The sequence below is a fragment of the Echiichthys vipera genome (assembly GCF_963691815.1).
Source record: "Echiichthys vipera genome assembly, chromosome: 7".
NCBI lineage: Eukaryota > Metazoa > Chordata > Actinopteri > Perciformes > Trachinidae > Echiichthys > Echiichthys vipera.
The window spans coordinates 10,800,276-10,862,775 of record NC_139832.1 but is presented as its reverse complement, the minus strand read 5'-3'; the positions used below and the strand labels follow the sequence as shown (position 1 = coordinate 10,862,775).

General features: G+C 41.7%; 3 protein-coding genes across 3 annotated transcripts in view; 2 read left to right on the top strand and 1 right to left on the bottom strand.

Annotated features, from left to right (window-relative positions):
* Positions 1-10,442, top strand: part of otogl (otogelin-like) — a gene marked incomplete at both ends in the record, with an annotated part of 24,602 nt that extends 14,160 nt beyond the window's left edge. The window contains 25 exons of the mRNA XM_083917216.1: positions 72-350; positions 440-557; positions 649-728; positions 864-1,786; positions 3,181-3,358; positions 3,494-3,636; positions 3,719-3,742; positions 3,866-3,958; positions 4,050-4,239; positions 4,507-4,724; positions 5,090-5,231; positions 5,332-5,517; positions 5,642-5,854; positions 6,126-6,230; positions 6,347-6,454; positions 6,607-6,708; positions 6,796-6,900; positions 7,064-7,104; positions 7,207-7,270; positions 7,439-7,617; positions 7,718-7,822; positions 7,896-8,015; positions 8,196-8,241; positions 10,037-10,116; positions 10,242-10,442. Coding sequence (XP_083773342.1) covers positions 72-350; positions 440-557; positions 649-728; positions 864-1,786; positions 3,181-3,358; positions 3,494-3,636; positions 3,719-3,742; positions 3,866-3,958; positions 4,050-4,239; positions 4,507-4,724; positions 5,090-5,231; positions 5,332-5,517; positions 5,642-5,854; positions 6,126-6,230; positions 6,347-6,454; positions 6,607-6,708; positions 6,796-6,900; positions 7,064-7,104; positions 7,207-7,270; positions 7,439-7,617; positions 7,718-7,822; positions 7,896-8,015; positions 8,196-8,241; positions 10,037-10,116; positions 10,242-10,442 — 4,043 coding nt within the window. The remainder of the gene's footprint in view (positions 1-71; positions 351-439; positions 558-648; positions 729-863; positions 1,787-3,180; positions 3,359-3,493; positions 3,637-3,718; positions 3,743-3,865; positions 3,959-4,049; positions 4,240-4,506; positions 4,725-5,089; positions 5,232-5,331; positions 5,518-5,641; positions 5,855-6,125; positions 6,231-6,346; positions 6,455-6,606; positions 6,709-6,795; positions 6,901-7,063; positions 7,105-7,206; positions 7,271-7,438; positions 7,618-7,717; positions 7,823-7,895; positions 8,016-8,195; positions 8,242-10,036; positions 10,117-10,241) is intronic.
* Positions 10,443-11,999: 1,557 nt separating this feature from the next.
* ptprq (protein tyrosine phosphatase receptor type Q) lies at positions 12,000-49,467 on the top strand (the record flags this gene model as incomplete). Its single annotated transcript, XM_083916553.1, has 63 exons — positions 12,000-12,044; positions 12,192-12,317; positions 12,417-12,561; positions 12,693-12,977; positions 13,085-13,302; positions 14,140-14,320; positions 14,574-14,945; positions 15,045-15,356; positions 15,820-16,113; positions 17,024-17,323; positions 18,051-18,181; positions 18,333-18,462; positions 18,548-18,701; positions 18,855-18,961; positions 19,584-19,681; positions 20,144-20,312; positions 20,471-20,731; positions 20,863-21,023; positions 23,193-23,304; positions 23,830-23,938; positions 24,953-25,067; positions 27,063-27,132; positions 27,247-27,446; positions 27,575-27,803; positions 27,930-28,055; positions 28,149-28,295; positions 28,534-28,691; positions 29,242-29,758; positions 29,896-30,057; positions 30,295-30,474; positions 30,568-30,675; positions 30,910-31,191; positions 31,303-31,584; positions 32,016-32,136; positions 32,229-32,383; positions 32,516-32,661; positions 33,746-33,917; positions 35,262-35,582; positions 35,656-35,931; positions 36,052-36,203; positions 36,483-36,624; positions 37,703-37,978; positions 38,075-38,446; positions 39,602-39,711; positions 39,944-40,130; positions 40,238-40,476; positions 40,618-40,687; positions 41,308-41,466; positions 41,697-41,988; positions 42,108-42,181; positions 42,302-42,401; positions 42,642-42,770; positions 43,922-43,966; positions 44,613-44,639; positions 44,810-44,891; positions 45,470-45,560; positions 45,732-45,808; positions 46,103-46,237; positions 46,405-46,530; positions 46,902-47,047; positions 47,192-47,327; positions 49,153-49,276; positions 49,373-49,467. 63 exons carry the CDS (start codon positions 12,000-12,002, stop codon positions 49,408-49,410), a joined length of 10,806 nt encoding a protein of 3,601 aa, XP_083772679.1. The 3' UTR covers positions 49,411-49,467.
* Positions 49,468-53,342: 3,875 nt separating this feature from the next.
* Positions 53,343-62,500, bottom strand: part of iqsec3b (IQ motif and Sec7 domain ArfGEF 3b) — a gene marked incomplete at both ends in the record, with an annotated part of 27,189 nt that continues 18,031 nt past the window's right edge. Inside the window, 8 exons of the mRNA XM_083915976.1 lie at positions 53,343-53,762; positions 54,875-54,921; positions 55,938-56,030; positions 56,134-56,292; positions 57,503-57,602; positions 57,723-57,854; positions 58,023-58,162; positions 59,854-60,020. Of these exons, the coding sequence (XP_083772102.1) occupies positions 53,343-53,762; positions 54,875-54,921; positions 55,938-56,030; positions 56,134-56,292; positions 57,503-57,602; positions 57,723-57,854; positions 58,023-58,162; positions 59,854-60,020 (1,258 nt within the window). The remainder of the gene's footprint in view (positions 53,763-54,874; positions 54,922-55,937; positions 56,031-56,133; positions 56,293-57,502; positions 57,603-57,722; positions 57,855-58,022; positions 58,163-59,853; positions 60,021-62,500) is intronic.

The following is a 62,500-nucleotide window of genomic DNA, read 5'->3' as shown; positions in this document are numbered from 1 at the left end:
ATTCACACAAATACACGTTACTGGTCTTTGTTTTTTGGGTAAACTTAACCTCATTCGCTTCTTTTTCAAAGGTGTCCCTGTGGTGTCCCTGGAGTCTGCAGAGAGACCAAACTATTTCCTTGTCGTGTCAGGACGCAGCCATTTTCAGTTGGAACGCTGGAGTCGAGGGCCAGAGTTTAGTCGCAGGGCAACCTTTATCCAGCACCAGGGGCTGTTTCTGCCAGGTCACACCTCGTTCGAGCTTGTCGGCCAACCTGGAATCTTTCTGACACTGACACGCACCGCTGCACGTGCTCAGAGATATGACACATCAGAGGGCTTCAAAGCCAGCAGCAGCTTCACACTGGAGGGTCAGAAACACAAGCATGTTCCCAACACACATACACGTGTTTACATACACACAAAAACTAATCAGGTGTTTTTCCTCCCCTTCTGGCAGAGAGCAGTTTTGTGATACCTTACCGTATGATGTGTGAGTGGCGCTACCAGGCCTGCGCTAGCCCTTGTGTCCAAACATGCAGTGACCCAGATGCCACCCGCTGCCATTTCCTGCCTCCGTAAGAGGCTTGGCTCATTAGAAGCACTCATTTTACAGCAAGTATAATCAATTCTTAGCACAGGTGCTGAAATAGTTTCTGTATGTTGCAGTGTGGAGGGCTGCTTCCCACGATGTCCCAAGAACATGGTCCTAGATGAAGTCACTAGAAGATGTGTCTACATAGAGGACTGTGAGTACGATGGATGAGTGTTTTGTCTTAAAACTGCCATAGAAAGGTTATGGTTTTCTGATGCATAAGTATATTATGTACTTGTTTTACTTTAAAATTGATACAATATATTACGATATTAATTGTATCTATTAGGTGTGTCACTTCCCCCAACTCCGACACCCTTTGCATATGTGACGCGGTCCAACAGAACTACCACAGCACCACCAACAACTACAACCACAACCACTACGACTACTACTGCTACTACAAGGCCTAGAACCACAACAACCACCACCACTACATCCACTACGACCACCACCAGAGCAACAACAACCTCCTCCACTACTGTCAGACCCACAACCACCACTACCACTCCCATGACTTCCAGTACAACATCAGCCACTGAGCGCGTCACCACTCCGCTCATCCCGACTACATCTCCAACTCCCCCTGCTCCTCCCACCACTATCGTTTCTACCACTCTTACTCCCTCAACCCCGCCGGAGACAACCACTCTGAGCATGACTGAGATTTCCCCCGCTCAAACTACGGTCACCACAGGGGTCACTACAACCACAACTCCAACAACACCATCCATCGTATCCACTGAAGCTACTACAGGCCTGTCGACTTCTTCTCCTCCACCCCCTACTACTCTTTCTTCCACCACCTTGCTCTCCACTCATCCCTCCACCACCGTTACCATGCCGTCGACGCTATCTCCAACATCTCCAGTAACTTCCACCCCACCTCCTCTAACTTCCCCCTCCACGCAGCCACCACCCAGCACAACCGTCACAACTGCCCCCACTTCCACCACTTCTGTCCCCGAAACCACCCCCGAACCCACAACCACTGCTCAGCCTACACCTGCGGATACAACCATCACCATAGAGACCACCACCCCAACAGACACCTCAACAGTTGTTGTGACAACCACAGAACCATTTCCTACAACTATCGAGGCCACTACTGAGCAGACAACCACAGAGTTAATCCCAAGCCCCGACACCTCTCCTATAACAGAGGAAACATCAACCACTCATCCTTTCCTCCTGCCCACTGGTCCCTGCACAGTAAGTGTTAATGTTGTAGTTAAAGGTCAGTACACAGCTACAAACACACTTTTCATAAACCTTTAAATAAACATCTTGAAGATAATTTTCTGTATTGATTTTGATAAATCGTGACACTCATGCTAGGTGTACCATGCAATTGATTGCTTTACATGAATTAATTTACTATTAAAGTGATTATATCAGTAACTGCCTTTTTCACAGGAGGCATTTTGACTTGCTTGAAATGTGAAGGTGTTACTAATCACATTAACGACACACCTGTTCTATTCTAGTGTCCCAGTAAGCCATGACAGTGTGACGAGTAGCCAGCATGAACACTACCAGGACCCTGCAACCAAAGCAGCTGAATTAGATTTGGTCACCACTAATTTTATTGACAGCTTTGCTTTAATTACTGTCAGATATCTTCAGTGAAAAACACTGTATTGTCACATTTATTATACATTTACAGTTATTAATATGCATACTATTACTAGTGTAATGTTGGGCAAGTTACTCAGGAAGTGTAAAAATGTACTTTTTAGTTATTATTAGTTATTATTATTACCCCTTTACAAATTAATAGTATTACTTACAATTAGTTCATATCAAAAGTAACTAGTTACGTTAATCGTTATATAACTATATTGCCATTTTAATAAATAAATGACATATGTGTACAACCTGTTTAGCCAGATCCTTTCAGAAATGAATCCACTTTATTGGAACAAAAACAATAATAATAAACGATCAGACAAACTGCATAAAAACAAACACTGAACACTGAAGCCTCAATCAAGGTAAGATACAGTATATGTTGTAAAACAATAATAGAATAAAGCAACAGTTTCTCTTGACTTTTTAACTAATGGTTCTTGGCATATTCCCTAATTAGAGTAGCAAGGATATTTATGGTTTAAAGATTATAAAACAAGCTCTCTCCTACCCCCATCTCCCAGCCGCAAGAGGTGCATCTTTGCTATCTAGGACAGCAGCAAAACAAGTCCGTAAAATAATGACAGAACTTCCAGCGTTTGAAAGTAGAGAGGGGCTACGTGTCCACCATCCTCCATCCTTTGTTTGGCTTATGGCTGGCAGTTGACGTGACCTGCCCTGACCTGGCGCGCATACATAATTATTCAGTAACGCAGCGTTATTTTGCATTGGGTTTTTTGCGTTACAGCGTTACAGTTACTGCCAAACACTGACTTTACATATGAATCTATAATCAGTCTATATCTGTATGTTTGTAGAGGCACTATGTTATAATGGTAGGATATGGAGAGTGAATTTTGTATAGCACTGCAAATGTTTGTGTTTACTGATGCAAAAAAGTCTGCAGATCGTTACGGAGGAGTGCTGTGACATGCAAAAAAAACTTTGTAAAGCTAAATGTGTGTTTTTGTCTCCAGCCTCCGTACTCCTACCGCATAGATGATTGTGCTGAGCTGATCTGTTTCAATGGAGAGCTGCTGCTTCACAACTCCTCTCTACACTGTCGCTACAACACCACCCAGCCCCTGTGCAGTCTGCTGGGCCTGCCCATCCTCACCAACACAGACCCCTGCTGTCCACAGTGGCAGTGCCCCTGTAAGTTTGGTTGTTTACGCTGAAAAAATACATTTTTGACAGGTATTCAGTCATTTTAGGCTGATGTGGTGATTACAATCCCGTGTGCTGCAATGATCTGTGTTGGATTTTATTGACACGATTTGCTTTTGTCAGGTCGCTGCACAGTGATGTCAGACCTGCGTGTTATCACATTTGACGGCAACAACGTGGCCTTGTATGATAATGGCTCCTACATCCTGGTTAACTTGACTAGAGAGACTATTATTGGCACTGTAGAGAAATGTCCGACCAGTCAGGTAACATCCAGATCAAAATATGAACTGTATCATAAGATATCTGAAAACAATTTTGTTGTGAAATGTTTTGTTTTCTTTGTAGAGTGTGAACTCCATCAGACGAACTGTGAGTAAAGTCTCTTATCCCCCTTATCCCCCTGTCATTCCCTACAATTGTGTTTGTGTCAAAATCAAAGGCTGTTATTCATTCAAAACTGTGATCTATTCTTTATATTTCCCTACCCTACAGAGTCCTACAGGTGGGACATCTGGTTTGTGTTTTAAAAAGCTTAACATTACTACCTCCTCCTACAGAATCATCATCAACAGACTGGATCGCAAGGTGAGTCCCTTAACCTAATTTACTACCAAGAGTTCAACTTATCCCATGCAAATAGATTGGACATTGTGTGCTTGTGTCCATCTGTGTCTAGGTGACAGTAAACTACAGACCTGCTAGGCTTCCATTCTCCCTTCACTCTCTTTATGTGGAAGACACAGGCAGCATGTACCTGATCCACACACCCGGCGGGGTCAGCATTCAATGGTATCACAGCACTGGCATCATGGTGCTGCAGTACATCGCTCCCTATAATGCATCTGTGCCCACTCGAGGCCTGTGTGGTAAGTCCACACATGCACAGCAGCTTTGACTACATCAGCACCAGCCTCATTTATCTAAGTGCCAGCTATCAGCACCCAAAGGCTTGATGTCCAAACAACAGCATCACTTTGACTTGAGTCCTTATGGGATATGACGATTTCAGAGTTTGAGAGCCATTTGGTTTTATTAAGCCTTTTCACACACACATTATCTTGTTGCTCACTGACAATGCAGCGATATAACTCACATACACCTACACCAATTAAGCTGTCTGCTCATTATGTCAGGTTGTTGTGATGGAAACCCAGAAGATGACCTGAAGCTACCCAATGGTACAGTTGTCAGAGAGGTGGGACACATGGTACTCTTCCTGCAGGCTTGGAGAGTCCACACCACCGATGAAACTGAACACACGCGCAGAGTCGGAGACAATTGCACCATCGGGGACTGCTCCACCTGTCTCTCCATGCTCCGCCAGAGAGCCTTCATGCCATGCCACAGCAAGGTAGCCCTGCTATTCACATAGCTACTTTGTTATAACTAGAGTACTGAAAAGATAAGTCGATAGATTGTCGAGTCCATGAATGTACAATTTTGATGAGTCATTTATCATTTATCTAAAAAAATATTAATTCTTTGGTTCCAGCTTCTTAAATGTGAGGATTTAGGATTTGTCTCTATTTCATGTCATTGGGTATTTTATGTCTTTGGGTTTTGAACTGTTTGGATTAAACAAGCTACTTAACAACATCACTGTTGTGAAATTTAGATTAAAACATTAATTCTGTGATCTAAATTAAAACAAATCAATAATTAAAATAATCCTAAATTGAAGCCCTACATGGCTTTGGCCTGGTTGTGTGTTCGCAGGTCTCTCCGGAGCAGTTCTGCGACATCATGTGGGCAGGGGACCTGCACTACAAGGATCACCAGTGTGACTTTCTGGCGGCGTACGTCGCTGTCTGCTACACACATCAAGTCTGCATCAGCTGGAGACGACACAACTTCTGCCGTAAGGAGACACAGGCAAAGAAATGACAAACACATACGCAGATGTACTCATTGGTGTTTCTCATTTGCTCATGCATTGCTAAGTGCCTGTCATCCTTCAGCATTGCGGTGTCCCCCTGGTAAGGAGTATCAGCCGTGCGTGAGCACCTGTGCCAGCCGCACCTGTCTGAACAGAGAGTACTACGAGGAGACCACCTGTTCCTTTATCAGAGAGGAGTGTGTGTGCCGTAGTGGAACTATCCTGCACCGCGCTGACTCCTCTTACTGTGTAACTGAGGATCGTTGTGGTGAGTGACAGAGTAATTTCATGTCTTTGTGATGGACTGCACTGTCAGAGAGCTGTGACTGTACTTTATATTACTCCTAGACTTGCATACACACAGTGTATTAACCTGGCTCTGATGTATCCAGTGTGCACAGATAATGAGGGTAACCCCCGGGCCCCGGGCGAGGTGTGGAATGGCTCCGCTCGCAGCTGCTGTCTGTACAAGTGTATGGAGAATGGCTCTGTGATGGCCGTGGAGCCAGACTGTAACTCTGTCCCTACACCTCTGTGTGAGAGGGAGGGAGAGTATGTCTTGGATGTGTTGGAAGAAGGAGCCTGCTGTCCAAAGAAGATCTGTGGTGAGTTCAAGATTAGGTTCTTCTTTGCCAAGAAAAGCATCTGATCCTACTTCTGGAGATTGCATTCGAGAGACGGTGATTTAATCTTTTCCTTTCATTCTGACTTTAAGTCTCACCCTTTACAGTAAGATTATAATTTTGATGATGACTCACTCATTTTGTAGGAAACCAGTATCCCAAATACTTTTTCAGGTGAATAACATTTAAGTGAAGTTACAACCAATTAAATTATCTTTTTCCTCATCTTTTCTGCTCCTTCACTACTTATCAGAGTGCAACATGACCATTTGTGACAGTGAGGCTCCACCTTGTGATAATGGGAACAGGCTTGTGATTGGTTACAGCGCTCTGTCCTGCTGCCCAGAGTACAGATGTGGTGAAAGCAAACTTTAATTTCCTTACTCTTTCTCGCAAAGTTTTGAGACACTCTCGGACACTTTGGTCTGAACTTTTACTTTCACTAAACACTTTGCTTTGACTGGTCTTTCTCAGAGTGTGACCCAATGGCATGCCCTCCCGTTTCTGCCCCCAACTGCAGGGAAGATCAGTTCCTAGTGGAGGTCAGAGGGGGCAAATCCTGCTGCTACTCATACCTTTGTGGTAAGTGGTAAATGCTCTTCACAGGTCAGTCCAAAACTGAAATAGGAAGTTTTTAGTAGGAGTCTGGCCATCTGCTATGTCTCCATTTTTGTCATTTTCATCAATTACAGCAACAAAACTGAATGTGTTGTTTGTGTTTTCTCTCTGAGCAGTTTGTGAGTCATGTATTGAACCCATTCCAACTTGTTCATTTGGAGAAATTCTGGCTGTGGATCTAAACACCACCAACAGCTGCTGTCCACAGTACCATTGTGGTAAGTGTGCAAGAGGGTTTGTGTATGTGTGTGTTTTTGTGTATGTGTCTTCAAAGTCATGTTTGTACTTTCTCCCATGTGTTGCAGTGTGTGATGTCAACTTGTGCCCTGAATCATCTGTGACCTGTGCACCTGGTCTCACTTTGGTTCCAACTGCTGTCCCTGGACATTGCTGCCCACAGCACCACTGCGGTACACATTTAAAAACACTAACATACATACGTATACATCTTATTTGTTGCTGGGTGTGTGTCGAGTTGACGACTGAATTAATCTCAGATGTTCTTATGCTCCTCACATACTTGCATAAACTTCACGCCACCTCTCACTTTAACGTTCTCTCTGTCACTCCCAGAATGCCAATGTGAGGACAGCTCTCTCCCCATCTGTCAGGTGGTAAGTCAGCCAAAAGCTGCATCACAAGTCTAATCAGGTCTTTGCTATTAGGAAGAAAAAATGAGCAGATTCTGTAAAGTCAGCACTCTGTTTTTCTCTCAGGGGGAAGTGCTGGTCGAAGTTCCAGACAGCAGCAGCAACTGTGGTTGTCCTCAGCATACATGCCGTATGTGAACGCAAGCATGAAAGCTCACAGACACACACCTGACACTAGTGTGACAAATTGCATGCTGTAGTCATTTCATCCATTGCTTCACTGCTCAGTTCCTAGGCTCCCTGGTATCTTCATATTTAACCTGAAAAAATGCTATCCTATATGTTTGTGTATGTATAGAGAAGTCAGAGGTGTGTCTGTTCCAACGGATAACAGTGCTGGCCCCGGGCCAGTCTCTGGTTCAATACTTTGAAGGAGAGCTGTGTTACACTGTCCACTGCTTGCATCACAGAGATCCAGACTCCGGCTTCTACGCCATGGAAATTACCTCTGTCAACTGCTCCCAAAAATGTGGGCCAGTATGTACCCAACACATTTATCACATTCGGGAGATCATAGTCATTGTGGAACCTTTCCTTGTACTCATCCTTCACTTCTGCATTTGCCTCGTCTTTTCAGCACCAGGTGTACGCAACATCCACAGACCCTCAGGTGTGCTGCGGCTCCTGTAAAAATGTCTCCTGTACTTTCTCCAATGAAAACGGGACCACAGAGCTTTTTGCTGTAAGAACAAACACATCCACATGTGCTCATTGCTTCGCTTTTTGAGCAGTACTAATTGTGATTGGGTGTGCAGGCAGGGAGTTCCTGGGTGGAGAACTGCACACGTTACGACTGCATGGAAACATCAGTGGGAGCCGTAGTACTTGCCTCTGGGGTGGTTTGCCCACCTTTCAATGACACAGAGTGTATTCAGGTCTGTTGACAGTTGATGACTTTTTATCTATCAACTTTAAGCTATCCGTCAGTGATGACTTGGGGCCAATCGATTGGTGCACTCGTATTATGTATTACATTTTTTTTATTTTTTGACTCTCTGGTGTCTTTGAATTGAGTTTCCCATTCTGTGGTTTCTCATTTTCCTCTCTTTTTGCAGAATGGCGGTGTGGTTCAAACCTATGTGGACGGTTGCTGCAGGACATGTGAGTTTCCAAATTTATTTGATGCTTCTGGCAATGCTTTGAGCTGTCATTCGAGGGGTGAGCGCCTTGTTGCCTGGCAGTGGATGGGCTTATTGGCTAAGTGTTTGGGGGTGTGGCCTGTTGTAGAGGGTGGAGATAAAGCCTTTTGTTGGCCTATCACTACAATTCCCACAATCCCTGGCTTTCCCAGTTTGTCCCCAAATCTTCTATCGATATATTCAAGAGCCATCACAGCTCAGACAGAAGGAATATTTGGTGGGAAACTCAAGGAAATAATACTGAAAATAAATAGATAAATAGAATGATTAAATATGACAATATTTAATAAAATTACTAAGTCAATAAACAGCTTTCTGACGTTCAAGATGATGACCTTTGAACTATTGTTCATGTCTACTCTACAAAATGAAATTGAGTAATAAGGCATTTCTAAATTGTGTGGATTAAAGCTTTAAACATGCAGTGGTGACATTTGCTCTCTCTGTGGATTCGGCATTGCAGCCTCGCCCGCTTGCCTGCTTTTGCCATGACCTTGCAGTTTGGCCAATCAGGGTACTCCACGGTGAGCGTTTTACCAATGAGGATGCGAGATGGTGCAGGGGTTAGAGTTTGCCCTGTTGAGCTGCTCTTTGTAGTACATCAAATGACTGAGTTCCTTGGCTGGCTGCCTGGAGTGGCCCAAAAAAGAAATGAAATCCATGTGCATGCCAGCTGCACTGATTCCATCCTCTGTGTGCTTGTGTGTGTCGCTGAACTGTGTTTTCTGAACCAAACGTAACCTTGTGTGTGTGTGTTCTCATAACATTTTTTGAACCCGACGGCTGCAATCCTGACGATGCTTCCAGGTTCTGGAGTGGGTGTTTTACCATTTACCGTTAATCCCGTAACACCCACTGGTAGTACTAACTGTGACACAGGTACCACCACCTTGCACTATCCCACTTCACAATGATTCTTTGGCATCCTGACACTCAGTGACTCAGTCACTTGCACCATTAAGCCTTGTGTGAATGTGTGTGGTGTGAGTCTATTTTTGTGTTTGTTTCTTCATTTTCTTCCTCTCACTGGTTAACCCCCAAAGCAGACTACGACATGAACAACATATAACCTTGCATAAAGCTCCAGAGCGATAACATCCATCAGACAATATGCAGTGTTGAATATTATAGAGAAGGCTTTAACGAAGCCAGTTGTGAAACAAAATAAGCTCCAGAGCTAAACATCATCATCCATTTAGAAAAAGCTCGACTTCATCTACTCTTTTCATACATTCCAGCCCTACACTGAATCCTTTTGACCAGCTTTCATTGGCTTAAAAGTAAGGTTAAGTTTAGGTCAGTAGCCAATGGGAGAGCCAGATCTCTGCTGTGAGAACTGTGCCCCCCCGTCACTCAACTGTCAACCAAAGCAAGCTCCTACTGCTGGGCAACAAAGAGCCCTGCTCAATAGGCCTTTTAGGGTTGTGTGAGTGACAGATCTCTGCGGTTAAATAATCAGAGTGTGTTTGTGCCTGAGCACATGTTTACCTGTGTGTGTGTGTGTGTGTGTGTGTGTGTGTGTGTGTGTGTGTGTGTGTGTGTGTGTGTGTGTGTGTGTGTGTGTGTGTGTGTGTGTGTGTGTGTGTGTGTGTGTGTGTGCATTTCTTTGAGTATGTCCGAACTTCTTCATGTTTTCTGCTGTGAAATTGTATGCTGTGTTAAGAGATGTGCTTATATAGTATTGCTTTGACAGACAGTACCGTGTGACTCGAGTTCCTCTGTGTATGCATCCTGTTTCCGTGTGAACATGTGCGTAGGTAAAGAGGATGGTAAGACATGCAAACGTGTGGCCATTCGGACTACCATTAGAAAAGATGACTGCAGGAGCAATGCACCGGTGAGAGAGGAGACATGCTAGCTAAATGAAAAAAGACTGAAACAAGATTGCAAATGTTATAAAATTACAGTTATGCCTTGACTTATGCTTCCTCCTGCCATCATCCTGTCTCTCTCCTCTCACAGGTAACAGTCTATTCTTGTGATGGGAAATGCCCATCTGCCACCATTTTCAACTTCAACATCAACAGCCACGCCCGCTTCTGTAAGTGCTGCCGCGAGAGTGGACTACAAACCCGCTCCATCACACTCTACTGCTCTCGCAACGCCACTGTTGTGGACTACAACTTTCAAGAGCCTCTGGACTGTTCCTGCCAATGGAACTAAATCAATCATTCAGTTTTGTCACATGTAATCACATAAGGTACATATCAGGGTCCACACAGAACATGAAAACCAGCCATGTTTCATTTTATTTGTCACTATAGTACACTTTAAAACACTAACCCTGAGTCGTAGTTGTAATTGAAAGATATTGAAAATAACTGATGTGAGTCAGAGTTTCAAGTAGTTTTGTCTGCACTTTAGTCTTTATTTTCCTTTAAGTCCCACTGTGCCAACCCAGTCAGCTTTGTAGGGCTTTCAAGTGATGGTATGATGCCATAAGCCTCATATCCTATTGCATATGAACAATTTATATCATGTTGACACAGAAGTTGTGGTATTTTATATATCTGCTGTTGGGTTCAAATACTGTTTTGGTTTGTCTTAGGAAATATATTTAGCCTCTGTACAAATGAAAGTGTTATGCAAAGCTTTGCTTCCTTAGAAAAGTTGAATGCGTTTCTAAAATTTGACCCTTGCTCTATTCTAGTTTCTGTATTATGATGTAAAGTAGGGGAATAAAATATTTAACAGTGATCTTTGTTTGAATTATTGTAAGACTGTCCTGCAGTGTGTCCTTTTCAAACACCCTTCAAGGGTCTCCTTCTCAAAACCTCATTTAACACACACGCTCAGCATTTGTAGTGCTGACAAGTGTTTGTGTTTCACCTCTGAGAGGTTATTGCTGTGTGGGAGTCAACTCTTCATAACAGAACCCCTCAGTGGACTCAGCTTTGTGTCTGTCAATCATTTCTCTTCCACATTCCAGTCATTCCACATGGTCCAGAGCTTCCACCACACCCCACATCCGAGCCAAGCCATTCTCACCACTGTACTGTTATGAACAATTTGTAGCCCGTGCTTATTTTAGAGGTTATGAAAACTAAATCTGAGACCAGTCTGCTCTTACTGACTGGCTGTAAGTCATCCAGAGGCATGAAGCTGGTGACTTTACCCACTGAGCACATCTCAATTTCCAACAAAGCCCCACCACATCTCTCCTCAGGAGCCCAGCTCTGGAGTGGCCATGTGCCCATGGTTGCCATGGTGAACTGCTCTTATCCCAACAAAGAGCCAGAACAAATTGGGTTGAACTTAAACTCTCTCTCTCTCTCTCTCTCTCTCTCTCTCTCTCTCTCTCTCTCTCTCTCTCTCTCTCTCTCTCTCTCTCTCTCTCCTTCACATAAGACTTTGCTTATCGGGGGAAACAGCCATTGAAAGCTGACTTGAGTGCGCGCTAAATTCAAAGTCCAGCCTCTGAGTAAAACTAGTAAAAACAAGCTCCCTAGAACTTCAGACAGCTTGGTCCAAAAAGAAAGAAGACGTTATATGCAGTTTTTGACGCTCAATCTTTGCGTCAGCGAGCCAAAATAGTTTGGGACTTTCCACAACCGATGTTTAAGCACATGGGTAAGTGTCTCGGGTGTATTTGTGAGCATGCCAATGCCTGAAAGCACAGCCAGGACCCTTTGTTTCTCGCCTTGATAGTGACCGTATGTATCCACGTGAGGTGGATCAGTGACTGCTGGAAGGAATAAAGAGATGGAGTGATATTTTCCAATGGGTGGAACAGAGCGTCTGTGGTTATTTGCTGGTTTGTACCAGGTAAGAAAAACGAAACTTTTAGTGTTCTGTAAAGAAGTTTAGATTAAATATCAATCGTACTTCTGTGTCTTCCCAGGTTTATTGTAATTGTATTTAAGAGACAGAGGATTTCTGGCTTCTGTGACACATTGCTTTCCTCCTCCTCAGGTGGTGTTGCTGACCTGTGAACAGCACTTAAACCCAGTTGAGGTTGAACTAGTATTTCAGTCCTTCCCATCCACTAAAGATTCAGACACATACACAGTCACCTGCAGAACTGCAAGCAACCATCTGGTAAGAACACTAGTACGAGGGGATAATGCCGTTTTATACGCTGGTTCAGTTTCATTAAGTTTATTTAACTCAACTAAATGAATTGTCAAATCTCTGCAGGTGTATGTGGAGCCTATTGCTCATTCAGCATGCTCCCCTGACTGCAAAATGTCACTGCGACTGGTTGAGGACCACAGGGGTTATAACATCACGCTAAGAGCCAGCAAAAATGCTATTACACTTGAGGCAAAGACTTTTCACTTCAGTGAGTGTGTGAACTCTGAATGCCACAGTACCGATGGAGAAAAATAGCATGATTAGTGTTTGGCATGATGCTTACTGAAGTTAACATTTTTCATCTTGTCCCTACTCTCTCCCTTCTGCATGTGTGTGCAGTTCCAGTCTCCCTGTCCTCCCTTCATTTATACAGCACGACGACTACTGCTCTCCTGACATGGAAACTTCACACACAACAAAGCTTATCCACCTTGAGTCTATACACTCACACCCAATCCATGACACACATCTTCAACGTAAACTCATCTGAGGCAAATTCCCAGTACGCAGTGAAAGGTCTCCAGCCTGGCACACGCTTCAAGGCCAAAGTTGTGGTGACTACAATCCTCAAACACCTTAATAATTTGACCTTGAAGCAGAGAATCAGCAGTGGCATGGAAACAGGTTTTATTCACATTTTCTTCACCACAATCACAACTTGATCAAGTGAACTGAATGCAGGCAGGGTGGAATCTGTTTGTATTTGTTGATGATAACATTTCTGTCTCCAGCTCATTGCCCCTCTGACTGGTTGGCCAATGGGAGAAGCTGCTACACTGTGAGAAGGACAGGTTTGTCCTGGAGTGATGCCCAACACAGCTGCAGAGGCCTTGCAGCTGGAAGTCATCTGGCTGACCTGAAGACCCTGAAAGATCTGCTCTTTGTCTCTTCTCACCTGCTGAGCCACAACAGCCTGCTGCTGCTATGGACCGGACTCAATGACCAGCAGGTAGCCTTATTGAAGAAACATGCATTTTAAGGAGTGGTAGCTAGGGGAATATATATTTTACTTTCCATCCTTTCAGTAAGAGCCATAATAGATAATTAATGTGTTGTCAGAGTAGTGAACGTTTTTTTTTTTTAGAATTTGCTCTGTATGTATTATGTAATAACCTTTCATTACAACAGGGGATTTTCATGAATATTCATGAACAACTTTTATGAAATCAAAATCTTTTGATTAAATATTTACAAAACACTGGATGCTTTTTCTACCCTGTAGGACTTCAACAGTTGTTCTGTCCAGCATCAATGTCAAAATCATACAGAAATTGGTCTTGGAGGATATGGAGGAGTAGTATAGTAAAGTATTAATATAATTAAACTAACTCCTTTTTGTCAACATTCAAGAATACTCCTGCAGTGTGCTCATCTTGGAAAAAAACAAAAATTTTTAAATATGTTGCATTTTAGGGGAACCTTTACTAAAGGAAATTACAAATGTTTTTCTACTGAGAATTATGATTATGATATTTTACTTGAGACTGAGGTAGACAATGTTAATGCACTTCATAGATTAAAGAAATGTAATAGAAGAGTTTAAGAAAATACATATCTTATTTATGAAAAATATTTTAACCTTTCAAAACCTGCCTATCTAGACAAAATGGTCCTCACATGTATCCTTTGTTACTAAATCAAAGACCAGTAAGACCACAGATTTCCTGGCAAAGTAGTTTACTTTCTAAACAGAAAAAGCTTGATGGCAGCAGTTACTCCTTAAAGAGGAGTTTTGTTGACACTTCTACTGTACTGTGTATGATGTTTCTCTTCTGTCACCCCACAGGAGGAGGGGCATCCTCTCTGGTCTGATGGCTCAGCCTATAATCTGACAAACACTATGATGTCTCTACTGCCAGCCAATCAGACGGACTGTTTTGCCCTTCAGAGGAATGCCACAGGACCGGGATACTTTCTCACTCCATTCTTCTGTAACATCCCCTTACCCTTCATCTGCCATTGCCAAAGTAAATAACGTTTGCAATATACCTTTATTATCTGTACATACATTATTTGACCATTTTGAGGAGTTATCCTTAAAATATTGTTTTTTTTTTTATAATTTTGTAACGTCACAACCCATGATCTAAGTAATCCGTAATAAAAGTAATGAAAAGCACTTACTAGTTCACCCAATCCACATCATTTTAATGAAATTTTGAGAACTTCTTTCCTGGTCAAGTTGCTATGATGTTTCTCTGGTCTACCCTCTTTTCACAGCCCCTTCTGTCCCTGCTTCATTCTCTTTCGACCTGGGTCAGGTGACAGAGCAGCAGGTAGAGCTACGTTGGCGGGACCTCTCACCCTTGAACACTCTTAATCTCTCATCTTTTGAGATATTCCTCCAGTACCAAGAGGAGGATGATGGACAGTCAGGTCAAGGTGAAGATAGAAGCAGGAAGTCGGAGGAAAAAAAGGGCGCACAGAGCCAGGGCAGCATTAAAAAAAGTGTCAGGGTCCCTATTTCCCTCTCCTCCAGAGGGGTAACTGTGGCAGGTTTATCTCCAGGGAGCGTCTACTCTTTCACCCTTCGAGCCTCTCACTCAGATGGCTCCGCCTGGAGCTTGGGACAAACGCGGACTGCATATACTAGTGAGTCTGCGGACTACCTGCCACACACATAAGTTACACAAGCAACATCTTAGGCTAACAGATTTAAATTTAAATGCTTCTGTTATCCCCTTCTTACAGGACCTCTTCCTCCTCAAAATATCACTGTTGGCCCCATTACCATCAGTCAGATTAGTGTCCACTGGATGCTAACAGATGCACAGTTCAATGTTGGATGGAGATTTGTTGTGCGCTATATGGACGTGTCTTCAAAACAAGAGAGAATAGTTGGAATGACCAACATCTCCAGATTATCTGAGGCGGGCGGGCTGCAGTCATACACCGCTGTGATTGGAGGGCTGGGGTCTTACAGGAAATACAGGGTTGAAGTTTACACAGTCACCCAGCATGGGATAGAGAGCTGTGGACAAGCACCTGTGACTGTAAAGACTGGTAAGCATGTAACAGGCCTTTAAATGGAATTTAGCCGTTATTTTATACCTTCCAATTTCAATAAGATGTACATCTGAAACTTCACACCAGAGGTCTGGTCAGCCGGTTTAGTAGACATGTCTTTAACTTAATAAATTGTCTGAGTTTGATCAAATCAACTAATGTTTTGTTTGCTGATACTTGCTGTAATGGCCATCCTACATACATTTACTGAAAAAACATTAATTACGCACTAAATAAAACATTTTTATTTTTTTTTGCATGATTATGCGTAGGCTACAGTTTGCATAAATTGAACTTTCTCTATTTTGTTACCCAAAGTACAATGGAGGTATTTTAAAATGTGCTGTATGATCGCAGTCATTGTCCAGACAAAAAGCATGTGTAATTGTGTTATGCAGATATTTTAGTTTGACCCTTATTAGCTGGCATCAAAATAACTTTGACCTTTTGTTCCTCTTAGGGGTGAGGCCCCCTAGTGGTCTGGAGGTTTTGAGCAAGACAGGAAATCTGACAGTCTGCTGGACCAGTCCACCTGGTGACCCACCAGATGGTTATAATATCACATCCCACCCACTCATTTACACCACTCCAGCCTCACTTTGGGTAAACCACTCCAGTCCTGGTGCACACTGGATAAATGAGTCTGTGTGTGTTAATTTGGGCACATTTACTCCAGGTCAAACTTATGAAGTTGGAGTAGTCTCACTGAGGGGGAAGGACAAGAGCAAGAGGACCAGAATTATACACACCACAGGTAAAAGAAACAATAATTCTGCATTTAAAGGATAGCTTCACCTGTTTTTCAAGTCTGCTTTTAAACAATATTCAGGCCTATATGAACATTGATAGAATTTTTGGAAGCTGTAATTATTCCTCCTGTTCATATTGGCCGATGAAAGCTCCCTTCCAGATATGTTCTCAATGTAACGATGCCCGCAGCAGTGCACATCCATTATGTCCAGTTGGGCTACAGAAGCTGCAGAGGCGCTTCAAGTCTATTTTTTTCTCTCCATGCATGGCTACACCGCCCTCCCACAGCTAAAAACTACATAAAACTGAGCATCGGTTTAAAAACAATTAAGATACATACTTTATTGTACCAGAAGGCAATGTAAGGCAGCACAGTTTCCAAAGCCTGCAGAAACAAAGGCATTATCACTTAGAAAAACTCAACATGCACACAGTTAAGCTGGCATCAGTCACATGCTACTGTTGGAGATGCATGGTGTGCACCCGTTCCCTATGTATTTTGGCTGTTAGTGTCCTCACATTGTTCTCAAAGCTAAAGCTAAAATTAGGCCTCAGTAGTCTGAGGTGGCGACTGGTATCGACCAAAGTTACAACATTTTTAGAATGAAATTCCCTCTTTGTGTTTGCCCAGACTTTTTCCCTGGGGAGTTGCACGGGAAGGATAGAAGCAAACAGAGGGGATTTTTTGCTAAACAGGCTGTAACTTGATTTCACCAATTTTTGAAAGCTGAAGCTGAAGCTTTAGATACATTTTTTATACACATTTGACAGAAGGAGGACTGTAGAGTCTGGCCTCCATGTCCGTTTTGAAAAGGAGGGATGTTACAGCAAGCAAATTGTGTTTCATTGTTCATATGGGAACTTGACTATTGTTTTATTAAACCATCTTTGTCTCGGTTTCTCCCCCTTTTTAGATCCAATGCCAGTTCAGATAGCAGTCCCTCTGTCAGTGGGCACAAACTCTGCACAACTGTACATCCAGCATCCACAGCTAGGTCTGATTGATGGGGTGAAAGTGTGTGTATGTCCAGGAGTGTGTGACAGTGTGTGTGAGGGATTGTGTGGGAACACATGTGACTGGTACTCCCTTACTTCTGGTGTTCATATCATAACCCTAAGCAACCTCAGTCCAGGATCAGAGCACCAGCTTAGGGTGTACAGCACAAGCCGAGAGCAGATGGGACCACCTTACTACACCCGCCCCTTTAGAACAAGTGAGTTACTTCTGCTAGTAAAATCACATACTAATATGCACTTGCTAGTCAGATTTGAAAAGCTTCTTTTTTGAAGATGTTAGCATAAACAATTGAGCTGATATTCACATTAATGATCTCATAACATAGTGGGTCCTTTCTTTTGTATTTTAACCTGAAGAAAGCCTCTCACCACCTTCTCTTCACATTACTGTAGCATCTTCTTCTCTTTTCCCGATTGCAGCAATTATATGAAATGAATTATTATAATCATTATTTAGTGATCACAAAGATCGACACCATTTAGGTCAGACCTCAAGCTATAAGATGGATGTTAAAATTTTACCATGGATATTGCATCTTTGTTGTCTTGTGCCTTTTAAGGCAGCCAGATCCCTTTGTGGCAAACCCAAAACAAAGGGGTTTGACGTTGATGTGTCTGAGCTGTCTATGCTGCTAAATCTAAATAAGATAGATGGCCTGGAACACAGAATTAATAGCGTTTATATATCATATTGACATGTTGTTTTATCCTGTTTTATTATAAGTTCTCAGAACTTTTAATGAGTGTGATGTTTGCTTTAATTAAAAAATACATTTCTTCATAACTGCAATTATTCAGCTCTTTAGAAAAATATAAATTAGGCATCAGCACTTAATCCCCTGTTTTTCAAAATGTCCCCAACCACAGTTAATTAGTATTATCTGTATGCAAAAGGAATAATAACAGTATGGGTTGTGATTTTAGGTCTGGCTCCTCCTAACAGAGTGAGGGAAGGTGTTGTGACAGATTCATCCATTGAGCTGCTTTGGGATCCGGCTGAAGGACAGGCTCACAGCTACGAGGCCATCTGCCTCAACTGTGTGCATTCACACATGGTAAACAAAAAGCATGTGTTTTTCCTGAGATTTATGGTGACCAGTAGTTCATATGATTTTATGTATCAAACATGAACCTCTCCTCACAACTGATGCTGTTAGTGTAGCAATTATAATAATGCTCTTTGGACATATCATTTGTGTGCTACAGGTGCAGAAGGTGCAAAGTCAGAGTGCAACTTTTTCTAGTCTGACTCCAGGCAGACTCTACCACTTTACAGTACGAACAGAGAAGGAGTCTTTTACAGACAGTTCCCCTGTCAACATCAACATCACTGCAGGTACAAAGCACACACACACACACACACACACACTGCTCTTTCTTGCTATTGTTACTAACTATGTATAATGTTTTGTATACTCCAGCACCCAGCCCAGTGGAGATGTCTCTTGTCAATAAAACCACATCATCCATATGCATTCATTGGAGTATGGTCAAGGGAGTTGCGAGCGGACTTATCCTGTCAATCAAAAACAGAACATCCAGCCAAGAATTGATCATTTCTCAGCAGGTGGCCGGGTCAGTCTCAATGCTGTCAGCCAGTGCACTAATTATTACAGTTTTATTAGACTGGAGTTACAATCACCAGATCAAAACTTCCTTTTGTTATAACTGAGTGCAGCATGGCTTATTTAATGTGTGAAAGCTGTGTGTGTGTGTGTGTGTTCACAGATCTTACAGCTTTGAGGGCCTCGCTTATGGAAGCAAATATACAATTGAAGTGATAAGCACCAGCGGGGAAAGAAGGAGTAAACCTGCTACTATGATCCTCCATACTAGTAAGTTTAAGAGTCAAGAGTTATATGCAGTACCCTGGCCTGCACCAAATATCAGTTGTGCTTGTGTTTGTGCCCACAAGGAGAGGGAATGTAGCAGGAAATTAATAGTTAGAAGAGAGCAGAAATTTGCAAATACTTATTAGATTAAGAAAGTAAGATTATAAAGGAAATATTGATTTCTGTATAGAGTGCAGGTTACCGTGTAAACCATGAGAGACAAAAAAGGAAATTATTATTTTTTTATCTGTACTTGGTTTCAGCCTTAGTTCACTTCACTGAAAACATTTCATTACAATATTATGTCGGAGTAGGATGGTCCTTTGAAATAAATCATTGTCAAAATAGAATTGGGGCACACACTGAAGCATAGAGGAACCAGCTAAAGGCAATATCATGTGCTTTGCTTTTAATATTGATGAACAGTGCTTTTGCAATGATAATTTCAATTATACTTTCATTTTGAATGTAAACTGTAGCAAAAAAAGGTTTCAAGGAGACACTATAAAGTATGTAAAAAGTTCACTACAACCTGTATTTGCATGTGCATCACCCAGAGTGACAGATGGCGATGAATATGTGTGACTAAGTGGTACCACATGCTCATGAAAAATATTCTTTCCAGTCCCAGAGGTGCCACAGGAAGTGGCTTTTTCAGAGCAGGTAGTTACATCAGTGTTTGTCACCTGGAGACCACCACCAGGACAGGTGGAGGGGTACAAGGTAAGACATGTATACCACTGCACCTGTTAAGTTCCAAGCAACAATCACAAGAGAGACAGGCATTATAGGTTGGGACACCATAGTAACTTCCAGACACTGTGTGTAATGATGTGCATCCTTGTCTTTTGTCTTACACACATTACTAAATTTATAAAAAAAATTTCAAGGTCAAAGAAGGCCACTTGCGTCAGGTTCTGCACTCACCTGTTGGTTACTTAGCAACACACAGATTTGGTTACCAACCCTTTAAAGATGCATGACATCCACAGTGCCACAGCCAGGAAGAATGACCAAGCATATTACATGCACACACATTACAAACCAACAGATATAAATGAGAGACATTTGTAGATATAAAGGATTGTTACAAAATAAGTGCCATGTTGTCGCAGCTCATTATTGAAACTAGATTTGTTTTTTTAAGCCCAGAAAAGGACCCTGAGATTTCTTTTCTTTTCTCAGATTGTTTTTGGCCTGCGGTCTGTGGACAGGAAATCATGGATTGAGGTGCTTGTCCGGGACACAAGATATGAGATTCGGGATTTGATCCCAGGGTCAGACTACGGTGTCAGCATTCAGAGTGTATTGGGCTCGGACACCAGTCAGGCAGTCGACAGAGAGTTCAGCACACGTGAGGGACACACTCAAACACACAGGTCTAAATTCTGCACAGTATTTCAGAAAGCAGGATTGAAAAAAGCTTTTGGTGATTCCTCAGTTTCTGAGTTTAACGCCCTCTTACACATAAAAATAAATTAAAGGAGTAAAATTGCTAAAATTGTTTTCCAGGCCCAGCAGGATTATGTGCCCTTCATGTAGGCAATATGAACTCTTCTGCTGTTTCTGTGAGCTGGGACAGTGCGTTTGGAGAGTTCGACTTTCACAGAGTCACTGTGGCCAACACCTCAGTCACAAACACTCTCACCATACCCAAGGAGGAGCGGGTTGCTGTGGTTAAGGGGCTACTGGATGGCTGCAGCTACAACGTGAGCGCTGAGAGAGTGAGAGGAGTGACAGCGGGGAGCGCTGCCTATCTGACTGTAACCACAGGTAGATGATATTAGAAGGGCTGCACCGTTCAACCCCTCCTTATTATCACCTGCCCTGATTGCCTTTTCATTACATTTCTAAACTTTCTCCACCTTTCTGACTCCATTTCTCCCTTTCCTGTCCTTCATGAGTGCCATCCCGCGTGCGAGGATTGCGTGTTGTGGATGTGTCTGGACGTGCATTCTCGCTACGCTGGGAGCAGGCAGCAGGGTGTGTGGATGAATACCAAGTCAACCTGCTACCAAAGCATGGAAAAGTCACAGTGCACCCTGCACATAGCGGATATATTCAGGTACACGCACTGAAACACAGACAGCTTAGATGCAATAGCATTTCTGGAATTATACCTCCACCTAATAAACTCATTGTAGACGCTTGAACAACCAAACAGTACAGTTCACCTGCATACCATTAATGCAGTGTTATGAAGATCAGTAAATAGAAAAAGGGAGGAGACTCACAGCTGAGTTATGATACTGAATGCACAAATTGAACGCACACACCAACATGCATGCATTATCTCTCCTCCCATTCAACCAAGTCCAGCCTCATACCGTCTCTTCCCGGCTGCCAGGTGTCGGATACCTCCCAAAATGTAACCCTACACACCACACACAGAGCACACAGAAAACAGAGTTGAGTAAAAGATCTCATTATTTATTAAGTTGGCCTCATGAGCTCAACCCTAAATCATTCATTTGCTTAAGCAGCGCTCCCTAGAGAGAGAGAGAGAGAGAGAGAGAGAGAGAGAGAGACCAGAGGGAAAACGTTAGCCTTGTGCTAATGAGAGGACCTCCTCGGTTAGCCCTTAAAATTTTGGAATATCTCGGGAACAAGAGCTGTTAATTTCCAATGCCTGGAGAACTAACCTTGTGACCTTTACTCATGCCACTAACCAGCTTCTAGACTTGGAGTCTTTCCTGTTCAGATCAGTGGATTACCTGTAGACCCCTGCTAACGATTGTGCACTAACCCTGGATGCACTGGCGAGGCCTCTAACCTGCTGTGTCTAAACTAAAGCTAACTTTGCTACCTAGCATGGCCTTCTCACTCATCCTGCTGCTCACACTCTGCTTGGGACAGGTACACTCACAGGTAAGAATTCAGCACTCAGTATCTGGCATTGCTGCATTGTGCACATAGATGTTTTTTTACAGACTATTATACTGTTTTTGTGAAGTGCATGGTCATATTTCTGGGATGTAACATAAGATATGAGTGTGACTCCTTGCCATCCAAACATACTGATCTCACAGGTGCAAATGTCGGTGTTGTATTGTAACGCTGTCGTATAAGGATACAAACAAGTGCAACCACAAGCAGAAACAAGCTGTCATCCATCCACCACCACCCACATTCATATTGATGCAGATGGCTGAAGATGTAAGGTTCTTCTTCAAATAGACTGGTGGTGATTCCTAAGTGGGCTTAATAATAAAAAACACAACAGAAGGCTGAGTGCCTCTAGGGTTATTGCATATTTTTACAAAGTAATTTAGAGTTATTCTTGCTTCTGTTTGGGGAGCTTTTTCAAAAATGTCTCTATTTTACCAATGTCGCCTACAGTAATGATGTCGGCAGCCAATAGGAAAGATGGTGGAGTAGCAAATAAAAAATAAAGATATTATGATCAAGGTGGAAAAAATACAAAATCCACATGATTAGTTGATTGATAGAACATTTTCAAGCTCTGCAATTATTATTATTATTTTGTTTTTTGCCTTTTTTTTCCGAGGGCAGTGTAGAAATGGGAGGGAAAGAGAGAGGGTGGGTGTTGCAGTTATCTGACTGGTTACAGCATGTGCTCCACTATTTTTTAAATAAGAATTACCTAAAACTCTAGTTTCATGTTTGCAGTTATGAAGATATGTTGCATTTTGTCTTATGTGATAATAAACAAAATATCCAAGATTTGGAATGTTGATAGAACCACCAATACCAAATGATAATTGACAAAACAAGCAATAGGAACGCATCACCATGGCCTCAATTTTCAATTCAATTCAATTTTCAATTCAATTTTATTTATAGTGCCAAATCATAACTTATTTATGACCCAACTATTCCCCCGTAGAGTACGGTGGCAACGAAAAACCTTCCCTATAACAGGCAGGAACGTCGGACAGATCCAGCTCTGTGGAGGACGGACATCTGTCTGCACCGGTTGGGGAGCAAGAAAAGGAGAGAGAAAGAGAGAAAAGACGGACAGATGGACAGAGAGACACAAAGACACAAAGACAGACACACTTTTGATGGGACATTTTTCCCATTCTCAATATAAACAGTATCCACTTTTTAAAAATATTGTATATTGTGCTATGTAACATCCAGTATAAGCATCATTAAACAAAAACATATTTGGAACATGACTAGGTGGTGTTAATAGAGAAACTTCAGACACAAGTTAAGGAACTACTGATCTACAGTATATTACTGACTCTGGGTTTGTCTGTTTTCACAGGCTGATGTGATGAATGTCAGTCCGGGGACACAATACAGTGTAACGGTCACAGCAGCGTCCTCCTCCAACATCAGCCCTGGAGTCAGCCGCATGATCAATACTAATGAGAGTGGTGAGATGTGCACATGAACGCACATTTGTTGTCCTGGGTTTTGTTTTTGGGTGTTAAAATGCCATTGGGTTCTCATCTGCCCTCTGCTGTTTAATTTAGTCCTTGTATAGCACACACACACTGAGGGAAAGGAACTAGTGTGTGTGTATGTGTGTGTGTGTGTGTGTGGGCGGGGGGTATACTCCCTGTTTAATTCCTCTTAGGTAACTTAAGCCCAGGCTTTTGAACCACAGAATGAATGGGTCTGCACTGAATGTCACTGAAATGCCACTGCTGTGTGAGGCCTTATTCATCAGAGTTAGAGCCTAAAAGACGCTCTGTCACGCACTTAACACACACACGCTCGCTCTTCTTCGAATTACTCTGAGACTGTATTCTGTTGACTTCTAATATACAGAAGGTTTTATTTACCAACATATCTGTACTGAATAGTATTGAACAAAGTTGATAGAGTGAATATGGGCTGTGGAAAGACATTCTTCTGTTCTCTTCTCTTCTGTACACTTCCTCTTCTTCTGCCTTCAGTTCCTGGTCCACCTTCAGGCCTAGAAGGAGAGCCCGTGGGCTCTAATGGTATTCTTCTCTCCTGGACCATGCCCTCTGATGCCAACAATATTGACGGATATGTCATCAGGTAAAAAACTGTGATTGAAGGTTTATTTTGGTCCTTTGGCATGGATCTACAATCCAGGAGAGCTTTGTCTATGACAACAACATTTCAGTACCAAGTGGTAATCAAGTCAGTATCAATGTAGAATTACCAAAAATACAAACCAAATTTAAGAAAAAGGGAATGCCAATAAATAAAAGAAAGAAGTGTTACAAACATAAATATCTAAAAATATTAAATATCATAAATAAATGGCATAGTGTGTTGTGAAATCTACATTTGGTATAAAATGCTCTTAGTTTCTATGTAAACGTTGGCCTCTGTGTGCATAGTTGTTGTATAACTCACACAGACAGACAGACACACACACACACACACACACACACACACTCACTGCACAGTATGTCACAATTTTCATGGGTGGAAGAAGTATTTAAATCCTTTAATTGAGTAAATGTACTAATGCTACAATTTAAAAATACTCAATTTCAAGTTAAAGCCCTGTAATCCAAATCTTACACTAGTAAAGGTACAGCAAAATGTACTTAAGGTAACAAAGGTAACTGCTATTTCAAATGTCCCCTTTCATTGTGTTTTTACTGATGTATTAATGTGTGTGCAGCATTTTTGTTGTAGTGGCTTTTTTTCTGGAAATCCTAAAAGGTCATGTTGTACAATAATACGAATATTTAAACCTTCAAGAAAGGTATTTAAGCATGTTGATTTGCTATGAAAATAGGATGAAATATTCTTAGATTTTTATTCTACTACAATGCATGAAGTTTAAGGGGGTAATTCTGTAACTCTGAAATACTTAAATAAGGTACAAGTATCTTAAAATTATGATTAAATACAGTACTTGAGTAATTGCTCTACTCAACTTATGTGTTATGTTACTCTTAACTGTTCTTACCACCATGAGCAGTTTTGCACCTGAATGAATCTTTTACTGTTGATCCAGCCCTGTAGCACTCATAAATGTAAAATTAAAGTTTAAAGATGATGGTCTTAAAAAAATAAACGTATATCACCCTGCAGGTACAAGGAGGTGTGTCCCTATCCTGATCCCACCTTCACACAGGTGACCAAGTACCTGGACATACCAGAGACCCTGATCACTGACTTCACCTCAGGTTCTACATACCACATTGAGGTAGGATCCACAATTCAAGATTAAAAACGTCATTGTCATTACAGTGTAGCTGATAGGACTTTGCTTTGCACATTACATAACTACAACAATCTATAAGGGCCATTGTAGGTTAAAAACAATAATAATTACAGAGCCAGGACAGGGGGGTAATATTCCAAAGAAACCTCATCATTTCTAAGATTAAAGTTGTACATTTACAAAACAAGAAAATCTGGAAAATAGTGGGGAAAAAACAACATAAATCCATAGCCAAACAATAAAATATTGATGCATCAAAAACAGTATAAAAGCTTTCTTGATCTTACAGGACTAAACTCCATTACTGCTGGCTATGGGAGCATATATATAGTTAAATATTTATCTTTAGTGGACACACACCGAAGCAGCAACAATCTTAGTGTATCTCATATCAAACATATTCCTGGAAACCATCCTTCTGTATTATTCTGTATGATATGAACGGATCCCACCGGACCAAACTATTCTCTTGATCTGGCTGAATACTGGTAATTGATCCTGACTGCATTATTAATCAGGTAAACAGATCTATGGATCCGCCATGGCTCTTTTCACTGTCTGTTGTCACTGAGCTTGAACGTGATCATGCTTATTAGTTTTCAGAATTCATTAACCCACAATGACCTTCATATAAATGGACTCTAAATGGACTGAGTGACTGATACACATCGCGATTATACCTGCAGATTCTGTATTTGTGTGTGTGTGTGTGTGTGTGCGTGTATGCGTGTGTGCGTGTGTGCGTGTGTGTGTGTGTGCGTGTGTGCGTGTATCATATTTCTACATCTCACCTGTGAGTGTGTTGGCCCAACATGCCATGCACAAAGCTGCGCTGACACACTAATTCATTACAGAGATCTTTCAAAGGCTATTATGTGAACTTTAAAATTCCATTCACAGAGGCATTGATTCAATTCTTAGTTTTTGATGTCGTTATTTTGCATTTAGACTGTCCTATGCAGGTGTTGGGCTTGCTCTTCTGTAGCTTGATTTTCTTCATCTACTTTAATTAAGTTTTGGACAGTTACATTTTTATTGCAGAGATATTACAGAGAGAGAAAATCCTAACAATTTTTTGACTGTACAATACGAATGATTCAACCTGTTTTTAATTTAGATCAATTTGCTTTTGTAATTGTAATTTCATGTTTTATTTCAGTTGTTATTTTCATTTGTTTAATATTCGAGTTTGACTTTTTGCATTGTTGGTTAGTTTAATGTTAGTTGTTTATCCAGATAAGGATTTTGATGGATAAGAAAATAAATGGAAGTAATATTGGTAATATCACATTTCTCAACACAATTACTCTTGTTTTAATCATATTGAAGTGTTGTTTAAAGCAATATAGATTAAATCTTCTACAAGTATTTGCACTAAGGAACATCTTTAAATCCAATTAGAAAAAAATGAAAATGCCTTGTGGCCTACCTAAAAACACTGACATTTTTCTTCTTTATTGATAGGTTGATATTTAAGTTAAATATGCAGTGTTTTTCATATTGCTCCAGTACAAATATAAGGTAAATGAAAGCTTTGATGAATTTCGTTCCGTCTTGCTTCACTTATCCTAGGCGGAGTCAAGACGGAAGCAAGGCGGAAAGAAAGTCACCTGGCGATAGTCAGGTTAGATATAATTCCCCATTTGCCTTATGATAAGACTTAAGTGATCATTTTATTTCATTATTCATTTATTTTTCATTAATTTTAATTTATTCAGGGTTTTTTTTTTATATATTCGCGAAGATTAAATATCTATTTCAGAGGCTGAGGTTTGTTCGTACATACTCTTTGTACCGGCTACCTGTATCATTGTTGTTCACGTGTTACTGGGATCACTCAATCACCTCTAACATAGTGTTGTTCCGTTGCCTGAGATTAGAAGCGAATCGGGATCCGATGACTGCCCTTTTGACAGGAACATGAATTAATCACTATGAGTAATACCAACCTCATTGTATCTCTCCCCTTCCCTTTAGGTAGCAGCCATATCTCCAGCTGGAATAGGAGCCTTCAGCAAATCTGTATACATAAAGACCGCTGAGTCCCGTAGGTGTTAAAGCACATCCACACGCACTTGCATAATGATCTCAGTAATTGTATATATATAGTTTTATATATCTATGTGTGTGTATATTCATTTTCGGTGTGCATTTCCTGCAGCCCCTGGCCTGGTCACCAACTTGACAGCGTTTGCTCAGAACCACACCTCCGTCATGGTTACCTGGTTCCTGCCACACCGCATCAACGGCCTCATCACAAAGTTTGCTGTCAAGGCTAAACACGCTCGCACTGGGCAGACGGTCCGCATGCTGGAGGTCAATGCAGTGGACATCATGACCGGTGCACTGCCTCACTGCAATGTACTGCATTATACTGTCCTTTTGACCGAACTGTTATTGTCAAATGTTTTATTTTTTTCTGTTTCAACATAAGGCTAGACATTTTCTCATATACTTTGTGTATGTCCTCTATGATTTTGTATTTATAGGATGCAGCTGATATCCTGTCCCGTGCGACTCTCAGTCCCTTGGAGATAACAGCATCGTCTTCACCCATCACCCTCTCTGCTGTGCCCCCTGCAGCCTCTTGGAGTGTGCCCATATCAGTAGGAGTTGATCAGCTAAGACCTTATACTGCCTATCTTTTCGAAGTGTCTGCCTTCACCTCTGATGGAGAGGGACAGGTTGCCTCAACTATGGTCCGCATGCCAGAATCAGGTGTGGAAAAAGAAGCAAACCAAGCTGGAACTTTTGTTTAATTTGTGAATTACACTGTTATTAGCATAGGATAGTCACTGCATGTATAAAAACAGTTATTTGTGTGTGTGTGTTTGTGTATGGCAGCCCCAGAAGACGCACCAGAGAACTTTATATTGAATATGACGTCTAGATCACTCTCCGTGTCCTGGAGCTCTCCCAGCATTATCACAGGAAAATACACCTACGTACTCTACCTTTATGGACCCACAGGTGATTCAGTTTTAGCTCTTGAACATGCTATAGACAGCTCAAACTCTAAATTGATAGAAATCCATAACATGATCTGTTTCTTCTTCACCCCAGGATATTTGTATGAGAACAGCACAGGAGACACACGATTTGCCCTGACTGGTTTGACCCCCTACACAAGGTACACGGTGGCCGTCCGAGCCAAAGCTGCTGGAGAAGTGGGTCCAGCAGCACAGGATGATGTAATTACACCTGCCGAAGGTGAGACCATTCATTAAGTAATGAACTAACACATGTCTTCTTGAATTTACAGTAGATTAATCCCTATAAATACTCATAGAATTAAAGCAGACTCAACAATACAATAACATCACCAAAAACTAACGAAAAGTCAAGGATAACAAAATAAAGTCCAATAAGTATTTGCATGCATAAAGGTGCGTTTTGTGTACTTTGTGTTTAATTCTCTCTGGCCCTATTTTTGTGTTTGTGTGAGCAGCACCAAGTGCAGTGCAGGACTTGATAGCAGAAGCAGAGGATTCAGTTTCCATCCGTGTGAGTTGGAGAATCCCTGCCCAGCCTAACGGTCCGATCACCCATTACAAACTGCAGGTTCTCGTTGGTGACATTTTGCTGCAGGACATCACCCTCACTGCAGAAATGGTAGGCCAGATGTCACAGCTATGTATAGCCACCACAGATGTAATCACAGCTCAGTGCTATTGAAAATTCAGTGTTAAAACCCAAACATGTTCAGTTGAACAGGCTGGAGGAAAATGAACTGTTAATCTTTGCACATACTGAACTTATTGAAGAAAAGTTTTATGTTTACAGTATAAAAACTGATAGTTTTCAGAAGATGGACATACCAATTAATATGACCCTCTAAGAAAATGAAGTGGAGCTAAAAATCCAATTAACAGAGGAATTGAATACACTCTAATTTTAAGGATGCCTTTCATTATGATATAAAAATAAAAACTACTCATAAATTAACATATTATTTTACAGTACAGTTTCTTAGCTTTACAAAAGGTAATTTTTTGGCTCACTGTCATGGATAACAATAGGTCAACTTTATCTACATCTCTGTAAACTGACAAATGTATATAATCATTGGGACTATTACAAAAATATCCTATTTGTGAGTTGAATAAATCAAAAACTACAGTCAGACTATAACATGTATTTTTTTTTCTTCCTTCAGAATTCAACTGAATTTCATGAAGGTGAGACACTTCCCCCTGATGTCAGTAACAATCCAGGGCGGCGTAAGAGATCTGCCGAGCTCAGTCTGATCACATCACCGCCGACTTTCACAGCCACTATTTCCGATCGCACACTGCCCACTGGTGCGACTGCTTCCAGTCTCACACACTCTGGACAAAGAATTGCTGACCACGTCACTAACACCGATGCTCACCCGACTGCTGACCTTATGGCCGCAGAAAAGCCCAGCACCAGTTATGTTTCTGCTTCCCATTCTAACAGCACAAATATTCAATCTACTGACTCTGCAGTCTCTGGGACCTCTGTACTTTCTCTTACCTCTGTGCCAACCGCTACGCTTCCACCCTGGCTGACAAAGCCATCACCTGCTGGGGATATGACCTCAGATTTATCCCCTTTGGCCCTGACACCAGGCCAGCTTCGCTTGTCCACACACGATGCAGCTATTACAGGCCACTTTTCAACACGCAGTGCAGCAGCTTCTGGTACAACAGGTGGGAGAGCAATAAGCCCTGCTTCTTTTAACTTCCTGGAGCCTTTGATACAAGCATTTGTACCTGTTCCAGTGCTTATAAATCCTGTCTGTGTGGTCTTGTGTATCCATCTGTGTGTGTGTGTGTGCATGCTGCAGGTGTAACAGTAAGAGAGGAGGTGATGGAAGTTTTGTCTGAGGAGTTGTCTTACCTGGTGTCAGACCTAAATCCCTTCACCGAGTACACATTCAGGGTCACTGCTTCTACAACAGTGGGAGAGGGTCCAGCAGCAGATATCACTGAGAAGACAAGGGAGCAGGGTGAGTGGTCACATGTTATGTCACGTTATATTTATTTAAGTGACATTTTTTTATCCAAAGTGACAATATGTGCATTCAACCTTCAGTCAAGCGCTCATTTAGAGACAAAAGTAAATAAGAGGCTGTGTTTTTTTTACATGTCACTTTTTCTAACAATTAACTATAAATAACAAAAACAAATAATAAGGCCTGTAAAACCTAAAATATTCTTTGTCTTGTACTGTATGTGGTGTTTAGTCCCTAGCTCAGTGCTCCAAGTGTCCTATCAAAACATAAGCTCCACATCGATACTAGTGAGCTGGGTCCCACCACTTAACCCCAATGGGAGGATCACACATTATACTGTCTACGGCCTCAAACTGCATAGTAATCAGACCCTGATGTGGGTTACTAACACTACCAGCATATTGATAACAGGTAGAGTAATCATCTTTTCTGCACAGTTCTATGCAGCCATTATAATTAGTATAATACAGTTCTGCAGCTAAATATTTCTGTTCTAATGTATAGATTTGGACAAGTATACTGGTTATAAGCTACGTGTAGCTGCATCTACAGCTGTGGGAGAGAGCTCTCTGTCTGAGGAGGATGACATCTTTGTTCTCACCTTAGAGGACGGTAAGTGCTGAACACAAACTGTATTCACACACACACACACACACACACACACAGCTGTTTCACCTTGTTGAATTGCACAATTCAGTGTAAGTGAATGGAAGTCACAGTCACAGTGATATTAAATATATCATATCAAATTTACTATGTAGATAGATAGATTGTATGATTTAAATGTGTTTCAATCACATTTTATTCAATGAAAGATTACTCTTGGATTTTTCCTGTCCATCCCAGAGCCTGACTCCCCCCCTGTGAACCTCACGGTGGTTGACACCAGCCCCTCCACTGCCACATTGGCCTGGTCTGCACCAGAACAAGCCAATGGGGTGATCCAACATTACGAGGTCCTGTACGAGAATGAATCCTACTCGGCTTTCATGAACACGTCTTCTAACACAGTCACTCTGATGAACCTGATGCCATTCTCCTACTACAATGTGTCTGTGAGGGCGTACACGCATTACGGCCATGGCAACCAAACGTCAGACGTTTTGTACCTGCTGTCCGGAGAGGATGGTGTGTTTACGGATGCACCCACCTACATGAATACGCACATACTTATCTGTAGTATCAGTATCAGTTGTTCAGATTATAGTAAATGTGCATCTTCTTGTGTTCTCTCTTCAGTCCCAGGCAGTCCTCCGTATGGCGTCACTTATGAGTCGGTCAGTCCCAGCGAGGTGAACGTGACTTGGCAGCCTCCCCTGCTGCCTAACGGGGTCATTACACACTATAGCCTGGACCTGTGGAATTCGAGTCACTTCCTGAACCTCACCTCACCAACCAACTACATCCAGATCACGCATCTGAGGAAGTACGCACATTACCGCGTCATGGTGCAAGCACACACGCGTGTTGGCCCTGGAAACTTCAGCAGCGAGCCGCTCAACATCACCACGCTGGAGGATGGTGAGAGGGACGGGTGGGGGAGATAGGAAAGGGGAGGGTTTGTTTTTCAGTTCCAGGACACTGCACGATTACATCATGACCGAGTTCAAAGGGCATCTGATTTAATCTGACTCTCCTGTCGTCTTTTCCTCTTCAGTTACATCTCTCTGTTTCAGCTAATGCTAATGATGTTACATCACAGGTATTTGATGCCACGTGACACCCGTGTCTCCCATCTCGGCTCAGAAGCACAGACAACAGAGTCATTATAACTAACCCATTTTTTATTTCAGGCCGATGTTCTGTTTCTATCTGGCACGTTCCTGAGGGGCCATGTGGAGTTCTTATTTGCCCAGTGCAAATATATTTATATAACTTACTGATACTCTACATTGATAGGCCATACTCCTGTTTGTATTATGTTGCTGGAAAGTCTTTCTCCTGCATCTCAGCTCCAGACACACCTCCTCAGTTCCTCCATGCCAGAAAGTTGTCAGATTATGAGGTGGAGTTGTCATGGCAACCACCACTTGAAGCTAATTCTGACATACTCTACTACATTGTCAGAGTTTGGTGAGTTTCTTAAACTGCTTCTCTCTGCATGTTTGACTCTGTTGAAAATTAAAAAAATACCTTTTAACATAACTGGTGACTGCTTTTGTTAGGAATGAAACGACTGAGCTGTGGCAGAATGTGACAGGGACATCGGTGGTTATTAATGTAGACTCAGAGAGTAGCTACAACGCCTCTGTCTCCAGCTGGACCAAACTGGGAGATGGAGGAGTACTGATCTACATCAGCTTTACCACCACTGATGCAGGTGCTAGATGATTGTTAAAGATTCTTTGACAGATAACTTTATCACCCTCACATACAAACTATTTCTTTACCATGTATTTGTATAAAGCTTCCTGAATATTTGTGTGTCATTTGTGTCCTCCCTGGCTCTCAGAACCATTTGACCCCCCGCAGAATGTGACTTTTGCGAATGTGACCGCCTCCTCCGTCACCTTGCTGTGGCACCCACCTACTAAACCTAATGGAATCCTTGTCCACTACACTCTTTACTACTCTTATAATAACACAGTGGCTGAGCAGGTGAGACACATATACTGTATGTAGACTATACAGACAGGTTACAGATTAAAGCTGCACTAATCTTATAATCTTGTACTTATTTTACCTTTTTTTTTTAAATGGGTCAAATGATGTGAAAGGTGTCACTCCTCACCTGCAACTTCCCTATTTTGGTTCCCTTGTATTGATCTCAGGAACCTTGCTCCAGCAGCAGGCAGTTGTTTGCTGCTAAACTCACTGTATGCTGCTACCTGCAAAGCACCCAACAACAAATGTAATGACTTGCTGGTGAGCATAGTGAAGATGCTAAAGACACAGATATTTCTCTCAAGAGTTGGTTGAGACTAGCCTGGCATCACCAGTTCATTTCCAAGGGGCGTTTTCTATCAGCGGTGCAGACCGAAATGTCTCTGAACAGAATATGATAGACCTACAGCCAATCTAAGCAATGAAACTATGTAGCGTTGAGCGACACGTGACAAGTTTTTTTTTTTTGAAGCAGAAAAAAAATGGGCGAACGAGTCACAAACATTTAAAATTACAGCTAAACTGTTCACTAAACGTCTTCTTCTTCTAAAATAAGCAATACGGTGACAGAATCTTGATTCATATTTTAACATCGCTGCCTAGTTTGAAAGTTTGATCTGAGTTTTGTTAGCCTGATAAGCTGCGCTGGACGACCTGCGCACTGGATGGTGACACTGTCAAATTATCGTCTTAAACTCGCCTCACCATGAGATAAACGGTTGTGATCGGCCTGTCACATCTTAAGCTGCTGTCTGAATGGGAGAGGGGCCTGACATACCCGCCAGAGCAAATGAAACCAAAACAAAACAGAGCTTGAAGAGAGAGAAGGTTGGACTTACATTTTTCAGGACACAAACATGACTTCAGACTAACGCTGATGTTGCTTTGTGTCTACTGGATGTGTAAATAGCAAACTAATTGCTAAGAAATGCACCATATCAACTGCATGATTCTATAATATATCAGTGTTGCGTTTACAGACGGTTCTGCTGTCCCCAAGTGGCGAAAAAGTTTGCTCTTGTTTAAGTGCTCTCTAAGTGTGTAAATGTCAGCCCAATTCTCTTTTTTTCCTCCACAGAGGGTTCTCATTACAGACTTACCTGCCCCTGCCTCTCCTGATTCAGCCCTCTCCTACACTCTGACTCGGCTGATTGGGGGCACAAACTACACCCTGTGGATGACCTCCAGCACAGTGCAGGGTGACGGAGGGGTCCAGAGCGAGCCACTAACCCTGTTCATACCGGAGGATGGTCAGTCAGTCAGACAAACAACAAACACACACAAACGCTAACATAATACGAATAGTAAGTTAAAAAGAATAGACATAAACATGAAATATTACACATAACACCAGATAATTATTGCATACCGTGATTCAAAGTCTCACTGGATGGCGAGTCTGCACACTTTTTTCAAAACTCTTCAACTTCCCAAACTAAAAAAAAATTACATAAAAACTTTGCGATTGAAGATGTGACTTTCAGACTATTTGTGAAAGGGCTAACAGTCGGTCTGGCATCTGGCTCTATTTTTGTCCTCCGTGACACTGTGCCTTGAAGACAGCCAGTTTGTGTTTCCTTCTGCTGAGCATGACAAAAATTGTGAGGGATTAAAAAACAGGGCGAGAAAGAGAGCACAGAACCGTTTATGATATGATGAGAAAAAAACAATGCAATGCTACAGTGACTTTGCTACCACAGAAACCAAAATTTGGATGTAATATTTAAATGTACTTAATCCTTTTGATATCCTCAGTGTAAAAAAAGTGAAATGTATATACAGCTAATCTCTTTGTTTTTATGTTATTTTGGGAAAAATGGTGCAGACAGCCGCCACATTCTTTGGCACATAGAGGTCATATTTGTACGCTGTGATCATTTTTTTCTCATTACCATAGTATTTCACTGTCTCTGAACGATTACTGCTCATACTGACTCTATATCTCTGCCTGTGCTCTAGCTGCTCCACTCTCAGCCAAGCACCGGATCTCCAGGGCACAGCCAAGCCCCCTGCTGGCCTCAGACCCCCACACACACCTGGCCCCTCACATCCACTCATTCATCTTATGGATATCTTGAGTTTTATCTCCCTTCTCCCCTTCATCTCCAAATTATTCTCTTTTCTGTGTACCATGAGTTATTTTCGGAGGGGCTGAGACGATGAACAGGATGAGTATTTTCTCCTCAACCCCTTTCTTTCCCAAGGTTTTCAGTGTGCTAGTTTCCCTCCTATATGCCTCTGTATGTCTCTGATTGAGCTGTTTATTTAAAATGATATTGTTACTGTGTCCATATACTGTACTGTTTTACTTTACTGTGTTTCTGTGGTAAAGTAATGTCATGCCGCATTGTTCTACTTGATGTGTTGTTGTTGATTTTGTTAATTCCAACAATGCTGCCTTTGATTATGTGCTTGTGACAGATGATAATGATTATGATGATGACGCTGGTGCACTGTTTGTTTCTCCCCGAAGTGTCAGAGTGTGTATGATTGATTGACGGCCTAATTTACAGTCTCATAGTACAGTATACTCACATCAAAAGGCTCACAGTAGATAATTTTAGTAACACCATTCTTCTTGTTTTACTCTTCAGTGCCAAGTGACTCGGTCCGAAACCTGACTGCTCAGATCTTCAGCTCCACTGCCATCATCGTCAGTTGGGACCCTCCCATGGAGCCAAACGGTCGTCCCACCTACCTGCTCACCTTACAGGAGGCTGGAAACCCCTCAGACGTATCCAACCAAGGGGCCCCAGCTGTCAACAAGACCATCAAGCATACCACAACTGACAATGTCTTCCTATTCACCAGACTCAAGAAGTATTTCCCGTATGTGTTGACTGTTACCCCAGCAACTGGTGCTGGCGCTGCCTACAACCATACCAGCACAATGTATCTGAGAACGGATGATGATAGTGAGTTTACGTTCCCAATCATTCACTAATGAGGTATGCTTCATGTATTTATTGAGAAACTGTTTGTCCTTAGTTCCTAGTTCTGCTCCATTGCTCGTGTCCACCAGGAATCTATCGTCGTCCTCTATCGCAATGGTCTGGCAGCGCCCTCTGGAGCCCAACGGGGAGATAACAGAGTACGCCCTCACTCTGTTTGGCCCAGGGGGCTCCAACACTACTCATACCCCCAACACCTCATTCATCCTCACAAACCTACTTCCATACACAGCTTACAACCTCACTATTACAGCTGCAACGCGCAAAGGCTCAGGGCCTTATGTGCTGCTGCAGCTGCACACCGATGAAGGAGGTTAGTTTGAAAGCAGGTTGGAAATTTCTCAAAGATCCTAATTAGATAGTATTTATTTATGAAACTATGCAAGTATATCTACTGTATCAACTTCTCTATCTGCCTTACTTTGTTTTTCAGGCCCCATGTCTCCTCCCCGTAACCTGACTATATATAACCACACAGCAGTCTCTGTGTGGCTGAGTTGGGAGCCTCCTCTGGAGCCCAATGGAGTGGTGATACAGTACGGCTTCAGGATCCGAGACCTCATCACACACGCCGTCACGCACAGGGTACCATTAATTTCACACACCGACGGCTACCACACAAAAACAACAACACTCACACTTACACACACTCCAGAAACCTACTCGGTAAGAGTACACAATGTTACACTTACGGTAGCTCTAATTTCACACTCCAGATACCACTCAGCAATACCTTTTTACGTACACACACACATGCACATATATGTTCTGATTGCTGATACAACAAGATATTATCCTCTCCAGTGGAAGATTTTATCTCCTGCTTGTCATATTTCTTAAGTGCGTGTTTTTATGTGCATGTAGAATTCCTCTGGTCCGTCGACCACAGAGTATCTATCAGGCTTCAAGCCTCATAGCTCCTACGAGATCAGTGTTTACAGTTACACAAGAGTGGGCCATGGGAATCAGTTCAGCAGCCCTGTGACCTTCACGACTAACGAGTCAGGTAAAATACACACACTGTCTACACACAAGGGATGTGCCACTGATTTCATTCACTGCTCAGTTTGTGGTTCAAAATTGAGTGTTACAGTATATTCAATTCAATACAAATAACTTATTTATCCCTTAAGGGGCAATTTATGGAAAGCAGGCCATAAACATAAAGACATTCAACCACATGCATCTTAAAAAAAATACAAAATGTATGGAAAGAGAGAAAATTTAAAAGAAAGAAAAAAACCTAGTTGAAAGGCGCAAGGGTTAGTGTCCGACATTCTAAAAAAGTGCAAAAGTATCAGCATTTGTCAATCATCTCTTTAACCTAAGATGTTCCTTAACAATAGTTATGAAGTGCATGTGTGGGGTCACTGATAACTGGCCATTCTGACGCTGTGCAAGGGATCTCTGTGTTTTTTCAATAGTTGAGGTAAATGACACCTAAAAATCAGCATTCAGTTATTGTCCTATAGATAAATGCATGTAAACCAACAAATAAATGAAACATTTAAAATACATACAGATATAAAACATTGTCAGTATATTACAATCTACTCCAAAGAGGTTTGGTTTGTGTAGGCAGTGGAGTCGCTCTTTTTCACAAGCACATCTGCTTGTCATTTTGAAAAAGGCTCAGCAGCAGCACAGCATGAGGCAAGCAGAACGTGAATCCCCCCAAGAACAGCTGGTCATTACCACAGAGTTGCTGGCTGTGCAACCAAAAGTAAATAGACGTATAAAAGATGCTTACAACAGATTTTTTTGGCTTCCACATTAGGACTGGGCGATATGACAATATACATTATATTGTTATAATGATATTAAAATGTCTATATATCTATCTCATAAAGACTATTTATTTATTGAATAACCAGAAAACGCGCTATATTGTGATGTATATCATTTTCGAGATATGAAATTACTCAAAAAACTGTGTGTAGCAGCCATTTTTTGGCATGTGTGATGAAATAACCAAAGGCCAATACTGATTTTGAAATTCTTTCCTCTTGCAGTGAGAAGTGAAGAATGTTAACTAAAGCTAATGCTGGCATTCCAATATCACTGTCTCACCTCTCTGTCTGCAGTGTCTGATGCTGTGGGGAACCTGTCTTGCTCAGGAGTGAGCTGGGATTCAATAGAGCTGCTATGGGGACTTCCAGGCAACCCTAATGGGCAGATAATTTATTATGAGATTCTAGTGGAGGTAGACGCGCAGTCCTACACACACCGGGCTCACACACCAGAGTACACAGTGACTGGGTTGTCTCCAGACCAGGAATACACACTCACTGTGGCCGCAGTCAACTCTGCAGGACCTGGAGACACACTCAATTGTACTGCTTCCACTCTTTCTGAATCAGGTAGTCAGTCTTGTTGTATTTTGTAGCATTCTGGCTTCAAATTGCTAATATACAGTAACACAGAATGAATGCTTCCTCCTTGTCTTCCTTTAACAGCCCCAGCTGCCCCTCGCTTTCTTGCCATCTCTCAGGTCACACCGAACAATGTGACACTTCTCTGGGCTCCACCACTTTCCATTCCTGGTCTGCTGAAAGAGTACCACATCATTGCACAGCTGCTTTCAACTGTTTGTGAAGCAAACACACTAACTACTGTACAGCCGGCCCCAGAGGACGAGCTGACTTCAGTCTGTGTGGACTCTAATGTCACAGTGTCAGTGAATGCTTCGGATGGAATTGAAGAGAACCACAGCGTCACACTTCAATCCCTGGCTAAGTACAGATACTATCGCTTCAAAGTGGCTGCTGTGACCAACGCTGGAGTCGGAGAATATACACACTGGAATTACGCACGCACCCTGGCTGGAAGTAAGAGCGTCACAATGATGATGTGATCTTTTTGTGTTGCATGGGGAGAGTTGGCAGTAAGTCAGGGCCTCAGCAGTAATGGTGATGGTGAAAATTTAATTAAGTACATTTACGCAAGTACTGTACTTAAATACAGTTTTGAGGTACTTTTCTTGGGTATTTACTCCTTATTCTGCTCTATACTTCTACTCAACTACTAGTAACTACTAGTTACTTTACAGATTAATATTAATGCAAAATATAAATAAACTAATAAATTATGATATGTTGTTGTAGATTAAGCTACCTGGAAGTATATAAAGTAACTGCAATGAGCTCCACCTTTACCAGCTGTAACATTAAAGTAAGATTTGCACAACCTTTACTTGTAACAGAGTATTTTTACACTGAGGCATTGCTATTTTTACATACTGTAATTAAAAGTATTTAAAAATACTTCTTCCATCACTTTTGTTTATAAAATAGTAAAGAATTATATTGAGAATGAGTAATTTGAATCCTATCCAGATTGTTGTCTGGTGTTTAAAATAGCAACTTTATGGAAGATCTTTATGGCTTTGCATGCTTTATAGTATTATAGCAATGTATAGCATCTTCATAATAATGTGTAATATTCTGGCCTTTTGAGTTGCTCAGAGAGTCAGAATTTAGCATTCAGAATTGGCATAAACCACTGTCCACAACCTCTTCTTTATTATTTTTCAGTGGTTCATATTCTCATACTGTAGCACCCTGCTCTCCCTTTAATGCATCCTTCTCTTTTTCAACCCTGTTATTCTTAATAGTAGTAGTAATCTACAATAAAAACAGGTATAATGTTGAAGAATTTGCAATGAATGATCGGGGGAAAGTCATTACATAAATGGGTTTGATGGTAGATCAGTAGAGAATTATATGATTCATCATTTCAGTGCACAATGTTAAGACACTGAAATTAAGCAGGCTGCAGAGTCATCACCCTTTTCCGAGGCAATGCTTTACAACTCATTAACAGTCATGTAAGGAAGGATGTTCATAGACAAATATGAACAGAGGCAAAAGCCATTTTAGAGGCCCCATAACGCCAGTGACAGTGAAAACATGTTAATTGTTACCACTGGCATGGTAACAATGCACATCATTAGCATTCTGTTTTTCTCTTATCTCCTCCCTCAGACCCCGATGACCCTCCCCGTGACTTGAAAGTGACCCGCACCTCCAACGGACTTCGTATTGCATGGGACGCTCCAGCTGTTCTGTCTGGACCAACTTCATATCTTGTGCAGGTCACCTGATTGAGTTTTGATTTTACACGCACACACACACACAAACACACACACACTGTGTGTGTGTGTGTGTTTGCACACGCACAAATATGATTATAGCACAAAGATTGAAACAGAGCAAGAGCTGGTCAGAGTTTTAAACATAAGAAATGCAAACAATATGATATTATTCCAACTCTGCTCATTAACATACAAGTATTAAATCTTTCCATGAACTCTCCTGTCGTACCAGGTGGACGGTCCTGGTTTGAACATCTCAACAGTCAGAGCTCCAGGAGAGTTGACGACTGTCGTTGTGACGAACTTGACTGCTTTCACTCGTTACTTGGTGACTATCACTGCCTTCACTGGTCCATTGGAGCGAGCAGCCAGTGATGGGAAAGCCATCGGACCTATTGAATTTCAAACCCTGGAGGAGGGTATGTGGAAATGTACATCTTGTGAGCACCTACCTGCTGCCCACCTGTGAATACGACCACATATATATTAATATGTCTCACTGGTATCATTTCTACTCTGTCCCTAGAGCCCAAAGACCCTCCAAAGAATGTGACAGTATCAGTTATCCCAGAACACGTAAACCGTGTGAAGGTGACTTTTACCCCACCGGAGGAGCCCAATGGAAACATAACTGCCTACTTTGTGTACATTTACGAAAAGGACAAACTGGTCAAGAACGTCAGCCTTAATATTACCCAAAGAGACCAAAACATTCTGACTGCTGTCATAGAGGGCCTGAAAGGGGGGCACATCTACAGCATACAGGTAAACACGCACACACAGTCCAAACCCTTGCAGGTTTAACTATTCTTTTTCAAATTGTTGTTTTCTTTTCTTTAACTCCTTATTGGCTAATTTCCCTATTTCTGCTGTCTTTTCTCCTTTCTCCTATTTGTCTGTTTGTAGATTTCAGCAAAGAATGGGGCTGGCAGGAGCCCACCCAGCCCGCATGTCCAGATAACTACAGGGATCACAGGTACAAGTTCCTCTTTCCTTTTGTGTGCCCTGCGGTGCTCTACAGTGTTTCTCGCTTCCTTGTTGCAACAGTGCAGCACGTATGTGAGACAGACACAGTTTCATTGCTCAGTACAAAAGAATGCAAGCCTGTTCTAACATTGCAAACGTAACTCAGCAATTTTGTCATATAGACTTAGACTTAGACTTCTCTTTATTGATCCCTTTGGGATGACTTCCGGAAAGAAATTAAGTTTCCAGCAGCTTAGAAAAACACAAGGGAGGTATAAAAAAAATACAGTATAAGATAACAATAAACAGTAAGCTATAAACTCTTAGGTAAATATATATAAAGTAGAGATATGAATACAGGTCAAATAAAATTCACGGAAATTGAAATCAGAAAAGTAAAGTGTAAAGAAAGCGTATAAGATAAAATATGTATGACTATATGACGGAAATGAGTATACGTGAGATACGTGTTGTTGATGATTTAGAAGATTGAGCAGTGGCCTGTTTATAATGATTTGTAAATGCAACAGACTAAAATTGCATCTTCACATCTTCTTGTGTGTGTTCCTGTGTGTGTGTCTGTGTGTGTGTGTGTGCGCTCTTCTATGTTCACACGTGCGTGTGTTCCAGCCCCGGCCAAGCCAACCCAAAGACCCCAGGCAGTGCTGAGCCATGGAGGGGTTGCCATGGTTACCCACAGGAGTATCACCATCCGCATGCCTGCCTGTTTCTATAGTGACGACAATGGACCAATCACAAAGATTCAGGTCATCGTGGCCGAGTCAGGGGGTATGACTCTTCAGAAACATTGACAGCCGTCACTTTTAGTTGAACACACTTGGGTATCGGTTTGTGCTTTAAGCTTCAAGTAGAATCTTGTTTTACAGTATGTCACTCTGCCCTGAGCTCACAAAAGACAAAATGTATGCAAAAGCCAAAGGGCTTAACGTCAGCAGAAATTTGACTCAGTCCCCCTGCAATTCTTTTCCTCTGTGACTGACTTTCTCATCCTGTCACAGTGAAGGACATCCAGAACCTGACCAACTGGAAGAATGCATTTTTTGATCGTCCTGGACCTTACCTGACCGACAAGGGGTTCCCCAACCCGCCATGTAATTTGGGAGATGAGGCATCGCGCACAGACGCACGTATCAGAGGTGGTCGAAGTGTGTCTGGAGGCGGCCAGCCCCCGGTGAAGCGCAATCGCACTGCGGCAGGAACGTACGTGATCGGAGGAAACGACGACTGTATAAAGCAGAACAACACTGATAACTTCTGCAATGGACCCCTGAAGCCAAACACAGTCTACGTGTGAGTGCAATACACACACACACACACACACACACACTCATCTACACAACAACTTAAAAATTGTTGTATGTAAATAATAATATAATGCTGACACTGCACTGTTGTTCCATATTTATCAGGTTTAAGTTCAGAGCCACTAACATCAATGGCCAATTCACAGACTCTGAGTATTCGGAGCATGTCAAAACTGCAGGTATTTATATTCATCTCTGTATTTCTCTAAATCAGAAAATGAAAACATAAAAACTTGTTTGGCCCTCACTTCACTTCAAATTGCCCTATTGACATCAAGCGCCTCATCCTCTCTCTGTAGTGGACGGGCTGTTGACCAGAGAAGAGCAGATCATTCTGGGTGTTCTGCTCTCCTTTTTCTTGGCTGTGTTGCTCATCATCATCATCTGCGGCTCCGTCAAGTAAGATGCCACCAACAGGGATTCAATAGTTTGCCAGCATTGACATGTTTACCAAAACACAGTGCTGATTTCAATTTAGAATTAATACACAAAAAATTCCACGTGCAAATTCTGGTGTAACTGTTGGTCATTTTTATTGCAAAAATTTTGCATTTTTTTTGCAATAAATCAGATTCCTTTAAAAAAATAAAAATCAGTATTAACCTTGTTATTAACCAATTTGTTCGATTGACATATCAGGATCCATCAGCGCAAGAAGGAGGGCGGGACTTATTCACCCAGAGAGGCAGAGATTATTGAGACCAAGTGTAAACTGGATCAGCTGATCGCTGTGGCAGATCTGGAGCTGAAACAAGAAAAACTCAACCGGTTAGTGTGTGTTTCTAGTTTTAATCAAAAAGCATCGCTTTACGGAATGTAACACTTCCGTTTTTTGGCAGCTGAAATGAGGTGCACACTACATAAGTTCAGGCTTGATTTAGATGCCCCCAGATTAGATTTTAAGTCTAAGTCAACAAGACAAAAATCTGTTTGCTGCAGTCTCGCTACGTGCTCCTGTTAACACAACATCCTCTGGTGTCGTAGAGTTTGTGCAGAAAATAGAAGCAGCAGCAGCATCTTTGTGGCTTTTTAGTTTACCTTCACTTCTCTGCAAAACAGACAAGTCATCCTGTCTGCATCTCTACAACCATCCTCTCATACAAATCCGGGTTTAAGCCCTCCTATATTTCTTCACTTGTACAAAGTAAAAGAGCGCACAGAATAAGTGGCAGTGAGAAGTCAAATTCAGTGTTTGGTGTATAGAGATCTCTGATTGCACGGATGAGGAGAGAAATGACAGGATAGAAAACACGAATAGTACAAAAATGCAGTTTTTATTTTTTTTTATTTGACAATACAGATAGAAATCTGCATGGGCACAACCAATTAGCATAAGCTGCCTGAACACCTTCCTTCCCCAACATCTCAAGAATACTCACTTAATGACAGAATACAAAAGAAACCAAAAATAGAGGGGTCTGTGTAGGTGTAAGAAACTGGCTTGTCTTCAAGAGGAACTGAATGAACAGGAACATTGAAACCTTAAAAAACCACAAGAGAGAAGATAGATAAATGAAAGCAGTTCCACTTGGCAGATACCTGTCCCTTATCTCTTAAGTGTAAATGTAATATAGAGGCCCCGGCTGAGCAAATATTTGCCTGCCTTATTAAACATCCAATATGACATTTTTTCATATGCATTATGCAGCGACTCTTCACGGTTCTAAAAAAGGAGGCATTTCCTGAGAATACTTGCCATACACTCAGCTCAGATGTCAGAAAAGCAAAGATCGTAGGTTTTTCACAGTTGCATGTTGTTGCACTGCTTTGTTGGAGCTGAGATCTGCATAAATACCACCTTTTTAAACTTAGTTTATGTTAAAAATAACACACTTTTTCTTGGCACTTGTCACACAGATGGCACAAATAACTTCCCTCGCATGCACACACTTGCTGTAACTCGCCTTTTCTCTCACCAGGTATTCTTCCTTCTTCTTTAGACGGAAAGAGATTTATGTGATCCAGTAAGTTTGGACCTGTGCGTGCCATATTGTAGTGTGTATGCTTTGTTTTGCATGATGTACCTCACGTTTCATTCAGCAATATGTGTGTGTGTCATTGTCATGTTACCCATCAAGGTTTAAATCATCCATCTGCGATGCTTATTAAACCTTCGGTGGAGATTGTCAGAATCTCGGATCGGGGATATCAGCGTTTTAGTCTTCTCCTTTTCCTCCACCACTGGCAGAGCTGTGCCAACACTCCTCTGCTTGAGACCATTTTAATTTGTTTACCCTCTCACTATCTCGAAATTGCTTGGAAGGCTTAGTGGCCTTAGAGGGCACAAGTGGTAAGCTTTATCAGTAGCTAAGGATCTGCGTAGCTGCAAATCTTCAGCAATGCAAAGAAACATCAGCCAGAGGGGAATTACCACATGCTTCATTCAAGTTTACTGATGTTAGAATGAAACATCAAAGTCAGTGTCAGTGTTTAATCAAAGTGGATTCGATTAGAAATGGTTAAACATCCTTTGCTTAAACATACAATGCTGGGCACTTTCTTCATTGAGGATCAGTTCAGCTGTCATGGATAGAAATACAACAGTGTGGGCTGTGATTATTTTGCTAATTTGTTTATTTTGGTTGATGTTTGCTGTCTATTTTTGTGTAGGCTGCTCAGCTACAGGAAATCACTCAAGTAAGTCATCCTGCATAAATAATAGGAATATACACACAACGTTTGCAGCAGAGATTGGCATGTTTTATCCTAGAATAAACATACAGAAAATAGCATATTGTTGTCGAGCTTTTGTACATCTCTCTCCATTCTTCACACCAAGTGTTTGTCTTCCCTTACCTCTCTGCAAGGCCTGTCAACAAGAAGTCCTTTCTGCAGCATGTAGAGGATCTTTGTGCCAGTGACAATGCCAAGTTTCAAGAGGAGTTTGCTGTAAGTGTTTGCCTACAACCCCGACCCGTCTTGATCAATCTTGGAATGTTGAGAACTATATGAGTTGTCATGTATAATAATGGAAAATCAAAATTGTCAGATAGACAAAAACAATGAAAATTGAAGGAAATGTGTGCTGTTGAAAGGTTCGAATAAGAATTTAGTGCAGTTAGGGAAGCTGTGTGTAAAGTAATTGAAAACAAAATCAATGGCAGAATTTTCCTTGTTTTTTTGCACCTTTCACAAATGTAAAAACAAAGAAGTATAACATCCTATCAAATATGCATTTGGAGATGAAACGCAAAATGTTAGCTAAAACTGAACTACTCTAAATTATACATAGTGCTTATTATTATTCATGACTGATAATATATAGTCATAAAAACACATGCCAAATGGTGCATGCTCGTGCTTTCTTTGCCTACTTTTATCAGTATTTTTGACAGTTTAAAGGAGACATTTTATATTTATCTTTCACTTAAGACCAAAATTGTATATAGAGCTGTTTTAATACAGGCCCTGAGCTTTTAGCTTGTGTGTGTATGTGAATACTGATATATTACATATTATCTCCTCAGGAGCTTCCAAAACTGTTGCAGGACCTGGCCACCACAGATGCTGACCTGCCCTGGAACAAATCCAAAAACCGCTTCCCCAACATCAAACCTTGTAAGTGGTCAGGCTTAAAATTAGCTTTCCAGAGTTATGCGATACCTCAAGTATACCCAATTGATGTGTGTTACCTCTAACTAACTTAGTAACGGCATATGCATATTCACCAGCGTTTGCACAGCTGCATTTCATGTGTTTCTACCACACTCTTCTCACTAAACTGTCTAGACAATAACAACCGGGTGAAACTGCTGTCAGAACCTGGCACAGCGGGCTCTGACTACATCAACGCCAGCTTTGTCTCGGTGAGTTCTGGGTATCAGCTGTTAAAAACCCCGGGGGTTAACCTGGAAGGTCGCCTTCACTTGAGGCATAATCAGGTTACGATTGTAGCTATGTAGGCATGCCATGTTTACTGAGAGTTTGTTCTAGATATTTCCTTGTCCCCTTCTGATTCTGCCAGACAGATAACAGCCACTTCAGGCTTATTCATTTGTGAGTGAGTGAATAATGTTGGTTTATAATTTCAGTAAGTCTGTATGTTGTTGAAATTGTTTTTGAGCTTATATAAATATGTCTCTCCCCCATCTTTTCTCTAGGGTTACCTTTGCCCCAATGAGTTCATAGCCACCCAGGGTCCTCTGCCTGGCACAGTGGCCGACTTTTGGAGGATGATCTGGGAAACGGGAACCCGCACTGTCGCCATGCTCACACAGTGTTACGAGAAAGGCAGAGTGCGTTATGAGAGATATGCCACTGTTATGAAAAAGCATTCAGGCAGTGCTCCATTTTGGGTTCCTTTACAACTCTGCCAACAGGAGGGGGATTAATTTTGTGGAGATCTGAATCGTGCGTGCGTGTGTGTGTGTGTGTGTCTATGTGTGTGTGTGTGATATTTCAGATTCGGTGTCACAAGTACTGGCCAGAGGATAATAAGCCGATGTCAGTGTTTAGTGACATTCTTATCTCAAAAGTGTCAGAGGAAGTGCTTCCTGACTGGACTGTCAGAACCCTAAAAGTAGAAAAGGTAACATAGCTTACAATCTCTCTCTCTCTCTCTCTCTCTCTCTCTCTCTCTCTCTCTCTCTCTCTCTCTCTCGCTCTCTCTCTCTCTCTCTCAGTTACTGTAAATGTTCTTCATTCTGAAATTGAATGGGCTACCCGATGTTTAACTGGCAAACCACTTAAAGGAATAGTTCAACAGTATGGGAAATGCACTTCTGAGCTCTTTTATCAAGAGTTAGTTGAGAAGCTTGCTACAACTCTCACGTGTGTTAGGTTAAATTTCCCAAAAACTCAAACTATTCTTTAAAGAACCGTTGTGTAGTAAGCTATCTGTTCCACCTACATTTTATCTGTATTTATATTCATTAAACTTGCATAAATTCCTCTGTGCAGCACGGGCACTATATCCTAGTTCGCCACTTCAACTACACATCGTGGCCTGAGCACGGAGTCCCAGAGTCCTGCAGCACTCTCATTAAGTTTGTCAAAGCTGTTCGAGCACACAGGCACGACAACACCACTATAGTGGTCCACTGCAGGTACTGTACTGTGGCACGTCAGCGTTGGTGTACTGGCACTGCATAAATCACTGCAAGTTCCTTAAAAGTAAAGTGCACAAACTACTTGATTCTGTTTTTGATGCTATGTTTCATCAACAAAGTCCATCTCTCATTGTTCCTCAGTGCCGGTGTGGGCAGAACAGGTGTGTTTATCGCCCTCGACCACCTCATTCAGCACGTCAGAGATCACGACTTTGTGGATATTTATGGCCTGGTGGCTGAACTGCGCAGTGAGAGGATGTGTATGGTACAGAATCTGGTGAGTTCACATCAAATACACATTTTATTCCTGTGGTTAAATTTCACAATCCAGACAGAATAAACAACACAACACAAAAAAGGGGGGATTATCAGTATGTTGTCTTAAGTTGTTCCAGTACACTTGAGAATCATCAAAGACTCACAAATGGCGGTGTTGTCCTACTTTTTTTACTTCATGGCCTGCTGTGATCTCATCCCCACGAGGAAACATTTGGTAAATTCTTGTTTTGACAAAGGGAACGATCTGGCAGTGGATTAAAGGCATATGCCGAACAGGATTCCCCCTTTTGAAACAGCATGAACCTATCCTAGAATTACCCTTTTCAGTCATTACTTATGGAGCAGTGGAGAGTGTCTGAGTGTCTGCAGGGACCCTCTGCCTAGTGCCTTTGCATCTTCTCAGTATTATGCTTTTATTATGTCTAGATTTTTTTTTCAGTATGGGCCTGCAGTGTCTACAGCTATAAGAGCTGCTTGATTCTTCCAGACAGCAGTGTTCAGTGTGCCAAACAGTTAGCTATTAGCATTGTAGTCCAGTCATATAAGAATAAGACCCTCAGCTTGAAGAGGCCATCATTCAGGTCAGTTATATTATAACCTCACAATGTAATTGCTTGGATATCGGAGAACAGTGCTATTGCAGATAACTTTGAACAAGCCCACGTTTTAACCATGTTATCCAAAACCATTAACAAGTGAAAACAAATTAAAATGTTAAAAAAGTTATTATAAATGTGTATCAGATTTTGCAGGGTTACTTCATACTTTCAGTTTTGCTGCTTTACTTTCCATTGCTGTGCTTCTACTGTACATGGTTTTAACGATGAAATGACAATGAATGACAATTATAACAAGCATTTCTGGTGTGTTATGTTTTTACTCCTTCCTAGATAATTGAATTGAATTAGAGATGTATTTTAACCGGTCCAGTAGTCTGACTGCTCCTGTTGCTTGCCATATTGAACTTAAAAATTGTGTCTCCACATCTCCAGATATCAGCAATAAACTGATATGAATTAATCAGTAGTGGATAAAAACATGAAGTCAAGAGGCAGCAATTTTAAATTCAGCTTTAGTAGGTACAATATGCCACGGTACATGTAGAACTAGTAACATAATTAGTTGTTTAGGGATTTATTTACCGTTAATACCATACCATGATAAATGTCTTGGTTGCCAACACAAAAAATGATGCAGGCCCTAGCTGAACCACATTGAACTGGACTCATTTTCCACCTTAACTTTACTCAATTCACGCAGCATCACTCACACATGATTCAGCCGTGTACCAAGCTCGGTTGATCTCAGTTAATTAAGGTTGACAAACAGACGCAGATAGAACCCAAACAAAAATCCTTCAGGGATGAAGGTTATCATTCATGGTCCATCACGATCACGACAAAAGTGTTGCTCTGTGCCTTCATCTGAGGCATGCCACTCTCAAACGTCCATATCTTTCCACACAGCCAGAGAAGCATGCCCAGTGAATGAATGGGAAGCTATCTTGAAACATGGTATCCAGTGCTCTTATTATAATATATCCATGGCTGTGACAGCTGCACCATTAACAGACAAAATCATTTTCCATGTTATTATTTAGTCTGCATTAGTACAAATGTTTTTTGTTGTTGTTGTCATCTGTCTTTTATTAAAGCAAGGTTGGAAATGATCTGCCAATCAGCTCTGATAGGTAGAGAGAAATAAAGCCTTGAATCAAGTGACATAATCTTTTGTGTGTGTGTGTGTGTGTGTGTGTGTGTGTGTGTGTGTGCGCATGTGTGTGTGTGTGTGCGTGGGTGGGCGGGCGTGCGTGTGTGTGTCAGGCACAGTACATCTTCCTCCACCAAAGTACGCTGGAACTTCTGAACAACAAAGGCAACAGTCAATCCATCTGGTTTGTCAGCTATTCTGCTCTAGAGAAGATGGACTCCCTGGACGCCATGGAAGGTAAACAAAAACAACAACAACATATAAACGCTCAAATAAACCCATGCTCCCCTGAGCAGCACAATGCTCACGCCACACCACACATTTGTACTTCAGGTGATGTTGAGCTGGAATGGGAAGAGACCACTATGTAAGCGACTGACTGAGGGACACCTTTGCCTGGGGGAGAGTGTCAGTTGTTGGGAGGGCGACCTCTGCACAGTCTGGACCGGACCGCCTCCACCACACAGGGTTAGAGGGAGGCAGAGGAGAAACAGGAAGCGAACAGAACAGTTTGAACTGAACGATTTGTCAGTCGACGAGTACTTCACTTCCACTTCAACCCACTTCTCAGCGCAGTCCTCCCTTTAATCCCTCTAGTCCACTTGTTTTCAAAGAGAGTGTGAGAAACAAAAGGGAGACAAGTATTTTAGAAATGACAGGGAGAGAAGAGCTGGCGGTGAGCTGACTGCGAGAGCTCTATCATATCTGTAAGCCTACAGGTACTTTGCACAAATTGATTTCACTGTGTATTGTAATTGTTGTATTATGTTGATATCATCTATGTTTTTGTAAGATAAATTATTCAGCCAAAATGGTGTCTACCCCCCCCCACCCCCCCATATCTTTGTTATTCTGACTTTGTCGAAGTGTTGACAGCATTCCCTTTTTTGTTTGTCCTTTCTCAAGAGTGATTTGCAAAAATAAAAGAAGCAATGTGTATATTACTCTGGCCTTGATGCTTAAAGCTGAAGTATGGTAAAAAGCAAATGGCAGAATTTGAGGCAGTAAGGATTCTCTCTCTCTCTTTCTCTCTCTCTCTCTTTCTCACTGTCTCTCTCTCTCTCTCTCTCTCTCTCTCTCTCTCTCTCTCTCTCTCTCTCTCTCTCTCTCTCACACACTCTCTCTCTTTCTTAAATTGTGCAGAAGTCTAGTTTTCTCTCAGAACATTTGAGGAAGGAATCATAGATTTTTTTGCCCAACATCGCCAAAGATAAACTGCCTAGCCCAGGTTACTTGAACACGAGAGCTTCTCCATGAGACTCTCTTGCATCAAATAAAGAGGTGATTCTCGAGTCTGTTGTGGCCCTAGGCAAAAACTCACAGGGGGCCCCTCGAACCAGTGTTCATCGGCATTATGTTATAAATAATCTGACACCGACAAAAAAATTGTGAAATGTAAAAAAAAAAAAATGTATTTCAAAAGTGCACATTTTAGTTATTTTCAAACTATGTATACAAACATTAAAAAACTTTGACTAGCTCAAACATATTAAAATGAACAAGAACAATATAAAGAAATAGTGTGGAGTCAGGTGGGGCCCCCGTGTCCTCTTATTGTTTAGAGGAAAGACTAGGACCCATGGAAAATGATGTACTCTAAATCACACACACATACTCATACTAATGACAAAACACAACTTGAAATTCCATAAGTACAAGTCAGATTCAATATTGCTTTCTCGTTCGTTAATGAATGAGTTCAGACCCGTGGTGCTGGGAGGACACAAGAGCACCTGTGTAGACTGATTTCCCATAAACTCCTTTATTCCACCGTCCTCCTCGCACACCTGGAGCACATTCATTCATTAATTTGAGAGGCCGGGAGTGTTACACGTAGACGCAGACATTGTGGCACACAGACAGAGTCTGAGAGTAAAAACTACTTTATTCTTTCATTCTCTTTGAACAGAAAAAATTAGAAATATTCCTTTAGTAAACATGTTGATCTTTAAGAAATCTCCCTTTTTAGAAATATTGTGAGGGTGCAAAGATTTATGACAGTGCTCCACAGTGAGGATGCAGATTGGCGCGTCTCCATGACAACCATGAAGGGGGGGGTAAGGGGTCAGGCCGAAAGGAGAGAGAAGAGGGGAGAAAATGACATCAATCGACCCAACATGCCCTGACAATAATGATACAAACATGTAATCAACCCCCCTCCCCAATGTACTGTAAATGAAAAAAAGCAAAGCAAAACAATATCATGCTGTATAGTACAAGTCAGTCAGAGTTTACAGTAAACAAAGTGAGGTTGCTGACTTGAGAAATCAAGCCGTTTCTAAGGTGAATCTAAGCTGGATCTGCAGTTGCTTTGGCAGCTATGTGCATGTTTGTGTATGCCAGCCTGTGAATGTCTCTGTGTGTGTGTGTGCGCGTGTGTGTGTGTGTTCGCGTGTGTGTGCGCATATGTGTGGGTGTGCATGACCATGTGATTTACTGCACGTATTCATCAATACAGCATAGCCCTTTACACACCTTAACAGGTGACACAGCCATCTCTTAATAATCCTATAATAATATGATATATATATAATTTCATAAATAATGTAGATCTGTATTAATATCAGTGTGTGTTACCATGGTAACTGGAGTATATTCTATAAAAGCTGCCTGTTTCCTGTCTCTCGTCGCAGTAGGATTTAGGACACCCCCTGATATTAAATGTGAATAATAATAATAATAGCTATAATAACTATAATATCCCTTTTTTTTAAACTAGATTCTTCTCTGTACAAATAGATACGTAGATACACACACTGGGCAAACCAATCACTTTTTCAGAATAAATCTATATTATCTATTTACAATATATCCAATATATTCTGTGGTGCAAAAGGTACAAGACGTGTTTGGTGTGTCTCAGTTGGATGATTTGCGATCTTCTGCACAAACTGGCTCAAGCTCGAACCATCAACACTGAACAAATGACCCGATGATGAACTCAGCAATTATTCCATAGACATCTTCAGTTTTCCCCCTGATTAACATTCAGTATAGGAATGCATCTCTGCTTATATAACATTTTCAGTGTGCAAGGAAAAATATAATTTGTGAGAGGGAAGTGATGTTTTTTGTGTCGTGACCTTGGTCTACCCTGTGTGGAGCCATTTCTATTCATTTGTAAACTAAAACCAAGAGTTTTTCTGGGCACAGATATTTCCTAAATCCGAAGGTCACAACAATATTCACACTAGGTAATCCATTAGGAGTAAATGTACAGGAGGGGAAAGGCTTCTTCTGGCTGTTTTTGCCTTGTTTTGGATTAATTACCAGCCCTACTCCCTGCTGCCCATGAGTAAGCAGACTGAACACACAGTACACAAGCACACTGCTCTCAGTACAACTCAGATATCACATGCAGTGCAGCAAATCCTTTCCTGAGCTCTGTGAGAGCAAAATGCCACAGAATCAGGGCAGTCACACACTACTGTGAAGATATCCGCTCACACAAGTTTAGCAAAAGACAACAATGAAGCACAGAAAAATATGATTGTCATCAGATTCGGTTTTAAGTTAGTTTAGTGAGTAGCAACATCATTGCTTACTGCACTCTACTGTACATGACAGGGTAGAGATGCTAGAGCCTTTTGCCTTTCTCCTCCTCACACATACTGATTATCTGTTTCCTAGAAAATGAACAAAACAAATAAGCTGGTACTCTTGTTTCTTCACATCATGCGGAGATGACGAAAAATATATTGCAGTGAGGAGAAATACGATTAACGCTGCTGAAATGATTCCTTGCTGAGTGCGGTGGACCAAACAAAGAGGTGTGAACTTAACACCAATATCCTGAAAGAGAACAAAACAAAAAGAGTTTTGTCCTTTATATTTAAAGCCATCCATTGTCCTTTCAGGGATAACAGAGTTAGTTTTTTTCTGACATTGCCCCCTTGGTTTCACAGTTTTCACAGACACATTTGTTGGACAGGTGACATTTAAAAATGCAAAGTCACAAGATCGCTTGAAGAGTGTGAAATCTAGACAGACAACACCATCAGCTACTGGATGACATGTTGGAGACAAAAAAAAGGAAGAAAAGTGGTCTTTCAGAAATGCCATCAAAACTACTCTGTTCAAAAACAACACGACTCAGTCCAGACTATGAATAGATTCTTGTTGGTTTCCTTTTCCTTTGTCCCTTTATTCGACTCATACAGTATATTCCTCACTTTTTTTAGCAATACTTTAATCATACCATTCAAAGGGAGTTGTCTACTACTCCGGCATGCGTGTGTTGCTGTGTGTTTGAGAATGTGAGGCTCGGTTCTGGCCCCCAGGGTTTCGTACAATAGTCAATGACTCAAACGATGCTGCGGGATCCGCTGGAGTTGCGCCTGCGGATGAGAGGCATGGTGTGGTGGAGGGGCATGGGTGAGTCAGGTGGACAGAACTGGTGGGGGTGGTTGTAAGGTGGAGGGGGAGGTGGCAGAGGAGGCTGAGGGCCGTCCCCCTCTCTGACGTGCACAGGTGTGGACATGGCCGACTGGATGAGCTGATGCGTAGCTGGGCCTTGGCTGAGGAAGGCCTCCATCCGCCCTCGCCCGCTCTGGTCTACGACAATCACCTTGACAATCTGCTGGCATTGGATGAGTGTTTCTGGGCGAAGCTCTCCGGGCTGAACGGGGCTGAGCAGGGTGGGCGGTGCAGCCAGGGCCAGAGGCGTGGACTCAATGCTGGGCTGGCTCAGCTGATAGGTCTGCAGCCTGTTGTGAATTGACACCTAGTTTAGGAACAGTCAGAGAACGCATGAGGAGTTACCAGCCTGAACGCAGCCTCTACGCAGCCCTCTGGTGTGTTACACACATGGGCATGCAGGCATGCAGGTAGGTAGCATGCAGAGCGAGCGCATGCAAAATACACACACACACACACACACTCACACACTCTCTCTCCGTTTCACTTAATCATGTTTTTCCATGATTTACACTTTCTCTCAATCATGTTTTTACACACACAGAAAGAGGAAAAAAGGTAGCAGGATTAGAAGAGATTTTCGGTCAGAGTTCATGACGTGAACATCTTGGATTTCATGTGTGTGTGTGTGTGTGTGTGTGTGTGTGTATGTGTGTGCGAACATGGTCAATGAGTGGCAGAGTGAGAAGCTAAAAGTTAAAGGGAGTGTCAGGAGAGGAGAGAAGTGACACCGAGGGCGTGGTGTCTCCCTAACACACTGGTTTACAACTCTAAAGGACTGACTGAGAGGCAGAAGAGAGAAAAAAGAATGGGCAAAGGAATAAAACAGAGAAAACTAGAAAGGGGGAAAACAGCCTCGATCATCTATACTTAGTTAAAGAAAGGGCTGGTGTTACAGACACCCACCCACACACACACACACTCGACAGACTGTTAACAGTATCAAGCTTATCTGGCTTTGTAGATGGTATTCTAGGAGCCAGCGAGGCTTATGGTGGCTTGCAAAGGCTTATACAGTAAGGCTGGCAAGCAGCAGCTGATGAAAGAAGGGATGCTGTATAGCAAGTAGAGTGGCTGCCGATCCACTCATGAGGCACAGAAAGAGACTGGTTGTAGCACCACTACAGCAGAGTCCTCTCAGCTGCTTTTGTATCCTTGGCTGCACAGTGAGGATGTGCCTCAGGCGGAGCTCTTTTAATGCAAAGCATAAAGCAAACTTTCTTTTCAGGATGAGGCGCAGTCCCTATCTAACAACGCACACACACACACACACACACACACACACACACACACACACACACACACACACACACACACACACACACACACACACACACGCACACACATACAAAACCACACCCAAAGAGCAGGGGATGCAGGCACTTACCTGAGGCAGGCAAGAGTGGCTTTTGCACTTACCTCTACTGTGTTGTTGTTGCCGGTTTTATCATACACATCCTGTTGGCCTGTGGGGAAAAACAGGTCAGTTTGTAAGTCAACAGGGGGAATTAAACTTCATGTGCAGAATGTTAAAACTGAGAATCAGTCCTTCACACAGGGGTCATTTGTTTACTTAAAGGAATGGAATTTGGGGAATACGCTTACTGATTATTTTCTGAGAGTCAGATGAAAGGATTGATACCGCTATAATGGAATTTGGACGTGTTTAGTTTAGCTTAGCATAAAGACTGGAGGCAGGGAAACAGCAAGCCCGGTTTTGTCCAGAGAGGAAGAAGCATCAGTAAAGCTGACAACTTGTATCAGGTTGGTTTAAAGTAAAAGTTAAATATTTTAGGAAATACCAGCCATAATTATTTTTTTTGTCATTTCCTGCAAACCACAGAAATGTTGTCAAAAAAGGATGCCAAGGGGTTCTGATAAAGCGATGAGTGACGAGTAGGAAATGAAAACGGTGCAGCTGTTTAGAATTGTTGAGATTCAATGTATCTCCGGTTTGCAGAAACATACAATGGCAACATTTTATTCTTCCCACTGAGTTGGAAATACACTTATTTTCTTCTTTGCTGAGAAGGAGATGAGAAGATCAATTCCTGCCTGGTAAATATGTAGCTAGAGCCAGCAGGTTAGATTTTGTAACCTTTGGACAGGGCAAGGTTACAAAAAACACTTACCAGCTCCTCTAAAACTAACTGATTATGTGATTAACATAATGTATCGTGTTTGTTTTATTCATACAAAATAATTTAGCCTGTGCACGCAGAAATGCAACGCTGTAGTTTTTTTTAGCTACTTGCTGGAACTAACTAACCCATTAATATATATGTTTTTAATTACAAAAAATGTTTAGCCCTCTGATCACTATCCACTCCTTTTTTTCATTTTATTTTTCAGTGTGGCTTTTTCATGCAACCTTCTTTCACAAAGTTGTCCTATTTTCTACATTGCCTTGAGTAATGTATTCATTGTCATGAGTAATGTATGTTGTGTTATGCTTTTTATGCTGCACGAGCAGAACCAGCACCTGAGGGAGAGCCGTGTCCTGTGTGTGTGTCCACTTGCCCGCCATTGGTGTGTATGCCGTGTGGCTGGATGCCTTGTTGTCTCTCCAATTCCCCTACAACACACATACAGAAATAGAGATTGCAGCCAGCATATACAATACAGTAAATATATGTTTGTTGCATTTGCATAGGTTGAGGTGTATGTGCGTCACTTACACTGGATATGTATCTGCTCCATCTCGTTGACCTCTGTGATAGCCTCTCGGAGCTCCTCTGCGAACTTCCTGAGCTCTTCTCCACTCGGGGAGCAGAAGCTCACTAGCTGCTTCTTCTCAGAGGTAAACGGGCTCAGCATGGTGATGCCATGGGCGTAGTCTGATGAGAAATCCCGACAATGTATCAAAGAAAGCGCTTTCACCATAACTTTGATTCTAAAAAAAGGATGCAGGATTTGAGGATCTTGTGTTTCTGCTTCATAGAATGTTGCTGCTAAGAATACTTGCAAAAACTTGTGCTTCAAGGTTAATGATGATGTGTTTCCCTTGGCAGCAATGGCCTCTTGAAGATTGCAACTAAAGCTATGCAGAAAAATTACAAAGCTCATACTGCACGTACTGAAGATCAAAAGTTTTCTATTTTTCTTTTCACGCCAACAAATTTAGCCACGCTAGCGTCGTAGCTCAATAAATGTCTGTTGAAATTTGGTTCATACATTTATGTTCTCCACAATATGAATTGTAATAACTTTGGTGACCTTTCATGCAGCACCAACATCAGGTCAAAAATGTTAAATATTCTGTTTCTCGAGACCAAATGGTGCAAAAGTACTGACATTTACACCAGCCTCAGCTTTAGCCTACTTATTACCAAATGTTATAATGCTAACATGCTAAACATGGTTACCATTATACCTGCTAAACATCCCCATGTTACAGTAGCATTGCTTATGTGAACGTGCTAGTACGCTGATGTTAGCATTTGGCTTAAGCTTCCTGAACTAGGGGTGTAAATCACAAGTTTTATCAATGATACGATATTTGCTGATATCACAATGTTTGATTCGATTCAATTTAGTTCATTAATATCATATCAAAAATAAAATGAATTATGATTTAACCATTTTATTACTGAGCTCTTAGAGGCATTTAAATGAAAGACGCTTTTTTTAATAAGACGAAAAAATACAGAGTGGTAATTTCAAAATAATGGCACATCTTAAAGGTCCTCCACATTTTAGAGCTCTGTTGATTGTCATATTTATATCATTTTGGTTAAATCATGATGCCCCTGCAGGTTCAGTTAGATTCAGATTTTCTTTTGCCATATATGACAGCTCAAAGAATGATTCAGTAATCTGTCATTTAAAATGAATACTTCCTATAACCTGTGCAAGCAAGCAAGTTTACTGAAAATGACAACAGTGTGTTAAATTTGTTTCACGGGTGGCTCCTTGACAATTAATTCAAAGTCTGGGTCTTAACACAGGCTTGATAGACAACACTGCTGTTGATGGCTCAGCATTTTCCCCGCACCAGGGTGGAACTGCACTGAGAATAAACTGCAGCAGAGTAAAATAGCATCTCACATTCATTGCTGAAGAGGTGAAACTGCATTCCCAGAAGACCCATAGCTTTACAGAAGGTGTATGAGGCCGAGCTTTTCTTCTTGGGACACAGCTTCAGGATCTACAGTAAAGACACAAAACAACACAACACCGCTGAATTAACCTATATGTGAACTGGCAATAAAATGTGATTTGCACATTCTAGAGTATTGTAGTGAGCCACTAAATAGAGGTTCCTCACCAGCAGCAGGTCATTGAAGAGGAAGACCTCTCTCTGGAGCTGGGACAGTTTCTGTTTATGGGGCTTGTTGGCATCAGGCACCTCAAACAGACGACAGCAGCACACCAGACGTCTGTGGGGCACAGCGAGGATCTAAAGAGGCGAGGTTAAAGAGATGAAGATGACAGATAGTCCAGAGGACAGAAAGCAGTGAAATAAAACATAAAACAAGAGAAAGAGCGACAGTACTAACAAGTACAGACAGCTCCCTGAAATGAAAAATGAGGGAAAGACTTTCACACAAAGACAAACATCACTCACAGTTTTCAGGCCCAGGATGGACTGCTCCACACGGCTCACATAGGTGACGTGGTCTTCATTGGAGCGGAGCTCTCTTTGTTGGATCCTTTCATAAATGCCTGCAACCATTTCTCTGGGGATGTCTGCTCCATCATCCACACCTGAGGGAACAAAGAAGTAGTGTCACTATCATGCTTAATAATGTCATGGATGTTTTATAATAACTTTTTTAAACACAAAAGTAACACAAAACAAGCAACTCCTCTGTTCTCCGAGGTCAATTACTCTTGTTTTTTTTTAAAGTAATCTGGTGGCTTTGAATATATCATAGATGGATATAATGGCTTCAGTTCCTTGTCTGAAAGGGCTGTCTGACAGCAAGGTAAAGTGGTGAAAATTTTCAAAATATAGAGTACATCTACACCTTTATTGATTTATTTAGGTGCGCCTTATATTAGGTAGGTAAAATAGGTTTTTCTGCAGCCCCAAAACACAGCAGTGGATCAGTCACTACTTCTCCAGACTGGGAGCATGCAGCTCGCCATACTTTAACACACTGACTGACTATAGATAAGTACCTTATACAACACCACTTCAAAATATCCAAAACATTCCTTTAATGGTTGGAGGTTGAGTTACGTACGTCATCCATAAATTACTGTTTGAATGACACAAAGACATGCTTGTTTTTTTCCAGTACCTCTATGCTGACTTGCCCATAATACTGACAATAATGATTTAAAAATATAGTAAATTGGTCTCACGTAGCACACTAATATTTCCAGTATACATATTTCTCTTGAAACTAATGGCAGTTTTAGTAGCTTCCACATGTGACCCAGTGACAAAGCAATGCCATTTCTTTTTTAGTATTCACAGATGTTGATTGCTAATTAAATAATTCCACTGTGCAGATCCTTGGATAGATGAGCAACAGCCACAGTGAAAATGAATGAGGATCCAAACTACATACTGACTGTGTGGGCTCATATCATTTTAGTTTGAGATGCCAAATTAATTTTATTTCACTGTAGGTTTTGCAGCTTTAAATGAGAAAATGAGCTTTTATCCCAGAATTTGTGCTGCCATTGTGTCCTGATAGTTGTTCCACTTTCACTGTGGAGCAGCACAGGCGTCCACACCACAGTCGGCCACTGCTGCTCAGCTGAAGGAGAGATCTGTTCAACTCACAAATGAAAACTCACTTGTGTGTGATATCCTATGAGAAAAGATTTTGAAATGTATTTTAGGGTTATTTTTCCATTAACCAAAGATACAAATAAAAGTCAAACTTCTCTTCTTTAAGCTGTGGCTGCAGTATGAATCTGTTCAACTGCTGGACGGAGACCTTGTTGAGAGCCCCAGGTGATGAAATGCCCCTGAAAACCTGAGCTCATATCGTTAAATCTAATGCTACATGAGCCTCAATTAAATGGGTCAATGCCACGGTCTCTGGAGCGGAGCTCGGATTCAAGGATATCAGAAATCTCTTCCTGCACAGCTGATGGTTTTCTTGATGGAAGCGAAGGGAGGCAAGCATCCGCTGCCTCTTTGGGTAATTTACTTCACTTCAAGAGGTTGTCACTCAAAACACTGATAGTGAGGTTGAAGGGAGGTTTATAAGAGGGTGCTTGTTTGGGTTGTAAAACTTTGACTTTCCCTGCCCTCTACTCTCTTATCATTCTTGCATATCCCTCCAATGGATCGCCTCATGATGTACGGTAAAAGGTTTGAAATGTGCGTGTACATGCAGTTACTATACATAACTGATGTCCAAATTCCCAGCTCTGACTACGGTGTCAGTTCACACTCCCTGAGATGAAACATGCACACACGTATTTAGCCAACTAACCTCTTAGGTTCCGTATGAAGTCATCAAGGCCCATTTTGCGCTGCGGTTTAATGTTGGGTGAGTACATGTCAGTGTTGAGGAGGACCACAGCGAAGGCCAAGATGAAAATGGTGTCTGGGTTGTGAAACTGCTGCACCACATCAGGATTACACATACAGTACCTCTGGCTGTGGAGAAAGATAGAACAACGTAGTTATATATCATAAATGTGACATTATCTGTTCTACAGAAGGTTTCATATTAGTATGAATTCTTGGCCATTATTCCACTAATATAGACCCCCCCAAAAAAAGTTGCTGTAGGTAAGACAGAGCATGCGCCATCAGCAGCACTGCAATCCCAGTAATTCAAATATTTAAATACAACTAATTTCCTGAGTTGTTCCTTTCACAGATAATAGCACATGTAGTAGCTGAAACGTTTTCTCGGGCATAAAAATGAAAAGAAATGAAATATGGCACAAACTAAATTAGATTGCAAAGTATTGGCCAGGTGTCCACAACATTAATCTATAATACCAAAAAAACATTAGCTGATGCTGAGCTCATTTTTAATGGTGCACTGAATGCATCCTGGACAAATAATATTGTTTGGTCTTGTCTACAATGAATATAAAACCATCTATTGTACTATTACCAAATCATAACATAGACCAACCCCACACGCCTGTATGTATAAATTGAGTACATACAGACATGTGGGGCAACTTTCCAACACAAAAATAAATCAACTGAGTGACTATATCAATAAACCGAGGGCCATGATTTAAGGAACTGTAGGATTTTACTGCTCTGCTGATGTGAAATCACTCTCAGTTGCCAGTTTATAACTATCTAAAACTAATGCAGTCTAAAAAGAACAATAAATCCTACCTTTGTGAAGCTTTTAATATTCTCTAATATGCTGTTAAATTGTGTTGCTTTATACTAAGAGGTGTTTCTAATATTTTGTCCACCCCATTATAACCAATGAGGGCATACTGAATATAAGAAATACCTCTTAAGACCTGTATCTTCAGGCTCACAGAACCAATGTACCAAAACTTAATGATGCACTCTCACTTTGTTATTGTGCTCAGTTGCACCCCCAAAATCCCCAAAAGTCCTCTCAGTTCAAACAAAAGCCAGGGAGTGTATTGTTAGGAGAGATCAGTACAAATTGTTAAAGCTATAAAAAGCAGTGTAGAGAATGAGCTTTAAAAAGTTTCCGTGCTGTGAGATGGACGCTTTCAGGCTGATTTTAAGGCAGATATCTTCACATACAAGCTGCACCATTGACTCAAAGACTGACTGTAACTTCTACTCAGATGGGAGGAGCAGTCATCCTACCATAACTTAGACTGACAGGAGACAGGACACATTTGACAAAATGGCTCAGCCCTAGGTGAGTTAACGCTGCCCATTCTGCTTTGGAACCAGAGATGTTACATTTGGACTGGCTGTGCTCCATGGCTACCCAAAGGCTCCACAAACACACACTTTCACCCTTACTCCCCCACAGCTCCCCCTTCCTATCTTTCTTACTGTCACTTACACTTACACAGTGGGCCATTTCAGTGGTGGGAGGCTTTTATCTCTGCAGCCAGGCAGGATGCAGACATGCAGAGGGGCTGCTTTGCTCCAAAGTACTATGAACTTGTCAGAGAATATGCAAGGGATAGGCCACTGAGACCTGCACAACCAGAAAGCCATTTCCCAGACCCCCCACACAACATCTAAGGCCAGAGTGCTTAGTTGACTACAGCCCAGTTCAGTAGCAAAGCCTTTGTTTGAGGGAGAATAGCTCCTGCTCAGCACAAACACTGCTACAGATATAATATGCACATGAACATTCATAGACACAGAGAGGCACAAAAGAGCCTGCTGATCTGCCATCTTGATTCAATTCTGCAGCAAATTCGTCAAAGACTGAAAGCAAAGCGGGGTCTACTATATTTGTGAGTGTGTGTGCAGAAATGTACAGTCAAAAACAGTTGAGTGAATAAATAAATAAAGCACTTGTTATGTTGTGTGTGTGAGTTGTGAGTGTGAGACAGGGCAGTGAGCGTTTGTGTGTGTGTGTGTGTGTGTGTGTGTGCTTGTGCTTCATTCACACACAAGCACAGATCTCCGTCTTATGTAACCAGTTTATTTAAACACTAGCTCCAAATCTCTTATCGTCATATCTGCATATGAAAGTTGCATGCCAGCTGGCACAAATACTACTTACAACAAGAGCACAACACGCTTCAAACAGATGACATAACAACTGTTACGTAACAGACATGGGATGGGATGTCTGGCTTTCCCTGATAAAAGCCTGCTCGTTTCTGACCTATACTCACAGCTCCAGCTACAGAGTGTGGTCTGAGATCACTGATGAATTTGTAATCTGCACCGCGGGCTCAGCATGTATGATTGAGTGAGATGTGATTAACTGATGACCGCGGTGGGTGTTCTGATTGGCCCTCAAATCAGAAGCAGAGAGGGGATGTGACATGACTGCTCCTTTTCCTCTCTTCCCCTCACCACTTCCTGCTTGAAGTGAGAACACACTTTCCTTAATAGACAGGGCTGATGATATAGTCTATATATTTTATTTATAATCTTTACAAATCCAACCGAAAGGCCAAAACCATCAACTGATCCCTCAAACAAGCTACAGCTAT